Source organism: Caloenas nicobarica, chromosome 5 (assembly GCF_036013445.1).
Source record: "Caloenas nicobarica isolate bCalNic1 chromosome 5, bCalNic1.hap1, whole genome shotgun sequence".
Taxonomy (NCBI): domain Eukaryota; kingdom Metazoa; phylum Chordata; class Aves; order Columbiformes; family Columbidae; genus Caloenas; species Caloenas nicobarica.
In genome coordinates, this window is record NC_088249.1 from 10,515,843 (window position 1) to 10,586,575 (window position 70,733).

A 70,733-nucleotide genomic window follows, 5' to 3' on the forward strand; every position below is an offset into this window, starting at 1 on the left:
GCAAATAAGTCCAGGCTGCTTGTGTTTAAAGAGGCAAATAAACAAAGGCAAACTCACAGAAATAAATGAAAAGTGCAGATGGGTTGTAAGTTCAACCAGGAGGTGAATTCAGCACAGTGCAGTGTGGAGGTCTGTGAAAGAGGGTTGCCTCTGGATTGGAGAGCTGTCTTTTCTCCGTGTGTCTCAGCAGCAGATGGAAATGTTGGTGATAGGAATCAGACAAGCCATGTTTCCTCAGTTTGCCCAGGTAGCTGCTTTGGCTATGGGCCTAACTGGCAACCACTAGCATTATCCAGCAGTTGCCTGCTTGTGGTTGGCAAATCTGCCTGCTACATTTATATGGTTGCTGAAAGAAGTGGATGTGGAAGATAAGGAGTCCCTGGGGAATATAGCTTCCAGCTGAGGACGTGCTGTCAAAGCTGCCTGCCTGTTCATTATGCCCATTAGCAACCGCTGCATTTACATTTCCCTGCTGCTTGTCATAGCCAGGCTTCAGACATCAAAATCTGTCTGCTTGGGCGTTAAGTTAAATCTCTTTTCCAGTATCTTTTCAGCCATTTACACTTTCATTTCCATTTCATTAAAGAAACAGTTCAAGTCCTCTGCAGCTGTCATACATTTTGCCAACACTTCCACATATAAATCCTTTCTCATCCTTTTCCTTCAGCCCCTGATGGTCTGGCAACCAGTGCTGTGATTATCAGTATCAATTTCCCAGCAGATGTTAACTCTAAGTAGTAAAAAAGAGTAATGAGTGCTTAGAGTTACTGATTGGCTTTCTACTTTTCCTAAGAGGGAGGTGTGGTAGCCCCTGGTTTTGAGAGCCTCCCTCCAGAACCTCCTCCCAAGCTGGGGAGACCTTGGAGATCTTAAGTGCTCTCCAAGCCCTTCTCCCATGGGCAGAAACATGTGTCTAGGGGTCTGCAGTGCTGGTTACAGCAGGTTTTGCTCTTCTGTTCTGCTCATTTGAGCATGGAGGAGTTTCTTTGCTTTAGAATAATATGAGGGAATTACTGGGAGAGCTGGGGTTTGGAGGCAGTACCTGGGGCCCAGCTAGGGATCACGTTTGTGCTTCTGCTGGCAGACCTATGAGAGGAGAAGGTGTCCCTGATGCTTGTGCTGAAAGCAAAGGAAAAGTCTGTTTTGAAGGTGAAGGAAAACCTTCATATTCTCCAGAACTAAACCTTTGAAGGTGCTGCTTGGCTGGGAGGACAGAGTTGTGTATTTGGAAACAGATATATAGCAGAAAAAGTTTTGTCTGCAAAGTCTGATTTTATATCTCTTACAGAGTTGCCTCTCTTGCAACATTGAAGGTATTTTGCAAGGCAGTACAAGTTTTGTAGTGGATTATGTTGAATTTGTAGGTTGTAAATCAGAATTTGCTGCTTGTTTGGTATGTTTTGCCTTTAGCTCGAGTACAGCTGGTGCAGACTGCTTAATAAAAATACAGGGATTACCTTTTGTAATGAAGCAAATAATACATGACTGCAACGCAGTGCCAAAGTCTTTGAATGCTCTGGTGGTTTGCAGCTCAAATATTTATAGTACTAAAGTAAATTATTTACCAAACTGAGAAAAAAAAAAAAGATGGTACTTAAAATAAGAAAAGAGAGGCAGAAGCTTTGTTCTGTGGTTTGCACATGCCAAGTGTTCTGTATGCTTAAGCTATTACATAGACTAGCAGCAATATTAAAATAGCTGGTAACACACATGATTTTCAAGAGTGGTGTAATGAATCAGGTCTGGTTTTGGCCTATGGGGATTCTGTGATGGCTACTAAAAGCTGACTTGAACCACTAATAATGTCTCAGTCTACCAGTCTACCCATGTACCTGAATGTCAGTGTATTTGGAATTATCCAGGGGGTTCAGGAACAGGTAGATGGGGCTGAAGAGACAGGCAGGTGCATACACACATACAGATATGCACACCACAATCACATAAATCTTGCTTGTTTCAGAAACAAGGCTAAAAATACCCTTGAACATGAATCCAGGTCAAACATGGTGTTGAGTGTAAAGTCTAGCATGATTCGATTGACCTAATGTAGATTTTTCTTTTTGGGAACAACCCAGGAGACGCACTGAAGGCAGAGCTTTCTTACAAGGATATTACTGCCTTGAACTGTTTTCAAAATTGGTTTTTGAAAGGTATTAAGACACACAGTTGGGTCAATGAATGCTCAAATGCATAATGGAGGCTCAATTTTGCCTCGAAGGTCAAGGATGTTATTTTAAGCCTCTTTAAGAAACAAATCTTGTCTGGATTGGTTGATTTTGAGCTTTTTACTTGTGATAGGTTTAGGAAACAAGCTTTCCTAGAACAGGCTTCACAGAGTTGAAGTGATCTGAAATAAATGCTAATAACATGATTTGTGGCTACCACACTCATCTAGGAAACTAGGGTACCAACAACTGGATCAGATTATGTGGTAGCTGTGAACATTTTGGCACTGTAACTCTTTCAACCCTTGATTTTAGGATTCTAAAATGATTGTGTGCATATAAGCGAGATCACTGGTGTAAAGTGTTATTCAGCCCCTGGGAGTCTAATTTATCCTTATTTCACTAGTGTCCTTAACATGCCTTTTTTTTAAGTTCAGCCTTATTTGCGCGAGTCATTTTAAGCACAGTAGCATTTTTTTGCTTCAGTGCCTGATGTAGTCATGGGGCATTTGAATAAGCTGTAACTTGCGGTTGTACAGTTCTCTGAGAATTTTGTATCTACTACGTCTTCTCCACACTAAAGAACACAAAGCAGGACTTCTTAAAGTTGCTCACAACCACTCCACCCTGTAAAACACGAGATACTCAAGAAGAATACACTGGCTGTTTTCAGTGTTGTTTTGCTGCACCTCACCCACGGTTTTTAATCATTCCCATGAATGATTTACTGTTCCCTTTCTATCATGTTACTTTTTCATTGTTGTCTCCTGCAGGCAAAAAGCTTTCAAAGCGTTCTTCAGGGTTTAATGTATTGTTTGTCCTAGATATTGGGCATGACTTATTCAGAAATCTGTAATAAATACGCAGCTCCTCTCCTTTCTGATTGTTTGCACAGTCGACAGATTAATGGATGGCTAGGTGATGGATGAGTTCTTCGTTCTAGATTAAGTTAGGGAGGGTGTGTGGGCGCAGGTGGGATCTCAAAGGTCATACGTGAATGCTTGTGAGCTCATTGAGTCCATGGAGATGCACCATTTTATACCAGTGGATAATATGCTGGTTTAACTCAAGGACTTTAATTCTGGGATGTCTTTCCTGGTAGCAACTTCGTGCACTTATCCCTGATTATGGCATATAGATATAATACTTCTGTTTTCAAAGATGTATGCTTATAAATGGTTATTTTTAGTTTGTAGACATCCAGTTCTTTTGATTAGTAGCACCTACTATGGCTGAAGAAGACCCTTATTTTCCCTGCTTGCTTTTTTTCCTGGTGCGCTGAGACAAGGAGTGCTGTGACAAGGGTTTGGTAGTTTAGTCTATCTGCTGCGAGGGTAACTCTCTGTGCAAGTCTGTGTGCTCTGGGGGACGTTTACTAGCACACAGTTGATAAAACTTTTTTTTTTTTCATTTTATAGGTAACAAATCTCAGTGCCGCTGCTGCACCCACAGAGACCTGCACGGAACAGCTGAGTCACACAGATGAAGCTTGAAATATCTCCCCTTGCAGATGTGAGGGAGTCCCATCACTTCCTCTGCAGAGAGTCCTGGGCTGCTGCATTCTGCGCCCTGCAAAACGTTTGGGTGGGCAGGAGGGAGAATGATTTGGCCCCTGCACCTTATCTGGCAGCGTGCCAATTCTGGAGGCATATGCTGTGACGTGTGTGGGCAGATTGCTCACAGCTTACTCAATTCCTGGAGCAGCAGGGAAGCGGGCAAAGTACGGTGGGCTGCCAAGTCACAGTCTGCTCGCTAGATTGCTTGAGAGTCAGCACAAACCTCCTTATCCCCTGCTATGGAGTAAACTGCTCAGTAACATCTCATCCTAGCAAAGGTCTTAAAGAGGCAGTTCTCCAGCTAACTTCAGGTTGTGGCAGATTTGCCTGACTTTTTGCCTGTTTACTTATTGTGCTCCAGGTCTGCAAACAGTGCTGTGTTTGCCACAGCGATTCCAACCTGTGTATTTCTGCTGAGAGATCTTTGGAAGATGTGATCAGTTTTGGGGAGGTTTGTCTCCCAACATCTGTGGACTCTGCACAGGGCTGTTGCACAAGAGGCTGTGCAATATTTTCTTCCAAAAATCCTGCTAATGAGAACAAGTGAATCAAAGGAGAGTTATTAGTCACGGGTTTCCCATAGCTGTTTCTTTCAAGGTGCACTGACTAATGGCTGCTTCTCAACAAATAAAATGAAGTGAAATTCTTAAGCCTTTACTCACCAGCTAAGCTTCAGCCATTTGCTCTGAGCACTTTTCAAAGCTTGGCATGCATCATTTGCATAGGAGGGCTGTGCCAGAGCTGTGAAAAGCCCTGTATATCTTAACTCTTGTCCTGTGGCTTATTTCTTCCCCGTTTCCCACTTACACTAACTATGTTTAAACCTTTGTCGAGGGTCTGTCAATTGTGCGCAGTACATGCAAAGGCATTAAGGATGGACAGGATTCTGTTTTTAAATCCTTCTTTGAAAATCACTTCATAGTAGGTCCTTGGAAGAAGCTCCTGGTTTGTTTATTTTGATTTGTCCTTTGGCTGTGGCCGGACACCCGGTCATGGGTCAAAATCTCACTGGCCGTGTACCAGCACAGAGCAATTTGCAGCTCCATGTAAGTGACTTCAGTTCATTTTGGCCATATCTCCCCGGCAGTTTCCAGAGCCAGTCATCTGTGCTTCAGCTGATCTGAACTCTGGCTCGCCTGGCTGAGCCTGCCAAGAAAAGCATTAGCTAAGCAGAAACAGCTTGTAGCTGGGGGCAAAGGTGAGCATGCATTAAGTATCCACATCTTGACACAGAGAGGATGCAGCTACAATCAAAACAAGGGAAAGGGGAGTGGGCAGACAGACAGCCGCCTGAGGTGACCCAGGAGTGCATGCCACACTGCTTGCTGAGAAAGGCTTCTTTGTCTCCCTGCACTATGCCTGCCTGTTTTGACTGAGATGCAGAACAAATTCAAGAAACCCACCTATATGGCCTTCATGACATTTTTCTGTTTCGTGGCATTGCTTTGTTGTGCTCAGAAAGGCCTTGAATGTGTCAGACCATTGTGTGCACCTCAGCCCCAGCCAAGCCGGGATATTTGCACAGCTGGCTTTGTGGTTCCCCTCTCCCTAATGTGCAGGATGGGGGATAGAGCGGGTGTCTGAATGCTGGGGCACCTTTCTGACAAGAGAATTCACTGCTGCATCACAGCTGGGAGACTGGAGGAACAGACTGAAGTTCTTCTTCTGTGTCTAGGAAGGAGCAAGGAGCAGAGGCGGGGAGGAGACCTTTGACCATCACCTACCCCTTTAGCACTGCCTGCTGCGTCTGTGTAATCCCATGTCATATAGCGTGACACTATTCATATTGCTCCCCTGTTCCTATTTAGATTAAAGCTTGACCACTGTGAGCTGCATTTCCGGACGTTATTTTCGGCATTTTCAATGTGATGAAGCCTCACTCTGGCAGAATTCCTGCTGTGTCCATGAGCATCCCTTAAAGAGGCAGGACGACGTTTCTAGTCAGTTTTGTGAGAAATAGTCTTATCAGAGTTCTGGGACTTCACCTGGATATGTAGAATCCCTTCTTGTTCTGACAAGGCTTTACCACTTTGGTAAATTCTGTCTATAACATCCCCCCACCCATGGACTACAAATGACATGATAAAATGGACTTGACTTACAGTTGCAACTGGTTTTCTTTTCAGACTGTCTTTCATATCTATTTTGCAGTGACGAAATGGTTGGACTGTGGGCCTTGAAACTGTAAGACTGAACATTAGAGATACCAGTTCTGTGTTTTCCTGAACTTTGGTAGCATTCGAAAGATAGGGTTTATGACTTGACCTCCATATCCACCAAATGTCTGTTTGGCAAAATAATTCTCTGAGTGGCGTGTCCTGATTCTGGATTCAGCTCAGGTCTGCTTGGTGGGACTGTTCTGTGGGAAGAAGTAGCTAGTAGAGTCCTTTAGCAGTCCTGACTGCTGTTAGTGAGAGGCAATTCTAGCAACAGGAAAAGCCTGGAGTGTAATACTTATTTCTTTTAGTTACCCCTTACTTTGGTGACTGGCAGAGACAACCTCTAAGCCTATTGGCATGACAGTAACTTTGGTCACTTTCAGAAAGTTGAGACTACATGGGCTCAAAACCTCTCCCTTTGCATGGCAGGGCTGAGATAAGCCCCATGTCTGAGCTCTAATCCTGTGCCTTAGTTGAATTTTCCCAATTTCCTATTAACTGTGGAGCTTTAAAAGTTAAACAGCAAGCCTCTTCTCTTCAGGCCCTCTTCTTCTTTGTTGATCTCATGTTCGTTCTCATGCCATCTCCCTATGGGTAAAATGAAATGCCTTTTGCAGGTCACTGCTGCGTGTTACATTTATTTCCTTGGTCTTGCTTTCTCTGAGAGCATGAACTCAGCCAACCAACTTCTTATCAGTTTGACGGGCTGTGACTGTTGTCCTGGTGACCAGCGTAGCTGCACTATCATCATGTACAGAAGGCAGGGAAAGAGATGCCTTGACCTGTGGGCGTAGCTGCATGTGTGCATGAAATGCCAGTAAGTCACTGGGATACGTGAAGATAAGATGCAAGTCTTGGTCTATGTATGTGAAAGATGAAGCAACAACAAAATGGAGAAGCATGCAAAGTTAATAGCTATAAAAGAAGAAATTAGAATGCGTGTAGGAGTTGCAAATGCTCAACTTTTCTTGGCATGTGGTCTGTGTACCAGTCATCTAGAGCATTTGTATTTGAGAGCTGCATGCCCGCCAGCCTGCTGTCTCTTTGCCTTTCTATCTTTTTCTGCCCACTCCCCCATTTCTTCCATTTCTTAGGTTTATGGACAGGAGAAAGAGTAATGTTAGTAACACTTCTGAGTCACGTTTTCCATCCAGACACAGCATGCTTAATCCACTCACATACACATTCCTGAACAATGTCGACTCCAATTCAGTAATCACTCACATGAATTAATCAGATTGATTTTGTGGTGCCCTGTCACAGATTATCTCCTAGGTGCTAACGGAAAGCCCTGCTTTGAACAGCGTACGATCCAAGCGGAAAACAAGGAGCAACAGATGGAAAGAGATGGGTGAGGGAGCACAAAGAAACAGTGAGACATCATTACTCAGCAAATAGGCAACAGTGTCAACTCACCAGCTGTCTTAACACTTTGGACAGCTTTCACAGGCTCTGCAGCATGTTCTTGTTTTAGCATTGGCTGGTTTGCTTAGATATTGTCAGCTTTCAGCCTTCAAAGACAATGTGGGATGGGGTAACCTAGATAAAACCAGATCCTGGCTAGTACAGGCTACATGTTAGTTAAGGGATAAGAACATATTCAGGTATTTTACCTTTGAAAGGCAGGTAATGAGCCTGCTGGTTTCTGTGCTGAGTGGGGACAGCTGTAACCTGCTCATGTGCCCCGTGTTACATGTGCGGTGGCATGGTGGTGTAGCCATGGCTGCTATGGGGAGGAAGTGTCCTGTTAATCTCCAACCCAACTAATCTTCCATGGCTAATTGAGAGTTGAATATGGTCGGTTTACTGTAAAAGCTGGCTTTTCTGAACACTCATTACCAGGCAGAGCTCCACAGACATCAACAGTCCCACACTTGACCCAAAATCATGGGAAGGTACATCTAGTCTGCTGCCTGTCTTGTTTTGCTTATATATCTATGTCCTTAGCATTGCCCTTGCCTGTGTTTGCTTATCTGTGGCCTCCAGACGCCTTGCAGCAGATAGGATGCTCCTCTAGACCTGCCCACTCTGTGCTTACAGCTGTGTATCTCCAAACAGCCTGTGTGTGGGGGGGTTTCGGTGGGAAGCATTGGGAGGGAGAGCCGATGCAGCAGATCCGTCTCCTGGGATAGTCTCTATGGCGATGCTTCAGGGTAGGCTCTGTTCCAGTGGTGGTCGGTAGGGACAAGGGATATGCTTGTGAACAACATGAGTCAGCCCTCGTGTCAGAGCTGGTGGTGAAAGGTGTCACATCTCCCGGCTGCAGCATCAGAGCCCTGCTGACTAACGAGGAGAGGCTTGAGGATGTTGTGGGATGGAGCTTCTGTCATGTAAAATTCATGGTGCTAGCAGGCCATCTTAAATAAAACATGACCCTTTCTGGAAAAGACTCACAGTCTTCATTTCGTGCTTGTAAAACAAAAACACAAAGAAAGGATGTTTGAAGAGTGAGGGAATTAAGGACTGTGTTGTGTGTGCCAGTCTGATGTGACACTGAATCTGCTCTCATAGCAGCTTTACCCTGGAATGACACATGCATGTTGCCCATGAGGATATGTAGCACTGAGGGGAACATCACTTTGGTTAGAGGAGGAGGGGACTTGTGCTTTCTGATTAGCAGAAACAGAGGAGTTGTGTTACCACTGCGACTGCTTCAGCTTCTGGGGTGGCTCCTCGAACTTCAGTGACACAAGGCATGGTGCTGGTGGAGATGGAGCAGACCTGGAGCAGCTCTTTTGTTATGGGACAGCTGATGACCTGGCTCCCATTACACTTCTCCTTCTGCTTTTTGCTTACTTGCCCACCTGTGCCTATTGTCCTGCACTCATTAGTACTTCTTTTGTTACTGAGATCAAACTGTTTTTCTTGTGCTGCTCATAATCTTCCTAGATGTTGTGTATACTGAAATTTCTAAGGGACTTGTGAAAGTCCTGTGTACCTTGAGCCAGTAAAGCATGATTATGTGGCCCTTCCTTTGTAACATGAGTTCTGCCTCTTATGGGAAACCTGATAAATGAAGAAGCTGCTATTGTTTGCTGTTGTCACAGAAGGCTCTTGAGGTAAGTGGGAACCTGGCACTAACGACTAACTGCGTAATTTCAGGAGGTTAACTTAAATGTCTAGAAAGCAGGTTTTGCTACTAACAAATGCAGAGAATGCTGCCTTCAGTTCTTTTTCAAGGCAATATTAGTTTGCTGGTTTTAAGAATGAAACAGAGAATGTATGTGTCTGACTGATAAATTACGTTTTATTTTTGTATGAATTGATCCCAAAAAAGCACAGTTACAGAAGATTGAGTGCAGCATCACATGCAATGTGTTGCAGGTGATAGGTAGCAGAAGTGACCCATGTGCGAGTCTTATGTGATGGATGGAACAAAAATGGAAAGATTGGGGTATAAAAAGCCGTCTTTGTGATGATTATCCCAAACCACTGGTTTTCCTGTGAGCATCGTTAGCATCCTGTGGCATCGCAGTGTTAGATGATGACACAGTGACGCTTGCCTGACCCTCTAGCGACCTTGTATCACCCAGGCCATTCCAGCAAGTTTGCACGATATGACCCATGTTCTGAAAACACCCCTGAGCATCCCTGCATATGATTCTCACTGCCCCTGAAACATAGAGTTGAGCTCCCACGCTGTGGTGCATGTAAGAGGGCCTGGCCTTTCCCCATTCATTTGGGCTGTTTCTGTTTGCAGGAAAATCTACAGTTGCCTGCCCTGCGTGAAGGATGTAGGTTGTGTAGCTTTATCTACAGTGCATACCTAGTGCTCTGTGACAGCATGGCCTTTGCTGGAGAAGGAAATGTTATTTATAGTTGGAAGTTGAGTTGGGTCTGGTCCGGTTGTCTTTGTCTCTGCCTATGTTGTTTCTTTTGAGATTCTTGTTTCTTTTTGGGAGGACTCACCTAGACAGTACCAGCAGTTAGCTCAGGGAGACAGGCAGACTGGAGTGGGAGCTTCAGGGCTTAAGGTCAATTAGAAAGAACAGAAGGGTAAACAGCTTTTCCAAATTTGAGTGTATGCAGCATGTTGGTGGATTGCCAAAGAGGCAGCCAGGACCCCAAAAGGGCCCTGATTCCTGGGACAGCATTTCCTGGCCAGAGGCAAAAAAGGTGTCAGCTAGCACTGGGACCTCCCAGCCAGCTCAACCCCTTCCCTTTACCCCGTGCCAGGAGCAGCCTGTCCCCATGCTTTCATCCTCTCGACATCAAGATCCAGTGTTACTTGCACAATTTAGAAGCCAAGAGCCAGCAGTGTCTCCCAGCCATGCAGAAGCCCTGGTGTGGTGGTGTCCTGGGGAGGTGGGCAAGCAGGGTTCCCATGCAGGGCTCCCCTCTTGGCAAGATGAGCTGGTGCAGCAAGCAGCTTTTCTGGGGCTGTTGCCAGATATGCAACTCCAAAAGGCACGGGACTCATTGGCCGTACAACTGACCCCGTGCCCTCATAGACCGTATACATCTGAATTTTTTCATGTGATTGGAAAGTCAGAAGACCTGTGAGCCTGGGGACTAATTTCTGACACTTTTTTTAGTGGTTAATTTGTGGAAATTTAGGCTATGGTTTATCTGTGCTGAAATACATATATCGACATCCAATCTACTCATTCTGAATTCCTTCTCTTGTTGATGGAGAGAATTAGGCAATGCTGGTATGCTGCTTGACTGGCCTGTTTTAAATGTCTACATCCGCTTGAGAAGAAGGGCACTGCCTAGACCTGTACCTTTTTTATGGTTATAAACGCAGTCTGGATTATCAGCAGAGATGTAGACTTCTTCACACTGGCCATGCAAGGTTAGTAAAAGGATTCACATCCCCAGAACTTGAACCACCTGTTAACTCACACACTGGGCAAAGACTCTGGATTCCCCAGACGGGTCAGATGAAAACCAGACTGGTAGAGACCTGAATATAGAGGGTCTCTCTTAGGTCCCAGCCATAGGGGCCATCTGCCCGTTGAGGGGATCTGCCTTGGCTTGTTTGTCTGATGAATGTCAGTCAGGGTTGTGACCACTAACCTGCTGAATAAAAAGCTGATACTAGATTTTGTTGCCTTGAGTTGAGTTGTTTGTGCCAAGGAGGTAAGAAAATACACTTGAATCTCTGGACAAGTTTTCTGTTGCTGAACTTGGCTCTTCTGCTGACTTTTGTCTGGCTGCTGAGATCTTGGGTTTACCCTTTCAGGAGTCGTGAAGATTTAAATGCAGTGTTTTCTATTATCCTTCAAACTCTGATTCCCCACCTCTCGTAACCTCCTGGCATCTTTTCTGCTCCACATCCTTGTCTCTTGTGACCTGCATCACTGTCTTGCCTTTTCATAGACTCTGTGCTCTCGTCTGGTTTGATTTTCTCACTGCTGCATGTGCTTTGTTTCATTGACTGCCAGGGCATGTCACCTGCAATGTCTCTTGATTGAGTCTGACTTTGTCTTTTAAAAAGAGGCCTGAGATCTCAGTAACCCACCCAAAGAACTAAAAAAACAAACCACCCCAAACAAGACAGGCAGGAAAATATACAGTGGATCTTTCTGTGCTCTCATAAATAAAAGTCAGACAATCACATGGTTTTCTAAAAATAACACCCATAGCAAGTGTTTCGTTAGGAATCATACCAACCTAGTCTGCATGTTACCCACATGCAAAAAATAAGTTGGTGAGGAAAACTGAGTTGCCCGATGCAGTATTTGCATTTGCTGAACCAGATCTGAATTGAGAGGTGGTTAATTAGATCTTGCATTCTCCTCTCGGCATCCCGTGGGGGGTTTCTGGGAAGGGGGATGCTCGCTGGCAGCATGGCCCTCAGCAGCCGCTTGCCTTCCGCGTGGGCTGGACGCGTGCGTTGCGCCTGTGTGGTGCGGTCAGCGGGGGTCTGCGTGGGCAGAAGTGCTCTTCTGTACACTCAGTCTGGGATGTTCGTATCTAGAGAAAGGGCAGAATATCTCTGTGATCAGAGGACCTAAATTTACGTGTATGAATTTAGCTTTCTGTCTCCATCTGTGGGGCAGATCAAAACATTTTGGTATCGAAGGAAACCTCCCTTGATTTCCCAGCTCCTGCCTGCCTCAGGGACCCGGTCTGTGCTCCTGTCCTTGTCCCTGCGACCAGCTCTGCAGCATAGCCCTGGGGTGGGAGCTGTACCTTGGGGTACACGACAGCGTCTTGCACTATCTGCTACCTGTCAGCTCCTTCTCATGCCACCTGGGGAGCTGCTGCTTGGGTGCTGGCCTGGACCTGGACCTGGAGCTGCTCCCTGTGGGCAGCTCAGTGTTAGAGGCAGCAGTGACGGCAGGGCTGGCATCAAGCTCGCATCCCTCACAGTGCTGGACACCCTTGAGGTCCACTGAACATCAGTCTGCTGAATATTATTAGTTAATATGAAAGGTTTCTGGGCCTGGCTTATGGAGGGGCCTGCTAGGATCTCAGAGAGATGAGGAATGTGACTGGAGACAAAATGAATCAGCAGCAGAGGCAGGAAGAAAAGGACGTGGGGGTCCTTACTCCAGGGCTGACCAGCCTTTCTGTCCTTCTGAGCCACATAGCACCATCATTATGTTATTGACTGCCACAAGATGCACTTCCCATCTCTTGGGGAACTGGCAGACAGTGTCCTGTGTGGTTCACATGGCATTGCCTCATCAAGGCCCCCCTAGCTTCCCAGGGGTGGTGGACGCGCGCTGTCTGCAGCTGGACCCCATCGCCAGCTCCGCAGACCTCACTGGCTGTTCTCCTCTTGGCATGGTGCGAACCAGCAGCCCTTGACCCAGCCCGGCCTCGCTGCCAGCACCCGGGGCCGGAGCTGCCTCCCAGCTGCCGGAGGGCCGCGGCTGGCTCAGGGGCGGCCAGCTGGCCACCCCGCCGTGCGGTCGTGTCCTCCGCGGCTTCGGCTCATCTCGGCCTCTCCATGGAGCTGTGGCTGCCTGGCCTGGCCCCATGCTGAGGTGCGGGCTGCAGTCCTTTCCTGACCCTGCAACGAGAGCAGAAGCGTGTCGGAGAGTGTTTTGTGCGGATATGGATAAAGCTCTTCTATGACTAATGGATGCCATCACTTTCCCTTAAGATTATATCCTCTTTTTTCTTTTACCCCTCATGATAAGCAATACACGGATTTCTGATTCTCTGAACAGCCTGGGTGCTGGGAAATGCTCTCATTCAGGCAGAGAATCTAGGTCAGCTGTTCATAAGAATAGATCATGCCTTCACTGAACGCAGCGGACAGGCCTTCAGCAGGACGGGCTGTTTTCCTGGCTTGTTTTGTTCATAATGAACTCCGAAAGTTGACAGGCATTTTGTGGACGGCAGCTATAGCTTCCTGCCAGCAGACGAGATGCAGGCATCACTAATTCAGTGCATCACAGGGAAAAATAGATAATATGAAATATTAGTTGTGATCTTAAAATATTTTTTTAACCTAAGACGAGACACTTAGTAATGAAGTTCTGTACCTTTGTTCAAGAGGATCTGATTTGTGAGACGTGAGATGCGTTTTGAAGATGGAGCTTAAATCTTTTTTCTGATTCCACACCTATAAATAACTGCTCTTACATATGGCATCTCATTATTTAATTGTATATGCAGATTAGGTAGCCATTTACATGCTGCCATCAATGACAGCAACTAATAGCACTGGGAGTTATTTCCAGTCGCATATGGCAATGCCAAAGGTTTTAAATATCAGTCAGTACCTGCCATACATATCAATATCTCTCCCCATCTCTTCCTTTCAAAAAATGTTCAAATAAATCAAAATCACAAACTACATCTGCTTCTTCTTGGAACTCGTGCCACAGCAGATCTGTTGTGTTATATATTTTGTGTAAGACTAGAGTCCAGCTTGCAGTTCCTGATTTCTCTGTGTGTGATGGCCCCCTGAGACTGGGAAGCGAGAGGAAAGAAAATGTTAATGTGCTTTTTCTCTGTTGTATTTACACATGCAAAGGATGGGGGAAGGCAACCTCAGACATGAAGGACTCGGGTCCCACTTGTACAGAGTGGGATCCATAGCCATTTTGATCCAGAAGATAGTTTACAGCTCTTTAGCTTTCCCTTTGCATAGACCTAAGTGGTTACCCAGGGTAGGTGAGTAGGAATCAGGGCTGGGGAGTGCTCAGTTCATCTTCTTATCCTCATCAACAAGATCGTGCAGTTAGCTTTTTTCTTGATGTAAAACAGGAGCATGAAAGCTTGTGTTTTTCTGCTGTTTTACCCATTTTGCCCACCTAGGGTGTATTTAACTGTGAACACTGTGGTAACAGCCAGAGAGACCTCAGTGAACATATAACCATTATTGGACTTGGAAGCTCCCCATTGAAACCTTGTGCAGAAAATACCATTAAAAACCTATTCATTCAAACAAACAGCTCCAAAGCAGCTGCCTTAAAATCCAATGATTCTGTGCTGTGTCAAGACCAACTGTATTAAATTGGTTTACAGTTTGTGTGTTTTTCAGACATTATTGACTCCAAGGCTTTTGTTGTCGTGTAGCCATGGTGCATACAAACACCACTCAACACCACTGTTTCATGCTCACTAAACAGATGTGTACTGCTAAGAGGCTGAATATTCTCTTTGAAACCAAAGGAAATAATCACTTAAATCCTTTGTTGGAGTGTGGCCTTAATGCTCTTTTATTAATCGAGTTTCAAGAGTCTCAGCTCTTGACAGCCAGTGAATAACATGTGCGGGAGATCGAAGTTCATAACAGTACGGATAACGTGCTTGTTCAGGATGGGAAAAAATAGTGGTTCCTTTTTTTAAAAAAGGAATTTGCTTGATAATTTAGAAACATCCTTACAAATTACCTAAATTTGGTTCCACATCTTTCTCCTTTGCAGGGAAGAAGTTGCTGTGAGCAATGAACGCTGGCAGAGCGGTTGCGAGGAAGGCGGCAGAGGAATGCTGCCAACGTGCTGGCAGTTGGTGCTGTGCAGCTCTTGGGAGCTGGGCTGGGGTCTCTGAGTCTTTATATAGCACTCCCTCCACTTTGCCAAGGAGTGGGAAGGGACAGAAAGATGAGATACATCCCGATACTGACAGCAGATGAATGCATTAGAAATACTCTGCCCTTTCCTTTACCTTGCCTGTATCTAATGCCCCACTCCACCAAGTTTAAACCCACTTCTTGTTTTGTCAGAATTTCTCTTGTTTTGTATTTCTTTCATTCCTGTAAAACAAGAAGGGGTCAGAAAATGTTGAAGACTCTGAGGGAGCTTCCACGTCACGTAGCAGTGATGAATTTTCTCATGCCATGTCTCCTCTAAATGTTTTTCTGGTTCAAAACCAGAAGAAAACACAGTGGTGCAGTGTAAATGTTTTATAACCATGTATTTGGAAGGTGTGCTGTATTCAGCTTGAACCCATATTGATAAAAATTTAATGCTTCTTTTTGTGCTTATGTAGAGTTCCTCCCCAAGGTATTTTTCTGCAACAGTTTCAGAGGACGATTAGCTCTCTCCCAGGACCCTTTTTGGTTCCTCTTTCTGTAGCAAACCCCTTACTATAGTAGCTAGCTGCAGTGTTTAGGGGTTGCAAAAATATTTAAAAATGGACCTTTTTACAGTGTCACGTGGCACGGATTATCCTGACTTTAACTTCTGGGTTATCCTGAGCTTTACGAGGGCCAGTGGCTGAACCAGCTCGCTGCTCACTGTGGGATGGGAATGGAGTTCCTACTCAGACTGTCTAGAAGTGACAACAGGAGATGCTAGGTGCTGAGTATTGCTGAAAATGTGGTTTATTTAGGTGTCTATATGAAAGCCGATCTTTTTTCTCTCATCTTCTCTCCTAAATAACCTGCGTGCCATGTCAGAGTATTCAGCGATGAGGATAAGGACCCTGAACTTTGTTGTAAATACATCCCATCCCAAATAACTTTTTTGGCAGTGCAGGTGCGTGGGGTGTTCCTGCCTTAGCTTCTACCCAGAGACAGCTGCCATGAATGCTGAGTGAAGAAATGGTTGAGTTTTGATCTAAATATGCCCAGTTCACCTCTGAGAGGTCTCTGGCTGTCCTGGAAGCCAGTCTGTAGTTATGATTTTCAGCCTGCAGATGGTATCTGGCAGATGTGCTTCTGGAGCCACGTCGGTACGGTGGGGGTGAAACATGGGAGACTGGAAATTACACAATCACTGGCCTCTTGTGGCAGCAGGAAAAACATGCAAATGATGCAATGTGGATTTTCAGTCCCAAATCTCTGCATATGCTGCACTGTGGAGGGCTGTCGGTACAGATCTGAGTAGGAAGTTTCCTGCAAAGTTGAACCTAAAGTTTTTACTGCTGGAAAGAATCTGTGTAAAAATGTACAGAGAAATCCTGTCAATCTAAGACTCAAATAAAATAATTCTAGGCTTTTCTGTCCAAATAGAGATGGAATATCCATAATACAAGCTTTCAAAAAAAACCAGCCCTCTGTATAAAATCATGCATCATCTTGAAAAGAGGCATGATGGTGGTTGAGGTAACACATTCTGTACTGCATTACCAAACAATATCCATAATTTATTCTTTTTAAAAAGCTCTTTCCATACCAAGGATAGCAAGCAGCTTTTAAGTTGCAGCTTTCCTCTGGCAGACCTGCCCCTGGAGCCTTCCTTGGATAACTCTTCAGATAGCTCTTAGGATTAGAAACCAAGCTGTTGGGTGGCTGCTCTTCCAGGGATGTGATCAGCGTGTAGCACTGCCGTGGTTTCTGTGGCAGAAACAATCCCCTCCGCTGCTGTGCGTTGACCGTGCAGGACTTCCCCAGTGCTGATGTGGCAAGCGTGGACTCTGAGGAACAGGAGATGAGGTGTGAAAAACTACCCCTGGGATATATTTCCTTTGTGTTTCCCTGATCCCTTATGAGGCAGAGAGGCCAGGTCACCTGTCCTTCCAGCCCCTCCTTGGCACAGTATACTTTGCAGTTTGGCAGAGGGTATATATTGTCTATATTGTTTATAAAGAGGTATATATGGTAGGAGAACACAATCAGACCGTATCTCTTCTTCACCTGCTACCCATGCAGGATTCCGGAGGCCCTGGGCAAACATAGATTTGTTCAGCCTGCCTTGCTTTAGGTATTTGAAAATTAATAAGTTTGCTTTGAAATATTTTATTACCCCATTTTTTGAGCCTGGACAAACTGTTTTTTAACTAGTCTGTATCATGTGCTGTGTCCTCTCTCTGGTGGATTAATTTTTCTCCCTCTTCCACTGATGCTGAAGGAAAGCACAAGGAAGCTGCAGTTACTACAGTATCCTGGGTCCTTGCTGGAGGCCTGCGGGGCAAAATCAGGGAGTGGGAATTCCCAGCTTGACCCAAGTTTCTTTACTGAAAGTAAAGACTTTGGGAAGTATTGCTTTAGTCTTCTCTTCCTAGGTGGATAGGATATTTTTAATGTAGGGATTTTTAGGGTCACTTTGAACATCACTCTTGGTAGGCTTTCTGCAGTTCATATTTAAAATTTTGGGGGTTGTGTGATTTATTTATCATTACTGTTGTCGCTGTCAAAAGGGAAAACATTTTCCCGAAAACAATGCTCGTTTTGCTCTGAAAAACAGAAAACAAAAAAACAGAATAAGGCAAAATCCCCAGGAATTAGCTAAAAATGTTCCAACGGAATGGCAAAGTAGGTTACTAATTAAGTGAAAATTGAGGTCAATTTGAAATGGGGTCTTCACAATCAGGAGGAAAACGGAGCAAGCACAAATTGTACATGAAGCCCAAAAGTGTTTTGTTTCAGTATTCAGGGCAGAGGAAGGGGCAGTATTTAGTTCTTCGGGGAACTTCTTATGACTTCAGTGTGGTTTCTGAAACTGGTGGGACCATGCAGCCTGTCTGTTTGTACCCTCCTAATACTGTTTGTTCTCCAGTTTCAGGCAAATCCAGAGCAGGACAGAAGTCTCAGATTAACTTTTGCAAAATGCGATGAAAATTAGTGGCCGAGGGGAGAAGAGCTACTCAAGCAAATGTGCTCAGTAAGAGAAAGGAAGAAAGTTCCTTCTTTCCCTTTTGCTTCGACTGTGGCTGCTGGGCAGCAGCTGCAAATTAGCTCCAAACTCATGGGTCTTCTGCCTGTTTGGGGTAACCCAGATGTTTGGAGGGGATGCAGTCTGAGGTGGGGAGGCACTGCAGGGAAACAGCTTCATTTCAGCTGTTACTATGAGAAAGGTTGCTTGTATTAAATATTTGTGCTGCTTTATGTACTCTTGCACATACATGGGTTAGCCAGAGAGTAAACAGGAGATTTGGTGAACAACAGAGGCAAGGAAACCACATATGTGTACCTTCGGATTGAGCTGCCGGGTGGAGTCTCTGATGTCTAATAAAGGCTGAGTTTGTGCCATATTTTGTTCCTCAGCAAGAACAGTGAGAGTCTCTCATCTCTCCTCAGCCAGGTATTTTCACAAAGTGTGTAGGGATGTACTATTTTATGCCAGCCACCCTCAGCCAGATTGGTCAAAATTAGCTTTAAAATCGGTTAAAACTGACTTAAAACCCACTCAGGTGCCTTAGGGCAGGGGATCAGATGAACACAGAGATGCACGCAACCTGTGGGTGCATTGTCTCATTTCCTTAGAAAATGGGGTTATCCTTGGGAAATAAGAATAAATATATGCTTTCCACAGAATGATAAACAACTAATTTTGCACAAATAACGAAGTCATTTCTTGCATGTGACCATCATGGCAATGCCAACTGCAATGTCAAACTGGAGGGAGAGGCTGTTTTGTTTTGTTTTTTGTTTTGTTTTGTTTTGTTTTGTTTGTTTGTTTGTTTGTTTGTTTGTTTTCTCTTTCTCCAAAAAGTCTACCTTGATTACAATACAGACTGTCTGTTCATTGATGCAGATGAAGTCAAAGATGCTGCATGTGGGTGGAGAAACAACATTGTCAGACTACAGGATAGCTTCACAAGTGCTTTTGCATTAATTTGTATCCTAGGGAATCACCATATTTCTGTGCCATACTCTGAATGTTTTATCAACATAATTAATATTATTTTCTGCCATCTTTCATGCCTGTGGTTCAGAGTGATGGCAAGTACCGGTATGTTCTGGAGATAGAGAAAGAAGTAAAAAAAATCCCAGATCTCTCTCTCTCGATACTGTACATCCAGTCTGCCTGTTAGGACTCAGATGTATTTCATCTAACAGATGCTACTGAGCACGAAGTTTCCATTGTATGTGCCTGACTGCATTCACGTGGAGTCCCTGCAAAGCAACCAGGGGCATCACTGCTTTGCTGGAAATAGAATATTAATGTAATTGGACTCTTGCAAAGTCACTTCATCTGAAGTGCTAATAGTCTGACTTCATCTGATTAGCATCCAGACCAAACAGCTATTCTTCAAGTCAGGCACATGATCCACTTATTATGAAGAGATTTTATCTATATGGGCAAAAGAAATGGGAAGCAGCAAGCTAAAGAGTTAAGTCAACAGGGAAACGATATAAAAATTTATCCAAGACATTTGCTTGTTTAGTGAAAGGTCCCAAAGACAAAGGAGTCACAGTTTTTCCAAGATAGAAGGACAGACCCTCAGTGATGTGGGGAGGCTGTGGGCTTCCCCAGGAGCTCCAGGCAACAGGGGGAACTCCTGAATGCCAGGGGTGTTCCCGGAAGACAAATTGCTTCTCTTTTGCAGTGAGCATAGCAAGGGTCAGAATGGAGAATGACCACTCTACGGAATGTCACACTGTGGATAAATAGAGGCATTGAAACACCAGGAAGGAGGGGGAGGCAGGGGCGGGCATCCAAGAAGTGCCTTTTGAGGAAGAGGAAGGTCATCTGGTACACCTCACAAAGGAGATTGTTCAGAAGCAGAACCATGCGTGTCAGGGTGCTGTGTCCTTGTGGTTTCCTCCTGCCCTTCCTTCTGCTTGGAAGGACTCCCGTTGGGCGGGCATCTCAGGAGCCCATGGAAGGGGCAGGTGAGAATGTAGCTGTGCTCCAAATCCCCTGCCCAAAATGATGGTGTTGGAGAACAAACAACCTCTTTGCATTATGTTAACACTTGGTGAAGGACCTTTGTTCTAGTTCGATCTTGACACTTTTCAGCTCCTCTGCTGAAAAGGTGTAGCTTCCCTGGGGACTTTGCTTGTCTAGGCAACAAAACACTCATGGAAGCACTGAGGTAGAAGATGTTCCTAGAGATTCAAATCATCCCCATGTCTTAGCTTCAGAACTTTACCCAGAGCAGTAAAATAGCATTAGAGAGAGAGGGGAGAGACCTGTGCAGCCTGCATGTGCTGTTAAAGCACATAGACCCAGAAGAGCAGACTGCTGGTGGCCTTTTGACAGCTCCTTTGTGGCATGTCCTCTCCTGGTACAGCGCATTCCTCCTCAGTGATGCCTTCCTCAACCCTTGCCTTTGGAAAGCCGTTGTGGGCAGAGGTATGCGAAGCGGGCGATGATGGATTGCTGCTCCCGCTGCAGCAGGAGGGATGGGGCATCACCCCATGCTGCGGCTGGACCCGATGCCCACAGTCAGGAATGCCATCCTCAACTTGCTGTCCTTCCATTAGGTGCTCACAGCTGCCCGCTTTGCCCATACAAACACATTGCCCCAGGTTTGTGAACCAGGTAAGGGTAGAACAGATGAGCCATCTGGGTTGTTGGTGCCGCAGTGCTCAGATGGGGTGTCCCCTGAGGGCACTCGTATCTTGAGTGTCTACCATGGCTTTGGTTGAGTGGATCGAGCAAACTATGGACTAAGAGATGGTCCTAGCCTCGGGAAGTTCATCCATCTCTGCTCAGGCACTCCCTGCTTTCCACAGGCTCATATTGTATTCCCTTGAAAAAAGCTTTCTGGGAAAATAACAGCAATTCCCATACATCATGTTGCTCCAGTTTAGGGCATGATCTGCAATTGTAGTGTGTTCAAAATCTGCGTACTGCAGAGAATCTTGCCTGCAGGACTGGCACTTTGACATCCAATTTCCTTCCACAAAGAAGTCTGAGGAAATGTTTTTTGTTGGTGACGGGCTTGTTGGAAAAATGCTGATGAAGTGAAACAAACATATTGTGTTGGAATTTTCATGGGAAAATATTGGTGGAGGGTTTCAGCATGCCTGGCATGCATCTCTTCAGTACTAACCCTCTCACTCCATCTTGCATTCATACATCGTGCAGCTATAATATTCCAAAGGAAACATTTTAACTTTGGCCAATTAAAAATTAAGGTCAAAATGGAATGTACATAAAGCCTCTCAATGTTAAACTTTTTTCACAACTTGGGAAAACACTGTATTTTGCAACCTCAGTATTTCCTACTGGCAACAGTTCAAATGTATGACCACTGCTGGAATTTCTGTCTGTCCTTCCAAATGAAACGTATTTATTTCCTTCTCCCTGTCATTACTAATGAATCAAATGACTCCATGATAACACGCTGGTGGAATTAAGCACTGAGTAAAAGAGCCAGAACATCATAACATTTACTTGGTTTCCAAGTAGGAAACTAGTGGAATTTTACTGTAATGAAAAGGTAGAAAATCTTGGAAGAAACGACAGGCGTTAAACCCAGAAAGATGACTGCACATATTCGGATTAATCTAGATGCTGTATGGAAATTGCCTCTTAAATTCATACTCCCCGAAATCATTCTTGAATAGTGTATGGTTTTGAATCAATATAGCATATAGTGGCTAATACAAGAGACTGTCCTCAGCTGAAGAAAATCCTCAAGTTCTTGATTTAATTTTTATTATAATGGAATGGAGAAATAAAACACAGTTCGTAACTATCTAGCAAACAGAACATGGTAAGGAGGGTATTTCAGCTTATCTCTAAGTGTAGTATATTTCTCACTGCAGTGCAGGGACCTTTTAAAAATCTATTTTAAATATGAGCTTGTGGAGTTAATTATATTTTCTATGTAGGAATTTGTTAGGAGTTTTATGGTCAGAAACTCAGCCCTGAACTCACCAAGACCATCCTTGCACTAAGCAGCCAGACATCTCGTTTCTCTTCCCTGGGGAAGCTGGCTGGTGAACAGACCTTATGTGCATACACACATGGACACACACACACACACACATCCATGGTGGATTGCTGCAATGTCATGCCATTTATATATATGTGTGTAAATATAAATATAAAATAATTGTAGAATCATAGAATGGTTTCGGTTGGAAGGGACTTTCGAAGGTCATCTAGTCCAACTCCTCTGCAATGAGCGGGGACATCTTCAGCCAGATCAGGTTGCTCAGAGCCCCGTCCAGCCTGACCTGGGTTACTTCCAGGGATGGGGCATAGAATAGAATAGAACAGAATAGAATAGAATAGAATAGAATAGAATAGAATAGAATAGAATAGAATAGAATAGAATAGAATAGAATAGAATATGATATAATATAAAAATATAGCAGTGTGTATAGTTGCTGGAAAATTGCACAATCCAGGAGGCTGAGATCACTGTTATCTCCTCTGAATGGTGCTGCTAAAACATGAAAACCAACGCCCATCTTTCGGGGCTTTCCCTCCCTGTTGGCTAACACTAGGCTCGCTGGGAGGTGGGAAAAAATTTGGCTCCAAAGCCAGGAACGATCTCCTTGCCAAAGAACTCAGGTGCAGCCGGGGCACGTGGAGAGGATGGAAAGTGATTTGTGCTTCATAGAAACTATTAATAATCAACTCCATTGAACTGATAGGATTGTCATCATGATAACTGGCTGCCCGCGGGGATGTTTTAGTCATTTAGAAAATGCTGAAAATCCCGCTGGCTTTCCCCCAGTGCATTAGTTAGTGGTCACATAGTGGTTAGACTGTGTATGAGGTTTTTGACATTGTTTTCCTAGAAGAGAAAGAAGTTACCTAAGAGGGCGGGCAGCCTATAAAAATGTTTTCACTCAGCACAGGCAGGAGCCAGACTGGACTTCTTAGAAGGCAGCTGAAGCCTGTAGCCACATGGAAAAAAGATAAATCTGGGGAGAAATGTCTTCTCTGGGAGACAGCCACTAGGAGCACCTTGCATAGAAGTGTTTCTAACTTTTTTGTTTGTTTGTTTGTTTTTAGTTTTTTCCGATAGTATTCCCAGTTGGACAGGAAGCATCTGAATCTGCTGGCACCATGAGGAAGACAAAGTATTCCTGGGGAGCCTTAGTGGGAAGAGGCAGCAAGTGGGAGGAGATGGCTGGGGAAAACGCAAGGATGGTGCCCAGAGACACGCACGAAGAGAGGAAGAAGCAGGAAGCGAAGAGGAGAGGGAAACTGAAAACTATGGCAGGCAAAATGCTAAAGGCCATGGCTGGTGGGAAAGAGGCAGCGGAGGAGAAGTCTGGTGGTGAGGATGTGGCAGGGAAGTTGCTGAAGATGGGAACCAGTAGGAAGGACGTGGAGGGACAGATGCCTGCAGGTAACCTTGAAGTTGTCTCTGGGTCCCATCCTGGACCTTCTCTGCCTCTCCCAGCCCCGCAGGCTCTTGTTTTTGTTAGCTTCTGGAGTAGGTGCGTTATACTTTCCTCCTCCCTATCCTTCACCTGAGTTCTTGTCCTTTCTGAACTGTACACTTGCTCCTCTGAAAACTTTTGTATTTTACTTTCCCTTTGCCTCACAAGTATTTCTCTTTGCTGTCCTTATTTTTATCCCTGATGTGTCTTGTGAGAAAGATGACGTACCTGTGACTAGCAGCCTGTTGGGTGTCAGTGTGCCATTTTTCCACAGATGAAGAGGGGGAGGTAGGTTGTACATGCGCTAACTGTACCAAGGAATCATTTCCTATCTGTGGCATGTACTGAGGCAGGACGAGTGCAGCTTGCTAGACCCTTCCTGAACAGCTTGCCGATTGCTTTGCTGAAGATCCTTGCATCGACCCTTCTCCATTTTGTGTCACATTCCTCCCTCCAGTCCTGGTTGATCTAGTTCTTATTACACAGATAAGGTATTTTCATAGAGAAAAGTTGGATACAGGTAATGGAAACTCATACTCTTTCATTCTTCACTCTACACCCAAAGCTGTCTCCTGAATTGATTTCAGAGTCCCATTGCTTCTGACCTTGCTTAACTTTCCCAGGGTTCTCATCAAGTTTGATTTTTCCTCTGGGCTCTGCTCCAGATACCTTTGGGCAAATCTTCTTAACTCTTTGTTGCGCAATTTTTGTCCTCTGTAAAATGCACAGGGAAAGAAATGCAGCTCTGTGCAGCTGTTGTGAGATTACTTCTAGCTCTTAGTGGTGGGCTGGGTGTGATGGGTAAGATACTTTGGAAATAAGCAGCGGAGAAAAACTTCTCCATCCAGCTTCTGAACTTTAAAGATTTAATAATTGCCTTGACGAGGTGTCTGGTGATTAGGGTGATGGCTCAGTCACCACAGCTTCTTGCAGATGTGGAAGTCATGGGGAGTTATGTGAATCCCCTTTGCTGAGACACTGCAGATGGGTAGCCCACCTTCTGATTTTCAGCTTTGGGTGAAATAGCACATGTAGTTATTTGGCCTAGTTAAAAAGCCCCGTCAAAGAGAGGGCCCTGGACTGCACTGAGCATCCTTGGTCTAAGACAAGAGCTCGCTGGCAGGAGTGAGACCCTCTGCGTAGTGATGCCAGACTCTGAGCAGGAGGAAGGGACCTTGCAAGAGAGTTTGCAGCACTTTGGTCCAGGGTTTATGTAGAGAAGACAGAGGATACTTTCTGGGCTTGACTTTCAGCTGTTGGCTTTTTCAGAAGATGTCCTTTCTCTAATGCTTTTGTTCTGGACAAAATATACCTTCCTTAAGTAAAGACTGTCATTAATGAACCTGCATTGCCCACAATAAGAGGTCTACTGAGATGATGACAGAAAGCTGCAGAAGACCAGTCCACAGGCTTAGTTAGCCTGGAGGAGGAAGGACTAAAGAAAGAAAGAAAGAGGAAAGAAAGTACTTACCCTGAGGAAACTGAGAGGTACTAGTGCTATACCTTAAGTGAGGTGATCTTGAGTATACCCCCAAGATTTTTGGGATACGTATAAACCAGATACTTCAGTACTTGGATATTGAAGTAATGAGTCCTACAGAGGGGTGAACAAACATCAAGTTGTTGTTACTCTCTCTATTGCAGAGGAAACCATCTGTGGATTCATTGAGCAAGGAAAGTTTTTTGAAGCTTGTGATCACATTTATGATCTGGAGCGTTCTGGAAAAGATGGTGTGGGCAAGTCTGAATCTCTTTATATACTACTCGCTGAACGAATGTGGACTGTGGTGGGAGAAGCTCTCAGTGGAAGTGGTGGGATGTTCCTGGAGCCGTTGCAGTCAGTGGGGGAATCTCTGAGGTGGGAGAAGCAGAAGGAAGCAGAGTGGCTTGGCAGCAGCCAAGAGACAGAGTCTGTTTCCACCTGGAGTCCAAACTTCTGGAGGAAAGATCTGGAGGAGAAACTAATACAGTACATGACAGCCCAGATTCCTCCCTTTGGTTCCTCTAGTAACACAGACGAGACTGCACTAAAACAGCACCTGAATCATCTGGAAACGACATTTCTTCCCAGCCTGGAGCACAGAAGTGGTGTCTTCAAGGAAGCAGGACTGCTGACCACCTATGCCCGCTGCTGTCATGCCTTTTTGTCTTCCCACCTTTCCACACTTACTAGCAGCAACCATTTCAGCTTCAGACAATGTCTTTCAGTTTATGAATGGGGCCTTAAAATGTACACAAGGTATGTTTGAAGGACTTATTTTTCTCTACGTTTCCCCTGTGTCTCTGTTCTTCAGTTCTGAGCACAATCTCTGCTTTCTGTTAATGCAGTGGTACTCAGGACTCTGGCTGAGTTTAGACTTGCCCACTGCCTGTTTTATCTTCTGTGCTCTCAGAATCACAACCTTTTTTCACTGCAGTATTGCCCCTTTCTAAATCCTTAGTATCGGGCTCAGGGGCTTATCTGAGGTAGACAGGTATTTCTCCACTGGACTCTTGTTGGACTTGCACAGTGTCCTGCTTTCTCAAACAATTTATTTTATTGCATTAAGCCTTTTTTTTTAGCAAGGTCCATAATATTCCAGTTACCCCAGAATAATTTTCTCTTGCAAACATGGTGCTCTGCTGACTTCTCTTGTTGTCTCCTTGGTTTTCTTGCTGTTCTATCTGGCTTGCAGTTTGACCAGTTGTTTCCATATTTCCTGCATTAGTGTTCAGATCACAGGAGAAACATACAGCAGATCATTAAATTCCTGCCCAAGTTTAGGAAAACGGATGTGGCTTTCCCCATGATCTGAAGAGTGGCACATCGGGGACCTCTTGCCCCAACGTGAATTCAAAGCCTGTGGGTTTCATCAAAGCCTGAAGCTTATTATTTCTTTTTGTATGATAGTGGTAGATAAAGTGTTTGATTTTCTGTGTCCCTGGTTACTTTGCTACCTGACAGCTTCAATCCACTTATGTCCCAATAGTTTTCAGCCCTTCTGGGTTGTTTGATTGCTTCCACCCAAGCCTAGAGCTTCTCTGTTCCTTTTATTAATTGCACTTTCAAACCCTTGATTAGCTTGTAAACAGTTAATCAGGTGTCCTCTTCCCCTCACTAGCTCCCGAAGGAGGGAGGCATGGTGGTGGGTACATACTGGTTCATGCTGTCCTCAGACACATGGAAGACATGGCCAGGATGCATGCCTTCTGCTGCTACTTTTATGGGTTTAAAATGGTAAAACTCCCATTTTAAATAAGAGTAATGGATTGATGAAATATTGAAAACTTACATGAAACTGAAGGTGAATAATTCTGTAATGTAAATATATAATGAAAAGCTCAAAGACAGGAAAAAATGTAAGTGGTTTGAAAATGCTGAATTCCTTCAAGAAAAAAAAAATCAAAACAATAGCAGCCTGTGACTATATTCAGGTCAGAAGGTTGTGAAGAAAGTGAAAATGAGAAAAGCAGAGATGCCAGACTTAGCTGCTATTTTGATTTTTCTCACTGAATACAGTTACATCCTTAATGAAAGCTCCTGTGTAGATGCAGTTGTCCTGATATATAGCTGCTTTTTATTCCATTCAGAGAGAATATGTGACACTTGTAAAATTGTGCATCCATGGAAGTGTGTTTGGGTGACTCTGCCCAAGCCTGAGAAGGAATTCAGCAGCAGGACTTAGGGAAAGGGAGAGGGAAATGGTGAGCAAAAAGTGCAATTTGGGCAGCAAATACAGGAAGAAGGAAAAGAAACATCATGAAAGAATAGCTGGAAAAAGGGTGTGATACAGATCATCTACCATGTCGTGGCTGCCCCAACACTCCCAGACACTGCTGGGTGCTGCAGGGCACCCCGTGTGCTTGGCATGAGGTGCCAGGCAGGGGCTGCCAGGTGGGCGAGGGGCTGTGGACCAGCAGGACGCTGCCCATTGCGCTGAGATCTTCTCTCTATACACAGCAGCAGCGAGACATGTCTGGGACCCAGGCAGAGCCCCCAGCACAGCCTTTCCCTTGGTGTACAGTGTCTTGCGTGGATTGTGTTGAAGACTGAGGAAAAGTTACTTGCAGTCACTCGGGTAAGAACTCAGGAGTTTTTCCCCAATATACCTGTTTTGTTCACATGGTTTAAAATAAGGAATGCCATTGCTAAATTAGCTGCTCCCTTGCTGGCTGAGCCAGATCTGCTCAGGTATGTGTGAGCCCCAAGGTCTCCATCTTGGCCGGGTTTCATTGCAGAGCCCAAGTGTGAAGGTCTGTGTCTTCTGCCAAAGGAATGCTGCCGTGTCCTTGCTCCTTAGCAAAGAGATGTTGGGACATTTGCAAATCTCTCTTCGTCCTGTTGCTGCCCCTTCACAGTGCTGCTGTCTACGCTGTTCAGAAGCCAGCATATCTGGAGGAAAGGGAGGCTATGGGTGAAATCCACATCCTTATTGAGGGCCATTTCAAGATGCTGTTCGTCTTCTCTCCAGCTGTTAATGAGCCTAGAGTGTGCAACAGGTGTTTTTCTTTTTTTTTTTTTTTAATAGCCCCTTTGCCTCAGCTGTGCAGGATATTGAGGCTGCCGGGTTTGTCTGTATGCGGACGCCTCACAGCCGTCTCCAGCTGGGCTGACACTGCTGAGGTTACAGCAAAGACTGTTTCCTGAGCCCAGCACAAGAAATTGTGCAGCTGGTGCACACCCGGCACTGCCCTCCCGTGAGGTCGGAGCAGAGCATCCTGCCTTGCCCCACAGGTCACCTCAGCTCCAGGGCTGCAGGAGCTCCTTCTTTTCTCAGTGAAGCTCCTCCTTTGAAGGATGCTGTCTTGGTGTGTGGAATACAAATGAATGAGGGAACATGGATTGTAGCAATGGGGAGCTGCAGAGGAAACCATGCTATTTGGAAAACTCAGCAGGGACTTTTAGATTCAGCTAAAGCCGAAATGCAGCAGCAGGAGTTACCACGCTCATCTCTCTCACTTTCCCTCTCCACCAGCCCCTGGGGAGCAGAGAGGGGGAAATTCCATGGCAAACTGCTGAATCACCACGGGGAAAGTACTCTAAATTGCAGAGATTTTCCTCAAGACTTATTCCCTGAAGGAGAACACGAAGGTAGTCACAAACATGTAAGCAGAGGTGCCAGCTGGTGACAATATGCTTAAAACATACTGATTTAAGTGTTTAAGCATCCTTATGGGCTGTTTCTAATCATTACCCTGGGGAAGACCACATGTTCTTCAGGTCTGTTTTTAGCACATATTTCAATGAAGGAAATGACCTTACTCAGGGTAGTGCTAGTGAGGTTATCACTGAGTCATTGACAAACCCTTACAGATGCTGACTAACAGTGATGGAGAATTTAATATTTTTTTTTCTTCTTTTTTTTTTTTTCTTCTTTCTCTTTCTAATGTAATGGCTGGAGAAAGCTTTTGTTTAACCATGGGCTTTCTGCTTTCACCACGTGCTGAGCGGGCTCACCTAGATCTGGCAGTTGTTACCAGCTCCTATGCCACACTGCCCTGAGTTGGCTGCATTTTTTCCACTGCCCTGGGCTGGCTGCATTTTTTCATGCCACCTTGGACCTGGAAGCATTGCAGCTCTACACGGTACCATGTTGTACACAGAGAACAGAACTGGAATTGCTGGAGAGTGTAGTACAGCAGCGACCCAGCTCGCTTCAAACCTGGCCAGCTTAGGACCAGCTCCAGATTCAAGCTGTTGACCTTAAGTGGACACGAGCTGACTCCATATGGAAAAATTAGGGATGTCTCTTCATTCAACTCAGTGGCATAACTTATAAAACCTGCTTTATCCCTCTATTTCTTTTCCAGGATACTCCAGCCCTTTCATTATTATGAATATACAGGAAGCTGCTATTGAGCAAATATCCTGTCGGTTATCTCTGAGTGACTGTAATGTATAATTGTTATTCTAAATCACATGGTATAGGTTTTGCTACCTCAATGGATGACTAATTTTTTCTAAATGAAGAGAGACATGACCAGAATAAGCCATGGTCTGCTTTGCCTATGAAATCCTGGCTTTGTCACAGGGAGTGCAGGCCTGGTACCTGTGTAAACTAAATCTCCTTAAACAGAAATGAGTGATGAAAGCTGTAACCACATCTGAAGGTGCTGAGAGCTCAGATGCCACGTGGGTTTCAAAACCACTTCCACACACCACTGCTGGGAACTCAGCCAGCTCTGCAGGCAGGCGGCGTTCCCTCAGCCCGGACATGTCTAGGGCAAGGAGGCTTTGTGCTTTTTGAGGTTGCAAGGCTGGTGAACTGGAAATGATGGTGCCATCGATTGGGTTGTCGATCCATCACCACTGCCCTTGCTATACTGGGGAACGTGACATGAGTGCAAGGCAAACCTTCCAGCGTGACATCATGGTTCATTCTGATACTGGGAGGTGGAAAATGAACTTTCCATCCCCTGCTTCTGCAGCCTCAACTCAAAACTACCTCTTTGTCCAAAACCGGAGATGACAGGACTAAACATGCACACCTGGACAGAAGCTCAAGGAGGGTTTACACTGACCTGCAAAGGATCACTTGAGTCTGTGTCTTCTTCCCTCCCACTATTTTTTCAAGTAGACAACAGGAGGACTGAGAAGTTCATGTGTTTTGGAGAATTTGAGCCAAGGACCTGCTGCTGCCCAAACGAATAAGGCTGTCCCCACCTGCCTGCTGGTGTGTCAGTGGTGCGCTCCCACCCGTGTTGTGCATCTTAGCAATTTTGTCCACAGTTGATAATTATGTAGAGGTCTCAATAATACCCTCAGTACAGCAAAGACATGGACCTGTTGGAGAGGATCCAGAGGAGACCACAAACAATAATCAGACGGATGGAACACTTCTCCTGTGAGGACAGGCTGAGAGAGTTGGGGTTGTTCAGCATGGAGAAGAGAAGGCTCTGGGGAGACCTTATTGTGGCTTTTCAGTATTTAAAAGGAACCTATAAGAAAAATGGGGACAGACTTTTTAGCAGGGCATGTTGCAATAAGATAAGGGGTAATCATTTTAAACTAAAAGAGGGGAGATTCAGGTTAGACATGAGGAAGAAAATTTTTACAATGAGGGTGGTGAGACCCTGGCCCAGGTTGTCCAGAGAGATGCTGGATGCCCCATCCCTGGAGACATTCAAGGTTAGGCTGGACGAGGCTCTGAGCAGCCTGATTTGGTTGAAAATGTCCCTGGTCATGGCAGAGGAGTTGGACTAGATCACCTTTGAAGGTCCCTTCCAACCCAAACTATTCTATGATTATATGATTTGATGTTAAATTCTTGCATGTTTTAAAACTGCAGATGGGAAGGACTTGAGTTATAACTCAGGCTCCTGCATTTTCCAAGAGGCAGTGATTGGCTGGGCACTCAGCACAGGTGGGCTGGCCATCCATAGGTTGGAAGCTTTACAACATGGGGTGCCATGTCTTGGTCAGACAGGGAGGAACAAGGAAGAAGCTGGAACTGTTTGTTACAGCAAAAATTCTGGTCTTTTCCTTGTTGGAGCTGTGGTACCTGAGGTGCTGTTGTCACCACAAGAGCTACAAACAAGCAAGCTCATGCTAATTAAGACACATCATCTGATCCAAAGCAACTAAGTACTGTGGCTCAACAAGTTACTGCCTTGCAGTTACCGACTAAATGCGTGCTTTGTCCCATTGGGGAGCAAGACCTTCGTGTTGGCTTAAGCTGACACATTTTACTGTGCAACGGGGGCAGGCTAGAAGTGTTTGTGCAGCTTGTCTGGGATGTGTTATCCCAGCACATCGTGTTCACACAATTGCTCACAGTCAGGTGATGGCACTCAAGAGGAAAGGAATTTATCTTGAGTTGTTTACAACTGCTTGTTTGTCTTTGATTAACACTTTTCAATGAGTATGGCAGAGCAGTTGTTTTGAATATACTTTTGATGAAATTCTTCAGTGACAGCCACATATTTCCTAATTCATCAGCCAGAAAAGAACAAAGACAAAAATGGAAGGTCAGACTTCAAATTCTTTCTGTTTCCTTGGAGGAAGATGCAGAAATGAAAGGGTAAACAAGCGAGCCAGGCTTTTGAGTTTAAAGCTTCTATAAAGGTCAGATCGTGTTTTAAGCAATGAGCCCTTTCTCTGCAGTGTTAGTTTTGTTTTTACAGCCCATTCAAACTAACATAAGCCAGCCCAGTCTTGGGAAATTTCCCATCATGCAGCCTCATGGGGCTCATCTCACCATGACAGTAGCTCTAAACACTGACCCAACTCCTTTGCTCTCCCAAGTCCCTGGCTCAAGTGAGGGAATGCTTTTAATTAACGCTGGCTGGTTTATGTGGGTGCCAGCTGGAGCTGAGGAGGGTGGAAAATCTCAGCTACAGTAGCTGGCAGCACAGGGTTGTGTCTAAGCGTTGTTTTGCTGTGTGGGCGCCTTCATTTGAGCTAAGCTAACTAGGGAAGACAGTAGATAACCCGAGCTGACACTGGGATGAAAGGAAGCTGCAAATCATTTAAACTCAAACAAACAATGTAGAACAAAACAGAATAGTGTTATTAGATCGGCTGGAAAATAGCCAGGTTTGGGTTAAACGGGACGGCCAGAAAAATAGAGGCAGAAATTAATCTAGTCCAAATGCATAATGAGAGGCTGGGAAACCTAACTCGATATGAATGCCATTGTATCTCAACTGTTCTTTTTTTCTTTTCTTTTAATATTTAGAAGGAAGTAGGAAAAGCTCTGAAAGAAGCCTTTGATTTTGGGAAACCCCCTGGTGCAGATGCTGCAGTCATTCAGGTAAACCAGGGGGAACTGAAAAACTCCCATGCTTTGGGCAGTCATGTTTTTGCACACTAGCATGTAGGTATTTGGCAAGACCTAGTTTTGCATCTCTTGGGATAAGCTCAGTGTGTGAAAAGCTTGCAAGTTAGCTGCCATACTTAAACTGCATCTGTTCGCTTCCAAACCTGTTTTCCTCTTGTGCATACTTGAAGAAAACTAAACTAACTAAAAAGGATTGAGTCTGAGATTAGCTGATTCAAGCTGAAGTCACATTTTCATATATGTACCTGGATTTTTTTGTAACCTTTTGGAAAGTAATGCTGTACGTTAACTGGTCTGCTCTGTACGAGTTCTGCAGAGCACTTTCATAAAAGCAGCGAGAGCTGCTGAGCCAGGGCAGGTCCCTGCATCTGGCAGTGCCAATGTGGGCAGCTTGCTCCCTGCCTGTGTGCTGGGTACAGCTGCGACTGCTGCCCCGGTGCGTTCGGCAGCACAAGGGATGTCGAAGGGTGTCACAGAAGCACTTCTGCTGTTTTCTGAGCAGTACATACCACGGCCAGAGGGTGTTTGGATCAAGACCTGCAGAAGGCTTAAAATAAATCCTGGGGTTTATGTGTGGACTCAAGTGATGCTAGAGATCTGGGGCACGTCATGGGTTGCTGTGACTGTATCTTTCTTCTCTACTGCCACCACCCCTGCGGCAGTCCTGTTTCAGGTCATGAGAGAGGGAAGGAGCCCCATGGTCCTTTGGGATGCCAGACAACCTCCAGCACCTCATTTGAGGCTGGCAGTAGACATTGCAGATCAACAGCAGCTGGCTTTCCTTGTAAGGATACAGCTTTAGCTGGCAAAAACTGGCTTTTCTGGGCCAGCTCGGACTCAGGCACCAAGAGCAGAGCTCACAGAGGGGTCTGCTCCCTCCTTACCTTGCCTGTGCTCCCAGAGTGGTGGACCAGTGATGTTCTCAGTGATGTATCTGTGCTAGGGTGGCTTTTCTCTGCTGAACTGGCTTAGGTTTTTCCTGCCTCTGGCTGACAGAGCAAAGGTTTCTAACAGGGATCAGGCTGATGCCTGGTTTGAATGCTGTGGTCCTCATCGCTGGAACACCTGGTCATGCTTCAGCACAAGTAGTTTTGCTCCATTGTGTATGTAACTGGTGGGTTTGAATGCTCTGAGGTAGGTGAAGGGAAAGCCTGGATAAATAGGCAAGTCTTATGAAATTACTGCTTCCTCAATTTTCTCTGGCTGACACTTAAAGACCAGATAGAAAATGAACAAGGTGTCATGGAAACTCATCAGCCATAGTTTCCGGACACTTTGGGGTGGCATGTTTTATCCTGTCCCTTTGGGTAAACTTTTACATCTGTTGTGAGCAGTGGAAAAACCCATTCACAGTGTGAATCACCCTTTGTCTCTGGCTGAGTCTTCTGAGAGCACTGGGAGAGCATAGCCTATGAGTCCATCTGTCTCCTTTTATCCATCTGGCTCTCCTCCCCTTGCAAGCTTTTGTTTCCACGGAGCAGCTAATGGCCAGCATTAAGCTGCCACCTGCTCAAGCCTGCCCAGTGCAGAGTGGATTTTTAGCTGTGGCACAGCCTCCTGCAAGCACCTGGGCCACCCATCTGGGGTCAGTGGGGCGAGACAGGTGCCATGGGGCTTGACACACTTTGATGTGTCAGGCATGAGAGGTGGTGGCTGGGAAGAAGACACCTGTCTTCTTCAGACATCCCTGGTAGGGACCCTGGCAGAGATGCAGATCACACAGTTAGAGCTGCCTAACCTTTTTTTGTTAGTGGCTGCACCCAAATTTATCTGCCAGTGTGTCACACAGAAGTACAGGTGCTCCTGCACATGAAAGGTCTTTGTATGAGCTGAGCTGCCAGGCTGGACATTGCTACCAGAGAACATTTGTGGGCACGGGCTTCCCCCGAGCGCAGGACTTGGCTCCATCCTGTTGACCACAATGAAAGCAGTGGTAACAAAGGTGTAGGATCAGGCATTCAAATCAGGCTCCTAAAAAATACTTTTATTTCCACAAGGGCTCTCAAAACCAAAACAGAAGTTGCTTCCTAGAAGGCAGAATGATTTGCACCAGGGTGAGGGATGGGACGTATTCCTGTTCACTGCATAGGGAAAAATGGCCTTGGCCCTTTCTCCTCTCATGCCTTGAAATCCACAGATACTAGCGGACAAGACGGAGGCTGCCGGGCATGTCAGTGAGAGCCTGAGCGAGAAGGTGGAAGCTGTGTGCCTGGAGGAGTGCCTGAGCTTCCTGGAGAGGTACAAGGGATGCTGTTTTCCTCCTTGACATGTCCTCAGTGCTCAAAAGAAAGAAATACCGATGAAGTGATTGGTGATGCTGTGTTCACCAGATCTGCCATTGCCCCTCTTTAGTTTGATGGCTGTTTCCCATCAAGCTGTTGCTGGTGAGACAGCCCTTTGTTGTTGTCGATGTGCACAGCGTTTGCTGTTGGGCTAAAGCTGAGAGAACAAAGCGCACCCGGACTTGCCTGGACAGGTTAAAGCCTTGGGGCATGTTTATTCTGGAGAGGCTCAGACCTTAAAAACAACCAGAAAGAGGGGCAGCCACATGGCCAGTGCCCAGGCTTGGCCCTTCCTGCCCAGGCTGTGCTTCCCAGGCATGGTGCTTGCTGCTGGCTCCCTGGGAGGGCGAGGAGCTCTGCTCCATCCTGCTTCTCAGAGGAGGACAAATGTCTTCTTCTCATCTTCTGCCCTCTTACCACTTTTTCTGGCTCCCTTTATCTGCTTTTTGCTCTCAGGCATCTCCCTCCCTGTGCATGCCCTGCAGCAGAAAATGCCAGTGCTGCTGAGAAGAATATTTCAGAAGGAGGTTTGGGTTAAGATCCCTGGCACTTCACATTCTGAGGGGAAGGAAATTCCTATAAAATGGAGTAATCCAGGAGCTGTTTGTGTGACTGAAGCTGTGATGAAGCAGTCAATAGTCTTTGTGGGTTATTCGTACATACTGAGGCTTTATTCTTTGGCTTTATCGGCAAAGACTCAGGTGCTTCCCAGAAACAAGTGTTGCAGTAACGGCAATGGTAAAATGAACCTCCTGCCTCTCCATCCCTAGCAGTGCCACCCAGGCAGCTCAAGGGCTCTCCCTGTGCCGTTCCTGTGCTCTCCTTCCTCACCAGCTGTGCAGGACAGAGACTTTGTCCTTCACGCCTTGAAGAGTAAAAGCGTCTGCACTGAAAAGGCAAATAATCACAGAATATTTCTCCCATTTGCTGCTGGGCTAATGCTATCAGATGTGTTACAGAGCATGCTAGCTTAAAGATATTTCTTCCTGTTTTAATTTAGCTATGAAAATGAAGTAAGAAGCTTTATCCAGCTTGATGGCTACCCTGGGATCTGCAGCAGCTTACGAATCCTGGAGAACTGCTGTGTTCTCAGGTTAGAAACCAGACCCTGGTGACATGTGGAGCAAAATGAATTTTCTGCTGTCTCATCATCTTCTAACTCTGCTATGGGGTCAGCCTTTCCTCCAGCTGGGTCTGGCCATCCTACCCCATGCACAGCAAACCTTAAGTGTGGAGGGAGCCAGCTGCAGTCAGTAAGAGCCCTTCAGAGCTGTCCCAGCTGCCCTGTGAGAGGGGGCCGGGACTGCTGTGTTAGCAGGGCAGTGCTGCTCCTTCTCGCCTGCTCCCAGGCCCTGCAGGTGCTGGGGACATGGCCTGTAGACCAGCATCTCTCTCATCCTGGTGTCCATGACCCTGAGCAGGAGGCAGGCAGCAATGCTGTGTTTCATGTGGTGACATTATCCTGGCTAACCCTGCCATGTGTTGCGATGTGGTTCCTCTCCCTGGTCTGATTCTCCCTCATTAGGACAGCCTCATAAACGTTGCACTGTGTGTGCTACTGCACTTCAAGGTAAGCCCAAGCTTAAGTGTTTTGCTGAATGAAACCTGGACGAACATGCCAGGCTTTCCCTGGGGTTGCTAGGAAGGAGAGAAGCAATGAAGCACAGAAGGGTGGGGGAGGCTGTTTGCACCTACGAGCTAATTTCAGAAGTGCTTGCAGCAGTGGAGAAAAGAAGGTTGCTTCTCCTCTTCCTGTGTGAAATTATCTGGGGATCTCTGGAGTCAGCAAAACGCCCAAATCCAGCATATGCACAGTGCTTGCTTGACATTGGAGCCTTTTGTTGAGCCTAGGTAGCTCTTTGGTTTGTTATGTTTGCATGTTGCTGATGCTAGATCCTTGACTGAATACTTACAAGGGTCTTTTATGTAATTCTTTACAGTGATACTAAGAATAAAGTTATACACTGAACTTTTCCGGAAAGTAAAATGTCTGTTTTCAAGCTGGTGACAAATTTAACCAGCTGACTTGAAGACTATTCTGATGGAAGAAGATTGTTCATCATCATTTGTAGGGTGTTGGAAGCACACAGGATGCTCACTCAGCCTCCATTTGTCAAGACCACTTCATGCCTACTCATTTTTGAAAATATGAGAAATTTTACTTATTTAATCTCACTAGTGATGGATACAAGTGGTGTTTGTGTACATTGAGCTTTTGTGTCCTTGCGGCAGTATCTTAATGAGAGCCATCCAAAAGATGGGTGCATGTATGTGGGTCACAGAGCTAGCCCTGGACCTGAGCCTGTGTCCATTCAATTACCCAGCAGTCATGCTGGTTATTGTAGGAAGAGTTTTGATGTGAGAGAATAGCCTGGTTTGATCTGATCAATACTTTCCATAACCTTTTTTTTTTTTAAACAGGACTGTCTGGCATAAGCTAACATACATTTGCAGTGTCAGCACTGGTCAGGATGTTAAGGTAAATGGATTTCTAGACAGGATGGAAGATGAGATTATGGAGCATTTTCTGCAGACAATCACTTCTAAAGTAAAGGTATGGGAGACCCATGTTAACACTGAATATTTTCAGACTGTAGGGCAGGCACGCACTTCACTCTCATGTCCTGATTTGGAAAGGATGAAACCATGGTTTAGCTTCAGGCCCAGTACTCTCCTCTGCCTCGTCTGAAACTGTGTATTGACAGCTCCATCTTTTCCAGTTTTGGGTATCCCAATTCCACTGTTTGTAGTATTTGCTGTTGTGCTACAAATGGGTACCCATGTTGGCCCTAGTCACCCAGGCCCCAAGGGCTGAACTTCACCTGACACCTGCTCACCCCCAGCAGCCAGGCGTCTTCCCCAGGGCAGAGATAACTCACAGAGCCCAAGGCTGCCATGGGTAGTCAGGATGTAGAGAAAGCTGACCAGAAATGTGTCTCTCCCTTGGGATAAGTTCCCCTCCCTTCACACTTTCTAATGTTAGACTATTGGCCCAGACATTCACTTTCACATCGTGGGCTCCATGTCTAGAAAACACACTATTGCAGGCTCCTAATGATGTGTGGTGTTGTGCATTTCCTTGGGAAGTTCACCTGAGCATCTTCAGGCTCGTTGCACAGGCTCCCTTGAGCATGCTGAAGGCAGTAAAAGGAAAATGGCAAAAGAAACCCTGGCCACACTGTGCAGTTTTGGGCTCCAGAGCTCATTACCAGCCTGTCCCGTGGGCCCACACATCGAGACGGGAGCTGGGGGCGGTTCTGACAGGGAGCACGGACAACCCTGGGGAGGAACAGGAGACCTGGGGCTCAGGTTTTCAGTCCTTCCCTGGCTGTGTCGACACGGGCTTCAAATGATTGAAAGAGAGTTTATCCCCTGCCTGCCTGCTTAATGGTCCTTTTACTTTCCCACGGAAAAAGAGGCAATGGCCATGCTGGGAGCAGGATGCCAGAGCAAAAATGTGTGGAACAGCTAGATCTTCCTGTGCTCCCCATCCGTAGAGGCACATTTTATATAGTCCCTGGATTGGAGCTATCACCACCCGTTTTTTGTAGTTTTTGGTCTTCCAGGTTTGGGCTGAAGAACTTAATACATCCGTCCTGAATTTGAATGGTTTCTTTCTTTCATGTTTTGCTTTTCTTTGAAATGAAGGCACTGGATGCTGCAGCTCATGGAGGAGTCTGTTTCCAAAAGCAGAAAGAGCAAAAGCACAGTAATCTGTGTCTGTTGCCTGTGTGGTGTCTCTACATGTGCACCCTTTGACTCTGTCTGTCCCTTTTCCTCAGGGAACACTGAAGGAGCACTTCAAAAAGTGTGACAGTGGTTTTGACCACATCCTTGAATCCTTAAAGCAAAGCTTTCTGGCATTTGGGAAGAAAAAAACAGACATGTATGAGGTAAGAAATAAGTAAGAACAATATATTACCCAGGAAATCACTAAAACTAGTCCTTAAACCTCGGGATGACACAGTATTTGAACATTAATCCGAACTACAATTGTGTCTGTTGCCAAAAGGGCTTTTAAAGATCTAGTGGTCTCAGTCTAGTTCCTCTGTCCAAGAGAGTTAGATCTCTTTTTTGCTGTGACAGTCAGGACCTTTCTATAATCTCAGCAGAGAAACCAACCAGTGAAGAAATGTAGAAACTGAATGTACCTCCCAAATACAGAGAAGGAGCATCGGGCCATCTCTGATCCTGCTGTTGCCCCAATACCATTATATTGGAAACCTCCTCAGCTTCTAATGCGCTTCACCCTTAGTTGTAAGGAATATTTATCCCTTTGATGGAGAGTGGACATTTGGAGAGGTGAAAAGTCCAGGTCCCCAAAGAGCATAGTCTCTCAGGCGGAGTTCAATATGCCAGGGTTGTCAGAGAACAACCTCAGAGTACCTAAGTATTTTTACCTTTATGGTGGCCTAAACCATTTGTCTAGGGTCCCATGACATCCTTGAGTCTGCTTCTTCGGTAATGAAGTTGGTGTTTGAGGTACCCTCTTTTGCAGGCAGGTTGGATTTGCTGCTGCTACCTGTGCTGCACATGTCCCCCTAAGCACTCGACTCCCTTTCTCTTACCCTCCCAGGCCTGCAGGCTCTTTGACAACGCTGATTTTAGTTGACATTTTGAAATGTGGAAAAATGTAATGGAACAGAAAAAAATCAGGAGCTATTCTGCTGTTGTTCAGAGCCTGTCACTGGACATTATGTCACACTAATGCTGGGGCAAGTGGCAGCTTGGTGGTGGAGCACTGTGCCAGAGCTGTCTGTCTCTTGCTTTGTCTGTTTTGGACAGAGCTGGGGATTTCCTGTACCTTTGGACTGCAGCCTAAAACTGCTCTGATTACAATTGCTAGTGGAAATGTGGTTTCTGTGTAGCAGCCCATCTCCCCTTAGAAACGCTCACTCTCCCTCCCCTTTCAGGCATTGCATGGTCTCGGCACTGGGGTTTCTCAGCAGGTAGTGGGTTGCTCAGAGATGCCCAGGTGACTTCTCTGTGCCCAGCCACAACTGTGTGCCCAAGGGTAAGGCCCTGGGACGTGTCTAGTGGGGATGCTTCAGGGAGATCTGGCTTTGTCTGTCGTCTGAGCTGTCCCCAAGTGAAACGTTTGTTAGCTTGGGGCTAAGCCAAGTGTCCCTGCTGCTCTGGAGTGTGAGCGACCTCTGGCTCAGCTAACTGGTCCCATTGATTGTGGTTGGATGTCTCCGCACTTATCATCAATGTTTGTGTCATCCACATACACTTTGGAGGTACTCCATGTGCTAGACCAGGCATTTTAGAGGGATAATTAAGCAAAGAAATGGGACAGCCGTCTGGATGGACACTATATCCACTGTCTACACTGGTCAGGGTCCTATAGGTATAGTCTGGTCCTTGCTTAATACAGAGAAGTTAATCTGGGCCTCTTTGCTTTGGAACAGGCTCTCGTCAAGGCTGTCAACACCATCATTATTACAGAATACATTCAGGCCCTCCTGACCACTTCCAGGAAATCATCTTCTGTGCAGAGGAGGAGGATTATCAGCAAAATAGAAGAAGATCACAGCATGCTGCAAACCATCTTTGAAGAATGCTTAGTAAGTCTTTGATATGGTTACAGTTTTGCTCTCTGTCATCAAGAACAGTACCAGCAGAGGAAAAAGCTCTGAAAGCAACAGAAAAGCTTAAGAGGTCTTACCACAGTGGTATCCAGCTTCACAGAAATGACAATCAGATGTGCTGACGACCCTTCTGATCTGCCGGAAGCTGTTAGTGTATAGTTTTGAAATGTGTGACTAGAAGAGGCAAGTTTTGCACTCCTGCCACCGAAATAAGGATGAGGCATGCTCCTCTGAGCTGGTGAGACAGCTCCAAAACTGTCAGCTCCTCCAGGCAAGCCTTTGGTACATGGCATGGGGGTGCAGAGGAGGAAGACCTGCGTTCCCCCCAGTGCTCTCCCTTGAACCTCTGGCATGATGACCCACATCAGCTGCTCCACATCTTCACATTCTTTGTGGAGTGCCCCGTATGCTGCTGCTCCCTGAAGATGGGGTATGTGGTGTTACCCCTCCATCCGGCCTCCTCCCTCCCACAGCACCTTCCCAGCTCCTCAGAGCTGGGCTGATGGCTGCATGAGCCATTTCCCTGTGCTGCAGCATTTCCTCACGGGCAGAAACATGCTGATGCTGTTGTGGTTGGTGATGGCTGCAGGGAGGATTGAGTCCTCCTGCGGGGTAAACGCCTCACACCATTAGGAGGTAAAGGGGCATTGCAAAAGGGGTAGATGGGGTGCAAAAGCAGAGCCACACCTTTGAAGAAAACTCTTGGAAAAATGCTAGGTCTGATTTGCAGAAGCAACTTCGGAATCTTAAAAAAGCCTCTTTGCTCAATTCCTAATCCCGTGTAATTGGCAGTGCTGCACATAGCATCTGTGGATGCCACCAGGCTGTCACATGTGTACCTTGCTGACCCAAGGCAAGGACTACAATGCCAGCAGCAGCTCCTCCTGCAGCCACTCCAGCCATGCTGTGGCCCCTGGCCCAGCTCTTTTGCAAATGCGGGCTGAGAGCACCCAGGCAATGCTCTTTGTAAGAGGCTGGTAGTCTGGTAACACGACTCAGATATGACAGAGCAGATAAAAAAGTCTCGGCTTTATTAGTTTTAATAATTTCACAAATTCTGAGTCATTCTTGTGAATTTAAGTGCTAGGGACTGGAAATCTGTTTTCTCCCAGATGAGTCCCCCACAAGTCATTTGTCAGCAATTCTTACATTGTCAAAAGAATAAGAAAAAAATCAAAACGATTCTCTGTAGCCTCCTCTAAAAACCACTCAGATCCATTACAATTAATGCATTAGTTTCATGGTGGAAAGCTGGAAGCTGCCAGAGCTTTAGCTGAAGACCCACCTTTCCTGGAATGATCAGTCATCAACAAGTCAATGCTTTGAGCAATCGAGCCTTTGAGAATAGCAGGAGGATTCTCTAATCTTACGTCTGAAGTTTACCAGTAATGCTGTGCTCAGCATCAGCGCTGGATGTCATGTGCAAGGAAAGCTGGTTTTATAGTGTAAAGGAGATACAGGAAATCTAATTATCTACTAAACCCCTACATTCAGCTTGGGTGAAAAAAGTCTGCATCTACTTAGCACTGTTTCCCTTGTGTCCTCAGTCTGTTCTCTTTCTTATTGATGTGGGAGCACCGGAAACCTTGGGAAGGGAATGCATAAGCAATTTGCAGAGGACAGCCTGATCCTCAGTCAAATGAGGTACACGGTTATGCATGCAAAATATGTCCTCTGCTGCAGACTGAATTTATCATGCAGTTGCTGCACAGGCTGCACCTGCTCCCTGCCCTGCTCTGCCCTCTCTTTGAGCTCTTCCTTCCCCTCTGTCCTTAAAGCACATTAGGAAATACCTCGCTTCTCTCCTAAAAGCAGTACATGTCAAAGGCACTCAAGCATTGCTGATGAGACACCTCTTTTTTGTCCTTTTAGATTGCGGGCTGCTTACCTCCAACCTTGCCTGTCTATACAGTGCTTAACTAAATCTGACACTTTCAATTTAATTAGCATTTTGTTATAGTGAGCTTGCCAAGTATGAAGCCTTACAGAGCCGGTGCCTTAGGAGCCGAGTACAGCTTGTGCGCTGCGCAGAGCTACACATGCTGTGTGTCTGCAGTGCGGAGGAAGAGAGAGAAGGCTGTCTTCGAATATTACTATTATCTTTAATTTATGTTTGATGCAGAGGTAAGCTGCACTGAGAATGCAGCTTGCTGTTCCTAATGCCCCGTGGAGATCAGGGGAACCTGGGCTTCTCCTGGCCCACTTTGGCAGCCCCTTCTCTGGGTTTGCTTTGTCAGAGAGTCTCTGTTGACGTAATGGCATCAATAATTCAGAAAAACAATTTAATCACATTACTGCACCGATGAAAAATGTGAGCAAGACCTGAAGCTCTCTCTCAGAAGTTCATCCGCATCCTGCTGCCTCTGGCTTTGCTAAAAATGCTGTGTGTTTCTGGATGAGGGTTTCTTCTTCTGTGTATTCAGATGGAGCTGACCACAGGCAGCATCTGCCAGCCATGTCATATCCTTCGCAGTGTCCAGTCCTGCTTGCCATTTTTTCTGTTTTTTTCTGTGAGAGGATCTGTGTCCCCTCACCCTTTCCCCAAGGTCGGTTTGCTGTCCTTGGGCTTGTTCCAGGGCAGCAGAAATGCCATCATGTCTGGCCAACAGAGCTTGTTTCCACATAGGTATAGGGCTGTGCTTACTTCTGGAAGGAAACAACTTCCCAAAGGGCAAAATGGCCTTGAGAGGACAGGCGAGGTGGGGAAAAATTAGGTACATTTGCCTGCTTTTCCAGAGGAGATGCAGGAGGGGATTCTGCACTGCTGAAGGCAGTTGCCCAGCTGTCCTGGAAGCTGCTTGTGGTTACACCCCAGTTTCTTTTCTCCCATCCTGGAGGGAAAACAGGTTTCTATATGTGAACACAGTCTTGCGAAGCTCCTAACCCACACGGTGACATCCCCAGTCTGATACAAGTCCAGCTCTTAATGTTGTGTGCTGCTTCGCTTGCCCTGAACACACCTTTCCTTCTTTCCACAGGGTCCTACAGCTGGTTCCCTTAAGGATCCTATAAAAGCCATTTTAGAACTTATTCAAACTTCTGATGCTGAGGGGATGAAAATAGCCCTTCTGCCCATCCTCAAAGAATTTCCTGATCTAAGGTAAGGTCTTTTGTTGGTTTGACTTCTGTAGTTTCTTACATGATTACTTGCCACCACTATTAGTCCTGCAATACTTTCTCTTTTCAGCGTGCTGGGCCAGGCACAATGCTTACCTTTGAATGCACTTGATGCTGCCTATTTGCAGGTGCTGATTAACAAGGTTTATAACTTTGCCAGACATTAACCAGTGAAGTTGAGATGTCCTTCCGTAAAGGTGAAGGTTGGATGAAATGGCTGTCAACAAAGCAGGAGTAACACTGTGGAAAAATACTACCTGAATGGACAATTTACTGGCACATGTGTACCAAATGTAGGTTTCAAGAACACCTTTAACTTAGGCATTTCATAACTTCCAAGCACTTGGCTTTTGGCTTTCACAGGCTGAGAGAGTTGAGGTTGTTCAGCCTGGAGAAGAGAAGGCTCCAGGGACACCTTCTTGCGACCTTTCAGTACTTAAAAGGAGCCTATAAGAAAGATGGGGACAGACTTTTCAGCAGGGCCTGTTGTGATAGGACAAGGAATAACGGTTTTAAACTAAAAGAGGGGAGATTCAGGCCAGACATGAGGAAGAAATTTTTTGCAATGAGGGTGGCGAAACACTGGCCGAGGTTGCCCAGAGAGGTGCTGGATGCCCAGTCCCTGGAGAAACTCAAGGCCAGGCTGGACGGGGCTCTGAGCAACCTGATCTGGGTGAAGATGTCCCTGCTCATGGCAGGGGTTGGACTGGATGAGCTTTGAAGGTCCCTTCCAACCCAAACTGTTCTATGATTCTGTTTCCACAAAATCCTAGGTGTATTCAGCAAGAATACACTTTCATTTCTCAAAGGAAGCTGACAACAGAAATGAAACCCAACTTTTATTAGGAAGGTGAGATCTTAATTTTTTCCAAAGTCTGTGGTTTATTATATCCATCTTTTGTTCTGATGTATTGTGCTATTGACTGTATTTTTCCAAGCTAACATGATTACAGAGTGGAGCTCTCTGTCACAGGATGCTGTGAAGGCCAAAAGTGTGAATAGCAGACAATTTGTGGTAGATAATTATTTCGGTGCCTATTCAACATGACAGTCATGATATAGCCCCCAGCAAAGGAAGCCCTTAAACTGCAGACTGCCAGAAGCAGGGGGAGGCGGAAAAAAAAAAAGACAAAGAGAGATCATGTTATGCTTTGTCTGCTTTCTGTCTTCTTTTCCTAAGCACTTGCTAAATCCGAAGATGCTATTGAGCTAAAAAGCTGGTTATCTGATACAGCATAGCAGTTCTTATTCTCTTACTACATATATACACACACACATATAAATAGTAGAAGATGGGACCAGACTGTTTTCAGTGGTGCCCAACGACAGGGTGAGGGGCAATGGGCACAGACTGAAGCACAGGAGGTTCCATCTGAATATGAGGAGAAACTTCTTTATCTGAGGGTGGCAGAGCACTGGAACAAGCTGCCCAGAGAGGCCGTGGAGTCTCCTTCTCTGAAGACTTTCAAAACCCACCTGGACACCTTCCTGCGCGATCTACTCTGGTGAACCTGCTTTAGCAGATGGATTGGACTAGATGATCTCCAGAGGTCCCTTCCAACCCCAGCCATTCTGTGATTCTGGAAAATATATACAAAACTATGTATTTATATATATATAGTATAGGAAGTGGGCATAAGAAGTACTCAGAATAATATTATTCTGATCCAGATCTCAGAGGAGGTCATCCAGGTGTGAGTAGATACACTGCTCTTGATTTGAGCAGATTCCCGTGTGTTTAAAACTGTTTGGCTTGGATACATTTGCCCTGTCTGTCAATCAGACTAATATGTTGTGGCCCCACTCGCGAAGCAATGCTACATAGAGCAAAACTCCTGTAGCCTTCTGGATGAACAAGAAGTAGGGGAGAAAATAGATAAAAAAATGCTTCCAAATGGTCAAATGCAGTTACCAGAAACCTATTCTGGTGGATACAGATCTTTTTCTAGGTGAGGTGAAGATTTCTACAGTTTCACGGGGATGCTGTGTGCACTGGGGTTGGGACCCATGAGCTCAGCCATATCCCACCCAGCTCTCGCGATACGGCCTCCTCCTTGCTAGGTGGCCAGAGGGCTTCAAAAAGCAGCTCAGCAGCTTTCAAGCCTTGGTCTGGCCCAGCAAAACTGAGTGATAGGAAGCAAGCTTTTTTCCTTGACTCTTTCACTGACCTGCCCTCTCACCCTTTTGGAAAGGAAGGAACATCTGAGCGCAGTGCTGGACATCAAAGACTCGCTCAGCCGAGAAGACAGGGCTTCTCTCTTGAAGGCTTTTCACGATAACTGCAGGGAATCAGAAACAGAAGCAAACTTGCTTTTTGCAGATATAGAAGTAAAACCCAGAAAATATGGACTCTGTGGCTGTCTCTGCTGTTAGCAAAGGTAGGTGTGTGTGTGAGCGTGCTTGTGTGTAACATGCATAGCTTTCCTGCGTTCAGGGAGGTGGAACAACTAGGGCTGTAGCATCACCTCCCGGAGGTCTTTGTTGCTGTATACGCCAGTTCTACTTCCCTCTCTCCGCCTGCAATTCTCCAGGAAGCGTGGTGTTGTAGGCAGTGCAGGGCGCTGCATGCTTAGATGTGTGATTCAGATTACTGCAGGGACAAAGGAGAAGACAGGGCTCTTCCTCCTTGTTCTTCGCTCCTGCCTGCCTGTCCCTGCAGCATCCCCTCCGTCCCATCTCCCATGTGTGCACGGGCAGGTATCCCAGGCAAGTGTCTCTGCCTCCTGGCAGGGCACACTGAGGGATTTTCTGCTCCATGATCCCCTGCTTTCCTGCCCCCTTTATGAGAGCTCTATTAATTAAACTGGTCTCTGTCCTGTCCAGTGACTGTGCCATGCTGCGGGCACCAGAGGTGAGCGTGTCCCCTCTGCGCCGGCAGCAGCAGCTCGTGGCAGAAGAGAGGAGAGATAAAAGTCAGAGGGATGACTGTCACTGTAATGTCTTAAATCCCCTTGGCATGAATTGCCAGGGCTCATCTGGAGCACCTGCAATCTCCTTTCAGTTTCCCGAGTAATTCCTTCACAGTCACAAATCAGGGATTTTGGGGGGTAAGCTGCAGCAGATCTTGAAAGTAAGCATGTCCTCATGGTTTAAAAATACTTCTTAGTGGAAAACATGCAGCTGTTTTCTTCACTTTAAATAATCTGCAACTTCTTTTTAGTGCAAATTTGTCCACCTCAGAGCCAGAGAATTTTGTTTTATCTTTGACAGGCCAGAGCCTTTAGCTATCAGAAATATTCTCCCTCAGCTAATATTTACAGATTGTCAACAGTCACCTTCTGTTGGATAAGGCGAATAGACTGACTGTCTCAGGTTGAGAAGCACAGTCCCTTCCCGCGTCCGCCGCCACTCTCCGGTGTCACCATTTATTTATAGTTCCCTGTGTTAGCAGATCAGGGCTGAGTTACACAGGGCGCTGACCTGGGGCCTCCAGGCACAAGCAGACAGCGGGCTACTCTGAAATCAGGGAGAGAAAGCAACTAGAGAAACAATTAATAAGCACACAAACTTTCCCTTCTTAATGAAAACTGATTCTGATATAATGAACTAGCTATCAGCCACTCACTTTTATACACTCCTTTAAAGAAATTACCCATGGCACTGCCTTCACTTTAGAAAAGATATTCAGGAAAACATGTTTTTAAAACACTGTAAGTCACTTAATCTCCTATTTGCTGAAATCGCCTGGGTAAATAGGCTCCCAAATCCCAGAAGATCTGGCTGCATCTGCAGTGCACATGTGCAGCCCAGGCTGGTAGACTCACCTGAGCTCAGGGGTAGCAGTAACAGTGAAATGAGTTATGGGATGTGCTCAAAGGGAGGTCACCTCCCTCCTTCATCCCAGCCCCGTGATTTTGCTGCCATGCTCTGGGGCGTGACCTGCAGGTGTTTTGGGAATCATCTGCTTTCTCCCAGCCAGGAATACAATATTTGCACGTATTTGTCCCTTCTGCATATGGAGGTGGGGGCACTTTGGAAAAGTGTTATCTTTGGTTCTTTCGTGTTAGTATGAAATGACCTCCCAGAAGAGGAGTGAGTAGGTTTGGCTGTGGGCCCATGGACTGTGTTAGCCAGAGTAGCCCGGGAACTGGAGATTTTCAGCAGGTAAATGCCAATACAGCTTCATGCAAGCGTCTGTGCATAGGAGACATGTTTTTGCTATTTAGCTGTTGCACATGTTCAGATGAGTCCTATTTAATTACCCAGATATTTTCTTGCTTTCCCTCAGGCCTGCTGTGAGAAACAAGAGGTCTTACTCCCACGTGGCAGCATCTGCAATCACAGCTCCTTGAAAGCTTCAGCAGCCGGATGAACGGAGAAGCCTGAAAGCTATGGAAGACACATTCCCTTTTGCAGGAAAAACACGTGGCCCAAATCCTAATCTTCTGTGCAAAGTCCAGGCAGAAGATGAATGGGGTATGGCAGAAAGACAATCCTTCATAATTTTCTAGAGATTGCCACTTACCTGAGTCCCAGTGGTTATTCCCAGGACAAGGCACGGCGATGTGTAGAGGAGAAGGAAGGTTCCCGTTCACCAAATTTCTCTCTGTTTCCATCCCTTGTTTCATATAATCTCCCACAAAACCAGTGACTGCTGCACCACACCATGTCCTAGCAGCTGACGTGGCATCGCAACCTTCCCCAGGGGCCCAGGACCCCCGGTTTGGGAATCCTGCCTACCCCATGGTGCTGGTGGTGCCTGTGGGTTTGGGCACCTGGATCCAGCCCCTGAAGCCTGACCTGCACCAGGAGTGGTGCAAACAGGGCTGCCCCGTCCCTTGCTCCCCACACACGAATGCTGTGACCTGCTTTGGGGACAGCCTGCCTTGGCAATGGCTGTAGGATGGGGAGCTCTTCCCTTATGAGTTTTACAGCTGGCTCTGGGGCAGAGTCTTGCATTCATTTTTATACCTTGGTTACTGGAAATTTCCTCTTGCAGAGGGAAGGGAAAGCCTCATGGGAAGCAGGCAGTGAAAGGAGCTGTTTGTCCCAGCCTCCGGGCAAGGTCTGTGCTGTTTTCAGATGTAAATAGGCAGTTCCTCTGGGAAAACACTGACTTTTCTTCCCAGTTATCTATGGACTAGTCACAACCTCCAAGCTGGATTTGGTTCAAGGTCCTCCTTTGCTATTGTGTTAGCATAGGCCGTTACTGCTCCTCTAGCCGTGTAAACAAGCAAAAAAGCTCTGCCACCTCAGACCTGCCATTGCTTTTCGGAGTGGCCATTCCCCGTTGAATCTGCTTCCCTAACAAGAAAAGAGTCAAGTTTGTGCATAACCCATCAATGTATGAGGCTCTGGGACCCTTGGAAAGCTCAGACTCTGGTGGGTGCTCCAGGCTCTGCCATGCTGTCGCCCCAGGGACGTGGGTGTCCTGGCTCAGGGGCAGCTCCTGTGAGCCTGACAGAAGCCAGAGCAGGTTTATAATTGTCCTGAGCTTTGGTTCTGTCATAGCGCTGAGTGTGGGGCGAGTGACAAAGAAGCAGAAAGGAACAGGCTGCTCCATCTCCAGGGTGTCCTCTGTGGGCTTCTGGGGCACTGTGAGACCTCAGCATCGTTATGCTCCATCCCTCACATTGTTAAAGGGCAGTGAGAGTGACCTATGGCCTGCCTGCCCTTCCTGACTGCATGTCTGCTTCAAAGACCCAGCTCCTATGTCCCTTGCATTTCATAGCTGTCCATTGCAGCTTTGGTGAGACCTTTCCCAGGACGTGGAGAGGCTCGTTGAGCTGGTGGAGCTCCAGCCTGGCCGGGTGGGTATGGATTGGGCTGTGGGGCTGGGTGGACGCCTGCCCTCCAAAGGGTGCCAGCCCTGCCAGGCACACCAGGCCAGTCACCCTCCCCTCCCACTTAATTGCACATTTTTTAGAAGGGTGGGAAGGGATGACAGGCCCGACTGTGACAGCAGGGTCACAGTCAGCCTCTGCCAATGGAGATTTCAAGCAGTGAGCCTTCCAGAGAAAACAAATAAATACCCCCCTGACATTTCGATCGTGGTCAGGCTAAAAATAATCCCACAGCATGCGGATGGCTCCTGCTGCATACATGTTGATGTCTATGTACATCTCTGCCATTTGACATTTGCCATCAGACGAGAGTATATTCTGTTTGCAAGCAGTGGCTGGGAGCCATGGGGGACACCGAGTGTGTCACCACCAACCCTGCAGATGAGATGAGCCCTGTGCCATCACGGCTGCTGCTGTGCCTGTCCTCACTGGGTGGCCAGGGGACGGGCAGCACCTTCTGCTCTGTATGTGTGTGTGTGGAGAAGCAGGGCTTTCAGTGAGGTTTCTTAGCAGCCAGTTCCTGCATCCTGTGTGTAGGGTCCAGTCATGGAGAGCGCAAATAAAGACTTCAATTTTTCCGTGAGGCTTAGCGCTGGTGGCACGTATGAGGTTTTCCAGAGGTGGAGGGCCCAGGGATGTTGGCTGGGATGGGGAGGGAGGGTGATGGGGAGACGCTGCCTGGTGTGGAGGCAGATGGTGTGGGAGGGATGTCCTCGGCCACCCTCAAGTCTCCTGGGGAGAGCAGATGGTGTGTGGGGAGGCTCTCGGTGGCTTTTCAGGAGGGGAGGTGGTGGCAGGTGGGATGCTGGGTCGCTCCCTGGGGCTGTCTGGGGTGATCAGTGAGGGGAAGGGAAGCTGTGGGGAAGGGGGATGAGGGATTTTCCCTTGTTCGGAGGGATTTTCACCCACGCTGCTGTGTGCCCTGGCCTTCCCAAGTGACCCAGCCTCCTCCTTTCCAGCCTTCACCCTAGGCTGGGGTTAAGGCGCTTGGGTGGGATTTGTGCTGCTCTTTTTCGGGGGGCAGAGAGGTCACACTCAGGATCCTTCTGCAGGATTATCTTACGGCCTTGGGATGTGGACAAGGGCAGCAATGCTGTTGCCATCAGCTTGCCAGGGCCACCACGGAGCCATGCTGAACATCTCCCACTTGCCCTTGTGTCCAGCAGCTCTCCTGCTGCCAGCAGGGCAGGGTCGCTCGGAGCTCAGCACCCAGAGGCTCCCTGCACAAAGACCCTCTCGCACTCCCTCTGCACCCCAGGTTTCACAGGGATCCCCTTGATGCCAGGGTCATGCCACTGCCACGCTCACCCATCACCCAGACGTGCCAGCCCTGGGGACATGGGCAGCAAGGAGTGACACACTGCTCCTGGTGGTTTGATGACTGGGCTTTTTTGGGAGCTGCTCTCCATCCACCACCTCTCTGGCTCTGCACTGCGCTGACGGGTTGTGTGGTGAGCAACAATTTGTCACCCATGTCCCCGACACTACTCAGGGCTGGGGTTTGCCTGGGCGCTTTGAAGTGCTGTGTGCAGCCAAGCCTTGCCAGCCACCACTGTCATTTGAGCTCCTGTCTCTGAGGGTCACCTTCAGTGCTCGATGCTGAAGACATGGAAAACAGACGCTCCTTAATTATCCTGCAAGGTCTGAGGAAAGACCTGACATTTGCTGCGGTGCACCTGCGCTTCCCTGGTTTACTTAGTGGCTGTGCCAAGGATGTGTGACAGTGAATGAAGGGCTTGATGGCGAAAACAACAGGTAATACTGAGAATTTGGGACATGCTGAGCTCTGCTGGATACCAAATGTGCACAAGGAGAATCAATGCCTAAAACCTTGAGACCTGAGAGAGGACAAGCCACTTGCTGATCACAAAATGATACAGTAAATTGTGTTTTATTCCCCATCCCCCCCTCTCCCAAGAAGAGCCTGTCAATGCTGTGAAACTCGTACATTGATCCCAAAATTAACTGGAATAACTTGCACCCACCTTTGAGGCTTTCCTCTCCAGCCTCGGGCTCTGCCAGCACCCAGCTGGGGAGCGACGGGAATGGGTGCGTGCGTGGGATCAGCAGCACAACAAAAGCCACTGCAGGTAGCTCCCCCACAGGGAAACACCCCAGCACATCGCTGAAGCTTTGATTTTAAGGCTTTAATGTCTGCCTTTACCCCAGCACCCCACGGTCCGTGCGGGAAGGAGGAGCAGGCACAGGCATGTGCTGAGGTCTCTTGCTCTGCACCAAGGGCTGGGCTGGGTCCCCCCCAGTTTCCCCCAGTGGCCCTGGGGACACTCCGTGCTGGGAAGGGTACACACCTGGTGCCATCTAGTGGCACTGGGACACGGAAAGGACCGTGCCTCTTTTATAGTTATTGTTTGTACTATTATTATGGGGTATTACAGTTGTATATGCCCGAGTGGCATGTCAGTTGTGTGGGCTCCAAGTGGCCCCTTACTGGGGTGTGATATTTGCAGGAAAACAAAAAGTTGAGAATTCCGGTGTAAGATAGGATTCACGGAGCATGTAGGTATTTCTGCCAGTCAAATAACCGGCAGTTTTGTGGGAAGATTGCGAAGGAGAGTGATGAGAATTGTCACATTGTGGGCTGTACTTTATAAGAACAGCTGGAGCTTGTGAGTGAGTGCACAGGAGGGAGGTGCAGAAACTGCACTGCAGAGCTGGGACCCCAGGAACTGATCTGTTCCCTCTCTGCATCAGTCGGGGTTCCTGCTGCAATAAAGGGCTTTAGGATAAGTTTTAGTTGGCTCCACCTGACCTAAGGCCATACTGGCACCAGAAGAAGAGCTCCTGCCCTCACCCCAGGGTGCCTCCTCACCAGCTGCATCACATTGGTGCTAGGGGTCAGCTCTACTTCTGTGACAACAAATTAACAAAATAAATAGTTCTGCATGGGTTGCCTCTTCTCTTTCCTTCTCAGGGGCTCTGGGGCAGTTACTTCAGTCCAAGCTCCAGCTGCCAGCTTCAGACTTGCTAACTCTCCTGTCTCCTATTGCCATCCCAAAGCCTGTGGCTTTCAGCCTGTTCCCAGCCACTGTCCCCAAACTGTCCCCTTGCCCATGCCCAGTGGACCTGTTCCCTCTCTGGCAGTTTGCTTGCTGCTGCCCACAGCATCGCAGAGAGCGTGGGGCTGCAGTGCTGCCTGTGTCTGCCTGGCCTGCCCGTTCTGGTTCATGCTGCCTGTGTAGGGGACACTGCCTATCGCCCAGATGGGCTGTTGTAAAAGGGATGGCAGCCTGAGAGCAGTTAAAATAAATGATCTGGGTTTAAAACAGCTGCTGGGGAAAGCCCTGTGTTTCAGCCAATAACCCAAAGTATTTGCAAGGACTTTTGAATGAACAGACTATCTGGAGTGGTTTGTTATATCACATAACCTTGCAGGGTTTTGGAAAAAATGCAAAGCAAATCTTGGTTCATAGATGAGTATCAAATTGTTTCCTTCACTAGATTATACCATCTGAACTTCTGCACACACTGGTTTTTTGTGTCTAACAAAATGGGCCTGTGCTATGCCAAATTATGTCTTTTTATTCCTCTCCAGACTGCCCAGTCCTGAGAAAGATCTGAATCTCCATTCTCAGACACTAGCTGCATCTCCTGCTGATGCTGCCACGTGGTTCATGGCCCATTTCACTCGTGCCTGCTGGGATCTCATTCTGCATGAACCAAACCTGGGAGGGAGAACTGGACCTGGCAAAGGGAAGGATAAACCCACGCTGAGGTGTTGCAGCCCATAAAGGAGCTGCAGTAGCTGCTAAACATGAGCTCCTTGTTTAAAGCTCTGCGGAGGAAGGGAAGCAATTCTGTGCATAGACTAAGGGCTGCGCTCTGGCTGGTGTGAAGCACCCAAGGTGACAACATGCCAGGACTGGCCCAGTATCGGTGGCAGCACCCATCTGTGCGTACAGCTGTGGGCTGCAGCCATCCCAGGGCGCTCTCGTTCCCCCAGATCTAAGCTGCTTGTCATACTTGTGGGTCTCCCTGCTGCAGCTCCAGGCAGGGTTGTTTGGATGGAGCAGCCAGGGGCTGGTTTGTCAGTGGAGATGGGGAGGCTGGGGGCTGCCGCCTGCCCTGGGTGCTGCTGTGGAGAGGCAGCAGTGATGGTGCCTGGACATGAGGCTAAAGCACACACTGCAACGGAGAGGACACAGCCACAACTGCAGCACTTGTCTGCAGCTTGGTCCTGTGCAGGGTGGGGGGACAGGAAAGGGCTGATCCCCCACTGTGATGATTGTGACTCCTTTTCTTTATACTGTGACCTGTCTTTCTTGAGAGACGACTCAGGCCATTGCTGCTTGGGTAGCTGAACAGATCCTGACCTCCCTGCTGGTTTGTACCCCACAAGTGTGCACTGGTGATCCAGAGCCCCCACTGGGGCCAACTCAGCCAATAACCCAAGCGGTGATGGCCTCAGGGGCCTTAGTGTAACCATGTTTCACGACCCTTTCATGATGAATCATCTTTTGCAGGTTGTCCAGGTGCCCGGGATGTGGCCCTGAGCTGGCTGCCAGGACACACAGGTGATGGGCGCTGACAGTTCCCCTTTGGAGCAGCAGCACAAAGGGAACTGCAGAGACACCTCCCCTCGCCAAGGGGTGACCCTGGGCTTGGAGTGCTGCGACCTCTCCTCTAATGCATTTCAGCTGTTAATAAGACCTGTTTTACCCTTTAACCCTGCCCTCGGGCAGACCCCAGCCACAGCCCTGCGTGAAGTCGCCTCGTCCCCCCAAAAGCGAGGACGTCTAGCTTGCCCCATCCTGAAGCCAAGCTGCGATCCGCGCCCCCCAATAATGCCTTTTCTTTGCTGGCGAAGTGTCCCTGTGAAGTTGGGACCCGCCACTAGATGGGGGTAAAACCTGCGGGAACCCCCGGAGCCGCCGCTGCGGCGGGGCCGGGAGCCCGGCTGCGGAGCGGGGAGCGCGGCTGCGCCCCGGGAGGGCGGCCAGAGCGGGGTGCCCGGCACCCCGGGGGGTGCTGGGGGCCGCGGGGACCTGCGGTCACTTTCCGACCTGCCCTTCGCTGCGGGGGCTGAGCGGGGCCGAACCGCCGTGCGCTACCCGGGGCGGTCACCTGCGGGCGGGGGACACCAGGCACGGTCGGTGCTGCAGGACGTTGGAGGTTTATTGTTCCGAACACGTTCCCAGTGTCAGGCCGACTCTCGGCCCGTTGCTAACTGGTGTCTGGTATTCTTGAGCCCCGTCCCACACTGGTGTCCTGGCCAAACACCCTCCTGCCGAGCCCCTCACCCGGCTCTGTCCTGCCAGGGTAAGGCAGAGAGCGGCTGAGTGCTGGGAGCAGCTCTGTGCCGAGGCAGAGGTACCACCGCAGATGTGCTTCCTTCTCCTGTTGTACTTACACTTATGTCTCCTGTAAAATCTCCACCAGCTCGCTTCTCCCTTTTGCCTAAGCCATGACAAAACTGCTGTGGCAGGTCCATTCACATCCTGACCCTGCCCCGTGGCCAAATCACCCTATTCCAGCGGTGCACAGCTGGAGCCTTCTTCCTTCCCTGCCCTGGGGAAAGCCCTGCAGCCAAGCTCTCCTGCTGCAGTGGAGTTTGCTCATCCCAGGGTTGCAGCTCTCCTGGCTGTCCCTTGGCCCCAGCTCAGGCCTGTGCCCAGCACATGGCACTTACTGCTGGTGCTTCAGTCCTGGGGGATCCTGTAGTGGGAGTCTGCACTGCAAGGGGAGAAACGCTGTGAGAAACAGGGTGCATGAACTTGAAGCCCAAGCTTATGGTGGTTTCTTTACAGAGGCTGTCCCTGGCTGGTGGGGATGTAACAGGGAGCTTCCTGCTCTGTTTTATGTCTCGCATGGTCATTGATAACCAGCCCTGTCAGCAGCTCCTTCTTAAACAAAACAAGCCCAGGCAGGTGGAGCTCAGGCCACCAGATCATAATTAAAAATACTCATGAACAGGATGTTTTCCCAAAGACCACCTGATAGCCACATGGGCCAGGATTACTGTGTGGGCACAGTGGGAAATGCCTCTGTGTATCAGACACTTGTCACCAAGAGGGATGAGAGGTGACAGTGACTGCAGCAGCCAAAGGCCCATGTCCCGTGGTGCAGGTGGGGACTCAAGGGGCAGAGCTCAGGCACAGTTCCCCCTATTGCCTGCTGAAAAAACAGGTACCCAGATGAGACCAGACCTCAAGGCAAAGCTTGTGCATTCACAATATATATGAGGCACTCTTGAGGAAGGAGGTTCCTGAGAGTGTTTGGGGAAGAACTGCCATCCTGCAACCAGGGCTTGGGATTAAAGCCATCATGGAGCTGAATTTCTCTGAAGACAGCCTTTCCTTGCCTTCTTTCTTGAAATATTTTTTACCTGTTTGAGGGCCGACATGTTGTCTAGCCCTGCTGTCTTTCCTAGATTAAACTGTGTTGGTTCCTTCAATGCTTTCTGAGATAACATGTTGCTGGACTATCAGCCATTCTCCCTCTTGTCTTTTGTACTCTGGAGTGCCAAGAATGGACACTGTACAGTAGCCAAGCTCCAATGATGACAGCTGGAGCAGGGGAGTTTCTTTCTGTGTTGTCTAGGTGTCACTCATTTTTGCAAGTCCCAGCTACAGTTTTCATCTTTCTCAGCGATCTGTTGATACAACCCGTTCATGACCCTTCATTACTCCAGAGTGTTTGGGTCTTTGCAGAGTTATTACTGAATGAGCAACTTCCTCCCTGTATTTGTGCAGTTGTTTACTTCTGTGTCATTGCCATATGCTGTTCTTGTTCTGATTGAATTGCATCCTATCGATTTATTTTTTTTTCCAGATAACTGCAAGATCAGATCCTGTCCCCTACCACTGGGCACCACGCTTGCAGTCCCTGAAGCTCTTGTGACCATCCTCTGCATTTCAGCATCTAAATCATTAATGAGCCTGGCTCAGACCAGACTACTGTGGACTCACACTTAACAGCCCATGCACTTTTGCTCGGATCATGAATCTCCATCCAGTTTTGTGTCTGCCACCCAGGAGCTTTGCAAGAGCAGACCCCCAGCCCAAGGTCTGCATGCCCAGACAGATGTGCGATGCTCCCCAGACCTGCACCAGTCAGCAGTGACACCCTCCTGCTCTGCTGCCTCATCCCTGCGGCCACTTTCAGGGGCAGCACTTGGCACTGGCAGGGACCATGGTCCCTGCTTCACTTATTTACCTGAAAGGTACTTGATGTTAAAACCCTTTACTGAAGTCAAGATTCCCAGCATCTGCAGCTGCTCAGAGAGGAGAAATTCCTGCCATGGAAAGAAAGCAAAGATATTTATGCAGAACAAATTTGATTAAAAAAATCTTGGTGTATTGCCTTGGTATGGTTCTCATGCTTAAAACTCTTAAATTCTACCAATACTTTTCCAAGAAATAACCTCAGGGCTTATTCCTCCTCCTCTTTTAAGATCAGCACTGCTTGCCCTTGCCCAGGGAGCCACCTCCCTCTTGGCCATCGTGGTGGATGGCTGTGAGATGGCTTTGACCAGCTCTTCGAACACACTGTGTTGGGACAAGGTAGGTGGATGAAATCCATCTCTGGAAGCCTCCAGTTTACTTAGGCTGCAGTTGGATGCACAGTTTGTTAGCATTATCTTATTCAATTTATTTTTTGGCAGCATTGTTGGCATAAGCATCCCCCGCTGCATGTTTGCCCCCCCCAGTGCTAGTGCAACTGTTGGGGGCAGTGGAGGGGACAGCAGTGAGGGGGGGTGACAGGCTGCTTAAACCAAGACTGCTGCTGGAGCAGATGCACCTCCAAGCACTTAGAATTGTGTTCCCCTGGTGCTTCTCATTCCTCTGTACCAGCATCTTTGCTTTGGCTTTCCAGTTGCTCCCCAGATGCTTGAGCCACAGTTTCACATGAATCTCCTGGAATTTGAATAACTTGTTTTCTTTCTGTAATCGCTTCTTAAACTTCAGGGGATTAAGGAATTTATTATTCAGCTGAATTCCCATCACGCTGCACATCCTCCTTCTGCACTGAGAGATTTCTTCGTGCCTTAAATATGATTTCCTGAGGAGCTGTCTGCTCCTCTAAATTCCAATTTCCCTTCTCCCACCCCATGAGGAAGGGGGTCAGGAAAGTGATGCTGACCCCTGCATACCCAGTGCAGGGGTGAGGAGCACTTCCCAAGGCATTTGTGGAGGTTTGGGCTCATAAGAGACATCCCTGGGGTCGAAGCACGGCAGCCCATGGGTATAGCTAGGTTGAGCCTCTCCAGAAGGGTGAGCCGGCAGAGCAGGGAGCCCTGGAAGGAGAAGATCTCTCCAAAACAGCAGACTGGGGCGTGTAAATGGTTTGAGAAGGAGGATAGCCCAGAGGCTGAAGCTGTGTCACACACTGTGGTGCCTGTGATGTTGCCAGCCTCTGGGAATGCCAGCCTGATTTGGGAATGGGAAGTACCCTGAATGGGTGAACTCCAGATAAATCACTTCTGCAGCTGAGCTTTGGGCTGGAAAGGCTGCAGGATGGCCAGGGAGGCCTTGGTACATGGCCCTGGAAGATCTTCCAGGCAGAAACACCGTGCCTCAGTTTCCATTTTAAAGCTGTGGCACTGCTGCTACCTGTCCGGCCACGTCTTGTCATGAGTGTCCCGGCTATTGGAAGGTGCAGGGGGTTTGTCTGTCCTGCCTTGCTGCAAGGCCCGGCAGGCAAACCCAAGCGCGTGTTTGGCTGTGTGTGTCCTGGTCTCCAGTGGAGGCTGAGCTGATAAACCCCCTGGGGGTCAAGTGTGTGTTTAGGGCTTTCCCTCTCCTATCCCAGAAGAATACTGGGGGTGTATTTAAGGGCTGGCATGGCTGGAAGGATGCGGGAAAAGCAGCGATTCCGGGAAATCACATCTCCCCAAGCCTTTGGAAACAGCGAAGGCTGCCAGGCATGACGCAAGCTGGTATTTCTGCATGCTTTAAGGGCTGTGTCAAAGACAGGCTGTAGCTACCAATGAAGGCAGAGCATGGCTTGAGGCATTTGGTTGGAAAAGCCGTACTCCTCCCACAGAAGCAGCTCCTCCATCCATGGGGAAATGACGGAGTGCTGCCCTGAAGAAACAGCACTCTGGTTTCACTTAGATACCACCTGATTTTCATTTTCATAAATCTAGCGATGTTTATGTCAGCCTCAAATGTTTTTCACAGTGCTGGACTCCTACGGTTTTAGCATTGCTGAAATTCCCCTTTCACCTCAGATAGGATGCAGCTGCGTACCTCCCTCTTAGCCATAAGTGAGGGGAGGGGACAAGTTCCTCTGCTGGCCAGGTTGCCCCGGGGCTGCCAGCACAGGCAGCGCAGCACCGCTGCACCACCGAGATGCTGACATTAGACACCAACAGCAAACGCCATCCTTGACGCTGGGATGACACCTTCAACATCTCCCCAGGGCTGTGTCAGGAGCCAGTGTCAGGGGACTTGGAGACAGGGGCAGCAGCCTGTCCTCTGGCAGCCACTAGTTCTGGAAAACCACAATTGTTCTCCAGAAGGACCTCCACTGAAGTTCTCCATGTCTGAAAACACATGCAAGAGAGAGTTGTCCCAGTAATGGACATGCTATCAGTGAGAAGGTCCCACTGAGGAGGCTAGCTCATGTGGAAAATGAACAGAAGCTGCAGAAGCTGGGCTTGCTTAACCTGGCAAAGAGGAAGATAAAGGACAATTTGATAGCAAACTGCATGAAGGGTGTTTACAATGGGGACAGAGTCAAACTCTTCTCTAGCAGCAGGTGCTACACCAAGGAGAGATGGGCGCAGGTTGTACTTTGGAAAGTTCAGGTTCAACATCAGGGAAAAACTTACTTCCTAGGAGGTGATGCAGCCCAGAGAGGGAGTGAACTCTTCGCTTGGAGGTTTTTCAAGACTTTGCTAGTCAACACCATGGGTTGCCCTGAGCTAGTATTGGAAATGGTCTTACTTTGAATGGGAAGGTGGACTGGAGGCCCCCAGAGACCCCTTCCACCAGTGTCCTCATCCTGTGAGCCCTGTGACCAGGCCAAGCTTACTTACAGCTAGTCTGAGTGCTTATGTGTAATGAATCGTTATTTCTCATGCACCTGAAAAGAAACAGGAAGTGAAGACTCGGTGGACTTTGTCTGAAAAGTCATTTTCCCAAGCATGGCATAACAGAGAGGTTGATGGAGCAGAGAGGCAAGATGAAGAACACTCTTATCCTTCTGTAATTTTTAAACATTGTAATTTTTAAACATTTTACACAAGAAGAGAAAGAGCAAGCAAAGAGAGGGAAAACATGATTAAGAGTAGACTAGAGGGGTCTGCATCGCCTCAAACTCAGGAGTCTGTTTTCTTCACCACACACCACACTGGGATGGGGCCAGATGGTACAGCCAAAGTCCCTGTCAGGGACCAGGTAAGAACAGAGTGGGAGGACAGGAATTTCCTGGTGCCACTGAATGGTCCTTCCCAGTCTGAAGCTTGTTTGCATTGAGGACCTACATTTTTGTGTTGCTTCCTGGGAAGTGAGGTCTCCCAAGAGCCTGTGGCAAGCGTGGAATTTCCCACAAGGCTCTGCTTTGTCAAGGCACCAAACCAAGATGTGATACTTGATTGGCATGTTTGTTCTTGTTGACATGACCGGAGCATAAACACACGTCCTAGCTGCACAGAGGGATGGGAGGCAGGGCTCCAGGCTCCCACAAAACCAGAACTCCACAGTGAAAAATTTTGGGAGTTTTTGGTCAGCTAAAGTTGACTTGAATTTGTATGTGCACTTCCTTTCTTGTAAAGACAATTTCTATATGTAACACAGAATCAGCCTTTTTGTTTATTTTTCTACTGGGTGACAAGAAGAAAGCGCGCAAAAGAGATTTTTGGGGAGGAACTATGAGGAGACTGATTTTCCAGTCTGACTTCTCAGACTGCTTTTGAGCTTGAACATGAGTGAGCTGAGGTTTGGCAGAGTCTGAGGGTGACCTTTCCTAGAAGCACTCAATGCTTCTCCTGAACCTCTGGACACTACATGAAAATTAGTGAAATAAACACAAAATTCAGATAATATGAATCCAAGTGACACAATCCACAAGCCTCAAACAGCTGGCGAGTCTGGGAGTGGGTGCAGGACAGTTGCATGGGTCAAGCCAAGCATCCCTCCAGGGCAGTGTCCACTCCCTGACAGTGGCCAGAGTAGATACCCAGGGACAGCAGAAGGGATCGGAGAAGCATGATCTATGCCCATATGCTCTCCCAGACACCAGCAATCTGTGGCTTAAACATTTTCTAAGCCAGAGTGGTGTCTGTATTTAAGAGCCTTCAATGTTATTTTGTTCCTCTTGCCCCGTCTCCATCCCTATCTGTCTGCTTTCTTGCATACAGCTTAGCTTTTAGCAGCCACAGCATCCTGCAGCAAGACTTTCTGCAGCCTAATTATACACTGAGTGAAAAAATCTTCAGTTTTCTGGTTTTGGGTCTTGCATCTGCTACCTTCATCTGATATCCCTTGCGTAGGAAGAGATGGTTTTCCTCTTTCCACCTTCTTTAGGCCTCCATTATTTTGAAGATCTCCATCCTTAGTTGTCCCATTTCCAGCCTGGAGGGTCCTGTCCTGCTCACCCAGAAGCTCTGCCATAACTAACCCCACACCTCTGCTCTGGATGTTCTGCATTTCTCCTGGCACATCTTTGAGGTGAAGGGACCCAAACTGTGTACAAGTCCTTGGGCTGAGGCTGCCATGAGTTTGTGTTACGGCACAATTTCTTGTTCCTGACCTGTTCACTTTTTCTACCCTTAGTAATTCATAGCATTCAGTTTGAGATTTCTGCTCATTTTCTTGCATCAGGTAACATTTGCACAGTACTGTCTGCCCAGGGTCTCATTTGGCTCCCCTGTTTTCCATGTAAAACAAGAATTTTGCATCCCTTTGCATAGATCTCCTCTGCCATTTGAACACCTGCTTGTTCAGCCTCATAAGGTCACTTTTACTGCTATAAGTAACTTGGTACAATCTGCAAATGAGAGAGTCACCTGCCTGTACACCCCTGCCCAAGTTCCTGCAGGGCGCCCAGCACAACCCTGCATGGAAGGACGCTGCTCCAATATGAAAATTGTTCCTTGTTTCCCACCTCTGCTCTGTTACTCACCCCTGTGAGGACCTTCTTGCTCATCCTATTGAATCCCACTTTCTCTCAGAGCCTTTGGCAACAGCTTCGCAAATGCCTTTTGAAAACCCCAATAGGTTACAGCAACCCCATCTCCTCTCTGCTCCCCTGCTCACCCCTCCAAGAACGCCAGTGGGTTTGTGAGGTGCCATTTCTCCTTGCCGAGCAGGGCTGGCTCTTCCCCGGCGCGTCACCATGAGAAGGGTGACAAAGGCTCCTGCCGGGTGCCGGTGCCACCTGATGTGAGGGGGCCAGGTTCTGTGGATGTCGTCCAGGTTATCTGGAAACATCCAAGGGCTGTCCTTGCTGCAGGGTCCATGCCTGCTGCCCTGCAGACCCTGTGCAGAGGGACTCTGCCCCTGCCCTGGTGAGGAGCCCTTCCTGGGCATGGGGCCACTGTGCAAGGTGGGTACAGCTGCTTTGCGCTTCTCCAAGGCACACCCAACAGTTTTGCAGAGCATCCTTCCAACGTGAACCTGCTGCAAACAGAGACAGGTCTGCCAATTTTTCTAAGGCTTTTACACGTGTCTGTCCAAGTGTGTCACATCCTTCCTTTCTCCATCCTCATGTTATATTTGAGCTTTGTATCTCAGGGTGCAGATATCCCTCATGAAGATCCGTATCTGAGAGACACATTGTGGTAGGCAGGAAGGGTGACTGTGGAAGAGTTACAGCGATGGCAACTGTTGTGGAGGCTGTGAACATTTGAACTCTCTGCCTAGTTAAGGAAAGAAGGGCCCCAGAGTTGGTTCAAGCCAGAAGATAAAGGAGCTTTGATCGTCAGCAGAAGCTGCATCCCTCTAGATAAGCCAAATAACAGAACAGTGCATCTAAAGAAGGTGAGAAATAGCAGAATGTGAGAACTTATTAATGTTCGACTGTTGCCAAAGGCTTATTTTTCTTCCCAGCTGCAGGTGCAAAATAGCAGCTAATGGACAGCAGCAGCATTGATGCCTGCAGAGATACAAAACGGCCCACCTGATGTATATGAGAGGCACCAATGAAGAACGGGGAGATCCCAGACTCTAATTTTACAATTGACTCAAATTGACGCATGAGGGGTGGGAAGCTTAGATTGCAGGGGTATAATTTCCCAGGATTTTCTTTACTCTTCCTCTTGCCTCTTCCAGAGGCACCCAGCTCAAGCTTGTCTCTATGCCGTACCTTACAAATAAATTATTTATTTAAGAGGAATTTCTGGAATTCATGCCTGAGACACTGCTTCAGGATACCTAGGGTGAATCTTCCTTAACACTACTAAGGAAAAAATTCAAATGCTTTTCTGGGATTACTTAATGGTAAAAACAGTTGTTCTAGTTGCGATGGGGAAATGACCCAGTTGTGAGTGGGAGGGAGTGCACACATCGGGATGCTGTTCACATGAGAGTCATCCTCTCTCCATGTGCCCCATGTGGGGCTGACCTCTGATTGCTGCTGGTTTACAGCGGTGCAAAGCCCATGGGTTCAAGGGAGGCCCTCTGAAGCAAAATGCAGCCAGCTTTGGATATAGGAAAGTGATTTAAAATGTCAGATTTCTGGGAGACCCCAGGAGCAAAATTATCCTAAAGCTGTAGACTTTCATCAGGTGGGTCCCAGAGGTCTGGGCAGGTGTGGAGGTGGGCGGCTGCCTGGGGCACGGGGTGCAGTTTGGGTTATTCCCTCCACGTGTTGCCCAACCTGGCTTGGCTGATGTGTTCTCCCTGGGCAAGGACACAGTGACTTTTGTCTGTCCCTTCCTTTCTGTGGGGTAGTTAAAAAACTAGCACATGCCAGTCTGGAAAAGATAACTTACAAATGCAGTAAAACCTGTAACGTCATGGTATCCAGCCTTCAGCCAAACTAACTCCTTGCTGGAATACACCAAAATGCTCCAGGAAGAAAATTCTGCCCCAAAACATACTAGTTGTCTGGAGCTAACCTTTTGAGGAAAAAGACAGTGTTTCAAGACCTAACAACTTTCCATACCCTCATCCTTTGCCGGTGCAGACAGCTGGAGTGTGTTTCCTGGCCCATGTGGCCAATTAACCTGTGTTGATTGCACTGCAGGTCCAGCTTGTGTCCAGCAGCAGGATGGTACTGCAGCCATCCCGGCTCAGTGTGATCAGACGCTGTCAGGGAAAACAGAAAACTTTCTGTTAAATCCTGTGATATAAGTTCACTGGCTTTTCTCGAGATCAAAGACTTTCAGATAAAGAAGAAGTGAAAAAAAGTGAAATTGGTCAAGGCAACAAAAAGGGAAACTCAGAATTATCCACCGAGCAGCCAATGACAGTGACACAGGGAAGGTACAGGGAAGTAAGCTGTGGTGGCAGAGCTATGGACTCATTGTGATAACGAGATATTGCAAGACCTTTACACACTCTCTGATTCTCGTGTTGTTTCTATTATTCCCTGGATATGACTGTTTTTAAGGGTGAAGACTGGCTCTCTGGGAGGTCTCAGGCATGAAGCAGAGGGGTGTAGGGCAGTGTGTGCAGAAGGAAAATATTATATCTAGGGCCTTCTGCAAGGGTGGCGGGGTGTAGTTAACCACACTGGAGCAGGAGCTGCTCTTTCAGATTGACTCTCCATTTTGCACACAGACCCCACCACATGTCTGGTCACAGAAGACGATAGAGATGCTGAGAGGCCAGGAGATTAATAGGAACAGTAGAAATATATGGTAACAGCATCATCTGATAGAAGTCCTGGAATTGCTATGGTCCAAACCAACAGAAACCATCCATGTAGTGTGTGATTAAACTGGTTTATATTATTTGTCAGTTGTCTATTCTTCATGCACATTGCTATCCTTGCCACCTAAGTTTTGCAACAGTTAAAGAAAAAAGAAAACCGTCACTGCAAACAAAAGCCAGCCACTAGTAGTGGCCAGGGAAGGAAAGTGAGACCCAGGCTGGCCCTCAGTGGTGTTCTCTGCCACATCCAGCCCCCAACAGCACGCAACACAGGGACTTCCCAAGCCACAGTTTGCTTCTTCTCACTGGCGCCTTTTGCATCTCGGTGCTGTGGGTATTGCATAATAGATGTCAGAAGGGAGGATGGTGGGAGACTCTTCTCCATTTCCATACTCGCTGCCTTAGCCTGATTGAAAATCTAAGCTGATCTGGTGGCCGAAGGGTGCACAGGGACCTTTGGACCTGGGCTTAAGTGTGTGTCTTGCAATCTCATGACATGTGCCCAAGGGCAGGTCACATCTGTGTTTCATCTCTTTTCACTGGCTCACAGAGAGAATAAATACTGAGCACTGGGCGTGATCCTGGGCAGAGGGGCCATCTGACTAGATGGCTGTTCCAAGGAGGAACAAGGCCAAATACTTCTTCCTCTAGCGAAACAGCAGTGTGGTTTGAGTCCGTCAGAGCATAATGTGATTTCTGCAGTTACTGCTACACATCTGGCCTGAAAAAAGTGCAGTCTGCATCTTTAAGAATTTTTTGGCTTGGCTAGATTCCATATACATGATGAACTGAAGCATGTTTCAGTGGGAGTAGGCAAGTATGTTGTACCAAAGATATAAAGCAGAGAGCATGCTGTAGTAAAGGCTTTTAAAGCCAGGCCTGTCCAGCTTATCTACATGCTTAAATCTATGCAGAAACCTATGACTCAAAATAATTTGTGTGGTTAAAACTAAGTCTAGGTGTAGCAATATGAACTGTATAATATTAACTTAAAGGTTTTTGACTGAACTCTGCAGGCTGTTTCGGGTTGATATCTCCCAGCTATGGTTAACTTAATGAGACTCGAGATTGCTCAAAGTTCTCTTGCCAATGCTTTCCTGTAATGAGGGATAAATTAAAGCAAACAAACCCAAAGCGAAGCAAACACAATTCGACTGCCTGGAGGAAAGCCAATAAAAATAACACCTGATGTCCTCATTTTCTGCTTGATGTGGGCTGAGCCGGTGGATGCACATTGTGGCTGTGTCAGCTGAACTGGGGCATGGTGAAATCTGTGTGTGCTTGCTCTGCCGGAGACACTTGACAACTCCACTTATCTTTGAAAAGCGGGTTTGGCCAGGCACCGAGCCAGCCTCAGACACGATAGTGTCTTCTCCAGAGAGCTACAGGCTACGGTGCATGTTGGACGGGAGAGAAAAGTGAGAGAGCAGAGGGCAGAGGAAACATGAAATGGAAGACTTGGAGGGCATGTGCATTCCTGGGCTGATGAAATTGCCATCTGTCTTGCTTCTCTGCAGGGTAAACACAGCGCCCACGGTCCCGTGGTGGAGGTGGGAGGGAGGCTGAGGACAGCACTTGCCCAGCTGCTGGTCTGGTGGAGGCTCAGCTGCTGTGGGCTCCCTGCACACCTCCGTTCTCTCTTTGCCCACAATGATCTCTCCAGGTAGCTCTTGGGAGGAGCAGTTTTTAGCAAAAACTGCAACTGCTACATGGGGTAAGACGGCAGAGGTTTCCTCCTCTTCACAGCTGAGTAGCCATGCCGGGGACATCAAAAGGTTACACACTGCTGATGAATTACTTGTCTCATCCATGTGATAAGTGAGAAAGACCAATGTGCTTTCCAGAGCTATCAGCTCCCCTCTGAGATCGACACCGTGTGTCCCTGACACCTGGCTTCAGGAGGCAGTTTGGTGTTCATGTCATCTTCTTATGGTGAGACCACGATCTTCGCCACAGCCCTTAGCAGGATGTGCTCTGAGCTCCTCATGGCCAGCTCCCCACACTCCCCAAACATGGCTCATCCTTGGGTTTCCTTTCCCTCATGGTTTAGGTGGGTTGTTGTCAGAGGTAAGTGAGATAACAACATCTGTCAGGGTCGGGTGGGGATGGAGGTGGTTGCTCACTGCTCCGTCAGCTGGTGCCGCATGTGCTTGGTGGCCAGCAGAGCTGCTGGCACAGCACCAGCACCCACTGGGAGAGGAGCCCTTTGGTCCCCAGCAGACACAGTTCAGAGTATTTCTGGCTTGGTGTAAGTCAGGGGCACTTCTGTCCCACAGCTCCAATGTTGCGCAATGCATGTGAAGAATCTTTTATTTTGCAGTCATTTGCCTTTCCTTCCTGCTTCCCCTCAACCGATCTGCGTAATGTTCAGCATTTAGACATTTTGATCTGGCTACAAGAGATGATAAGTGATGCTTTATGACCTTCCTTAATAGCATTACTTGAATTCAGCTGAACGGAGGACGAAGGCAGGAGAGCAGACACATGCTGAGCAACACACTCCTCTGCCATAAAGTAAAGGCCTTGATTTGGGCAGATGGCAGCTAATATCGGGGCTAGGAGAGAGCTCTGGCCAAGCAGCTCAAGAAAGGCCTCTGTTTTCTGGATGCTGTGGCTGAAGGCAGGGTTGAGTTTAGGACAAGATGCTGTTTGTGGGACTGGTCACTTACAGATCGGTGAAGGTGTATCTGCAGGTCTGCGGCTGAGGGACAGCTGAGGGCAGGGCAGGGTGAAGGTTCCTCCTGCTGTTTAGCTAAATTTTGACTCTGCACACACTGCTGCCTGAAACTTCACCCTTGAAAGCAATTTAGCCTCAGACTGGCTTCTGTTAGTAGCACAGTCGTGGCTGACAGCACCAAAGCTTTGCAGATTGACAAAGAAATCCTGGCTGGGAAAGGAAACCTCTGCCTCAGGTTGTGGAAATCCTGCACCGTTTCTTGGCATGCTTGGTGCTATATAGCAGGAGGCAAATAATCCATTCTCTGCTTGTTTTTTTTCCAAGAAAAGTAAAACTGCATTAAGAACTCGTGACCACGCAGAAACATGGGAGAATCAGATGATCTGAACCTCGACGACGTATCGTCTGTCACTGACAGTGCTCATGTTACCTTTGGCGACGGTTGCCCTGCCTACAGATCAATGAAAAACAAGCATTTGCTTCTAGTTAATTGCGTCACTGCCAAATATAGAGCCACATGTCCTAAACTGGTCATCATCTGACCTTGAAGGCTGTGTCTCTCTGGCTTTCAGTCCCAGCTGTGACGTCCCTCCCATGGCTCTGCCCATGTCCAGGCACTTGTCCTGGGCTTATGCTGTGTACCGGAGAGCCACCAGACCCCCAGGAGATGCCTTTGGTGCCCTCACGTGTCATGCTTGTGCTGGAGCAATGCGTTAGGGTGCTTCAGCCCCCGATTCTGGGTTTGCTGTGTCTTTGGAGGAGGAATGCCATGGTGTGTCAGAATAACCCATTGCTACCCAGTCACCTCATGCTGTGGTCACCCTAGGCATGTTAAAGAGCACAAGTGCAGCCAGGTATTCCTAATTTGTTCTTCCACCAGAGAGCACCATTGCAAATTGCACACGAGAGATGCAAATGAAGACATGAAAGATGTGCAAGCGTTGTTGCTTGCACTAATGCTACACCGGTAAGGCTCCCTACCCCTTCCCACTCCTGTGCCCTGGCTTTTGCCCCTCGAGAGCCTCTGACAGAGGCAATATGTAAAGACCTTTGCTCAGAGACCAGCTCTGGGTCCCCTCTTTTCGTGCTGGTGCTGGATCACTCTCCCACACCACAACATCGTCCTCTGGCATCCTCCCAGGACATCCAGGCAGGTGGTACTTTCCTCCTGGGAACTCTTCCCGTTCTTTCCTTATCCAGGAGACAGACAACCACTTGATTACAGCAATGGTCGGTTCCCATCCTTACATACGTAGGCAAGGATTCCCCTCCTGCAGCGACTGTCTGACAAATGGCTCTTTGCTGCTGAGAGACGTGATGCTGCCCCTGGCCCCTGGGTGAGTTCTCAGCCTGCCCTAGTGAGGAACATCTCCTTCACCAGACCTCACAGGCTGCCCCTACAGAGGTAGAAACACCTGAACAGAACAACCATGTTCCTTGTCACTGGCTCCTTGGACCAGTCACATCAGCCTCTGACAACTGATGCCCACCCTTGTCTTTTGGGACATACTCTGCATATACTTGTCTAACAAAAACTTCAGAATTCAGGATTTCAGGACTGCCAATCAGTCCTGAGTACTGGAAATTGAGCAAGATTTTAAGATTGTAACATGTTTTCTGGTTATGAAATTATTTTGTACATTAGGTGGGAATTGCATGACTGAAACACTGAGACTCACAAACCTGGAAAAGACAGAGGAGACCTCCGCTAATTATTTGTTATTTGTTTCATAATATGTCAAAGCTCCTATAACACTGTGAACTTGCATGGCCTGAAGTTTCTGATGTTTTCCTTGAAGATAAAGTTACTAGAAGGAAGAATGACCAAACCCCATACGGGAACTCATCTAAGCTCATGCTGTGGCAGAGCGTGGGAAGGAGAAGGGGCTTTCACACATTGGCATAACCAGCTCTCAGATTCCAGACTTCATGGTTTGAGTTTGCCAAACAAAATACCCTGATTTGGCTACTTTCCATGGAGAAAAACGTTGAATTTCCAGAAATCAGTGCTCTTTGAAGGGCTGCAACTGGGCAAAAGGCTGGATACAAAATGTCTGTAAGAAAAACAGTTGTTAGGGTAGAAGCATCTGTGTGGGGGCACTGTGTGCATGTGTGATGCTGGAGTCTTAGACTAAGAAATGATCTAAGTGTCTGTTACTACTCCAGGTATCAGCTCTCAAAAACCTACAGATTTTATTGCCTCCATTTCTTTCTTGAAAGCACCCCTATGAGGAATTTTTTCTGTGTACAGAGAGAGGTAAACAGATTGCAGAAATCTGGTATGTGTTGATTCTCTTAATGATAATTTGCACATTAACATGGAAGCATTGCTCATGCACTACTGAAAGCAGAAATTTGTTTTTCAAGTCAAGCTATATTGAAATATATGAAAATGAGCAATTAGTACAATTATGAATAATAAAATGAAACTTGTGGTATTGAGTTGTTCATATAAGAGAGTAGAAACTTACACATGAAAGAACATAATACCTTGATAGAAATAGTGTTATTTTGTATAGAAATAGTGTTACACAGAGAGATGGGCTTTTGTTCATTGTCCACAGGGGACATGGAGGATGAGGTTTTAAAGTAGGTGGATCCTTTTTTTTTTCCTTAACTGTGGTTTCTACCCAAGAAAAGTTGGCTTAGGAGGTTGTTCTGGATGACAGATGAATCTGGTGTTTCTTCAAAAACTATTGATTTCATGCTGTACGTGCTGATCTGACAAAATGTTCCCCAAGTAAAAGCAATCTGAGCTCCTTGAGAGAGGCTTTGGAGAGAAATCAAATCAAACAAAAATGGGAGCTTGGGCAGTTCATGCATTCCACAGTAATACTTTAGTCCTTGTGATATTCTAATGGATCAGCATAGGATGCTGAGCTGGACAGTTAAACGAAGACCAACAAAAGACTTTTGAGCACAGCCAGAGGCTTGGCGGGTATGTGAAGGCTGCTTTCCCACTTCCTATGTTTCCCATATTGATATACAGCAAAGGTTTTCTGGATTACTGCTCGCACTGTGTTTTGCCGGCTCCAGGATTAGCAGTGTTACCTGTAAGATCTTTGAAAGATTGCACAATTCCTCCAGGAGCAGCCTAGCCCACCCAGCATGTGCAAGAGTTACCCTGTTTTGGTTTGCCCCCCATTTTCATTAACTCTTACAGGTCGCCCTGTGAGATCACAGGACTAGTCTGTGGGTCCTACCTGCCTCTCTTGAGTTACCCCAAGCCCTGTGATTCCTTGGAGGTGGAATGGGATGCCCTTTCTCAAGCATCCTGGAGGAGGCACGCCTAACTGCTCAGAGATGCTTTCTGCAAACCACCTGTGCCCAGGCAGCACAGCAGTGATACCTTGGAATGAAGTGCAGGCTCTGTAGACGGTATTCTTGTCACACCTGCTTCCTGACCAAAGGACCTCAAGGTCAGTGTGGTCCAGGAGTGTCTGTATGAATTTTTCTACAAGTGGGTGGCTGTGAGAAGTGTGCATGCTCAAGTGTCTCTCTTGGGGCTTTGGAAATACCCCTGTCACTCCCCACATGTTAAAGAGAGGGAGCGGGTAGCTTCAACCGACCTTTTTGGGTCTGCATAGCCCCCTGCATATTACAAAGGGGCTGTGTCACAATGCATGAGGTCGGGACTGGGACCTTGCCAAAGACAAGGGGTCTGCTCTGCAGGACCATGAAGATGACAGTCCCTGCCCCACAGCTCAGATGGCTGTCACCACTTCTTGTGGGCATGGTGCAGCGCAGAGGAGACTGCAATGGTACCAAAGAGCAAAACCAACTCTCGGTTAACTAGGACATAGCACTGTTAAATTTATCCGACTTTTTATCAAATCTGTGCACTTGGTTTAACTCTCAGGCTGCACTGCTCTTGCCAGTGGGACTTGGGGCTTGGCCTCCAGCCTTTGGGATAGAGCTACAGCCTTTGGGATAGGGCTCAAAAGCTCTTGAAGACTCCAGGACCAATATTGTTTTACCCGAGAGTTTGTTATAATCTCCTCCCTTTCAGAGCTAATCTCTCCCCATCACAGCCGTTCCAAGATTAACGAGTACTTTTGAGAGCTCAGCTTTTCTGCTAAATGATGTTTTCCTCTTGTATTAGTCCATTAGGAGAGTTATTACAGCTCAAGTGCTCTGTCCTATTTGGATGAAAACTACTTACATAAAGAGCAATGAATTCCTCATCCTCAAATGAGGGTCTTTCTGGGTGCTGGCACATAATGTGCCTTGGTGTGTTCCATCTGCTGAATGAAGAGTGGGAGGATTAGGAGAACATGGTCCAAGGGTACTAGTGGGTAGTGGTGGGAGAGGGGGCTGAGGTGAACATCTAAGACTTGTGGAGAGGTGAAAGAAGCAAGTGAAAACCTCTGAGGGGGCAAGACCCAGAGAAGAGATGAAAAATGGGTTTGTAGGGAAGCCTCCAATCTGGTCAGTTCAAAAGGACTTTTATAAAAATCTGATTTCTGGAGGAGGAAGCCCTCAGCAAGGAGAAATGGTGT

The 70,733-nt window shown here is 47.3% G+C and overlaps 1 protein-coding gene and 1 long non-coding RNA gene across 2 annotated transcripts; one reads left to right on the forward strand and one right to left on the reverse strand.

Annotated features, from left to right (window-relative positions):
- Positions 1-22,925: 22,925 nt before the first annotated feature.
- LOC135989616 (exocyst complex component 3-like protein) lies at positions 22,926-47,790 on the forward strand. Its single transcript, XM_065636579.1, has 12 exons — positions 22,926-23,211; positions 24,890-25,484; positions 27,186-27,303; positions 31,903-31,977; positions 34,142-34,242; positions 35,287-35,379; positions 36,708-36,840; positions 38,069-38,179; positions 39,698-39,853; positions 42,856-42,977; positions 45,187-45,372; positions 47,223-47,790. The coding sequence occupies exons 1-11, from the start codon at positions 22,926-22,928 to the stop codon at positions 45,365-45,367; spliced, it is 1,971 nt and encodes a 656-aa protein (XP_065492651.1). The 3' UTR covers positions 45,368-45,372; positions 47,223-47,790.
- On the reverse strand, positions 41,987-47,794 carry LOC135989617 (uncharacterized). The gene is made up of 4 exons (XR_010606325.1): positions 47,460-47,794; positions 45,163-45,273; positions 44,471-44,574; positions 41,987-42,708 (listed from the first exon to the last, which is right to left on the reverse strand). It is a non-coding gene; the product is annotated as an uncharacterized LOC135989617 (long non-coding RNA).
- Between the last annotated feature and the right edge of the window lie 22,939 nt (positions 47,795-70,733).

What these genes read in the sequence shown, in the direction of transcription:
- LOC135989616 (XM_065636579.1), top strand. Translation starts at nt 22,926, where the DNA reads ATGAGGAAGACAAAGTATTCCTGGGGAGCCTTAGTGGGAAGAGGCAGC. An exon ending in GGAGGGACAGATGCCTGCAG is followed by an intron (nt 23,212 to 24,889) that starts GTAACCTTGAAG and finishes TCTCTATTGCAG; the next exon opens with AGGAAACCATCTGTGGATTC. An exon ending in CCATCTTTGAAGAATGCTTA is followed by an intron (nt 39,854 to 42,855) that starts GTAAGTCTTTGA and finishes TTCTTTCCACAG; the next exon opens with GGTCCTACAGCTGGTTCCCT.